Genomic DNA, 72,089 nt, shown 5'->3' with positions numbered 1-72,089 from the left:
AGTTGCAGATATGGGCACTCTATGGGATGCAGGCAAGAGAGTAGTTAGAGGGTTTTGTATGGGATTGAGTTGGAGCATCAGGAAAGACCTAGATGAGGAAGTGACACGTATCGAAGACGTCCTGACCCCACTTGAGGCTGAATTAGCGGGGGATAACGATGTGCAACAAGACATAGACACGCTGCGTAAACAACATGCTGAAGTACTAGAGAGCCTGCGCTATCTGAATTATGCAACACATGCCGCGTCCACACATGCGGCAGCGGATAGAGCAGGAAGATTGCTGGCGCATATGATCTGCCAAGACCATGCGCGGGTACCTGTGGTGCGGTGAGTTCACCGCGCATTATACCGGATTATACCAATCGTTGAATCTCGCAACACCAACGGAAATAGACCCCCTTCTCACTCCCTGAACCCTGCACCAAATCAGAAGGGAGCAGCAGAGAGATGAACTGAGTGAGCTGCTCACGCTATTGGAAGTGCAAGAGGCCATATGCTCGTTAGCCACGAACAAAGCGCCGGGTCCTGATGAGTACCCAGCGGAATATTACAAAGCTTACCAGCAGGCCTTGGCACCGCTGATTCTCGTGATGTACCAGTATGCACAAGTAACAGGCACGCTTCCGGACACGCTCTGTGATATGGAGTAATATTATCTGGCGGCACAACTTCAGTGGGTGGCCCGATGGCTGGGTGCACGCCAGCTCGATGATACAGAAACACAAGCGCCTGGGCTCACTCAACCTCAGATAGTGACACTGTTTCATCCCAATAGGGCGGGTAGCACACCCACACAACTCTTGGTACAAGTGGCGTATCAATGCTACCGGTGCAGTCTTTGCCTCACACACCAAACAGCACCATATGTGCCATCTCTACCTATACAGGGTACGACCAGGGGGGCATCAGGCAGTATCCAGCATAGAACTAATTTGTTGGGAGGAAGCGGGCATACAAACATTAGGGGATCTGTACTGATGGGCAGCTCATCCAATTTGGGGAACTAGCCAAACGTACAGGCTGGCCATAGGATCAGTTCCTGTTGCACATTGCAGACTGCACTGTTGCGCACTGTACTGACACGTACACTAAGCGCATCTTTGGGTGATGTGGCACAGGAGTGTGTCACTCATCTCACTATACAGTATTTACATGAGCTGGGCTCAGGCCGCCATCTTACCATGTGGTTCGCAGAATCCCTTAGAACCCAAAGGGCACCGGAGTTACTTTCACTCTGCGCTCATTGGGATGCAGACTTGCAGAGGCCCACCACGGAACGCGAAAGGGAAAATATACTTAGGAGTCCCATAAGATTCCCTCGAAATGCCAGATTTCGACTCATTCAATATTATATAACCCACAGAGTCTATATGACGCCGGAACGTATAAACAAATACTTTGACGAAACAGGTGCAGATCTGCTCCATATGCTGTGGTCATGCACAGCCCTTCAAACATATTGGGGTACAGTTACTAGCTGCTTAACTCAGTGTACGGAACAAACCTTAGACTGGTCATGGGAACTGTGTATACTAGGACTGTACCAAAGACCCCAAAAATACAAAGTAACGTCTAGATACATAGACATATGCCTTAAAGTGGCCAAGCGCCGGCTCATGCGTCGCTGGAAGTCTCCTATCCCCCCAGCGGCGAAAGCTTGGTATCAGTCTGTGCTGGGCACAGGTGGAAAGCATAGCGCTCCATCACGAAGACGTGATGGGTCTGCGTAAGCAACCAATAGCGGCAGCATGGAATACGATATTATTAGATTTCCGCATAGCTCGGCAAGAGCGCTCGGAGTAAACGACGGACACTCCCAAGAGCGAAGAGGGGTAGGCAATAGGAGGTAATATAAAGTTCACAGAGAGGGGAGTGGAGACCAGTCCTCAGCTAATAGATCCAAAGTGTACTTGCGGGTGCAACATTATCACTTTTCCCTCCTCTTTTTCTCCCACTCCCTTTCTTCTCCACAACCTCCCTATTCCTTCCCCCCTCCTCCACGCAACACTTCCCTCTTCACCTCTCCCCCATTCCCCATATATACATTCAGCCCCCATAACACCAGGAATAATCATGTGGATTACAAACTACAGACACTGGCAGACATACAGGACTAAATCCATACCATATAAAGACAGGATAGGTGGCCGGGTTAATACAATGAAGTGAAGGAACAACAGACATGATGCTTTTGGTGATGTGCAGATATGCTGTAAAACGACTTGAAGGGAAGGGTAAAAATGTTATGTTTTATACAAGTTACAGTTGATGTCTAACAATCACAACGCTACTCCAACTAATAGTACACTGGTTCTGTAACATGGGTTATCGACTGTGATGAATAACGCCATAATTGTATTATCTATACAAAATTGATATGTAAATTATATTGATTTGCAGATGTATCAGATGTACTGGTAAATGGCGATTACTAGCTCACACCACCTCCCTTGAGTAAGCCTTAGACTGCTCTGCAACGCTACCCTCTGAGAGTCAAGCTCTACAATGGGGTGTTTGGTTCCCAGTGAAGGACAAATGGTCAAGTTATTTGTGCAGGCCTTACAGATAATGCCTCGTTTTCCAACAGCAAAACTGTTTTCCCCATAGGATAACATTGAACTGTTCTGAAAATATTCTGTGTCGATTTTTCAAAGTGCAAAGATTTTTTAATTAAAAATGTACTTACCTTATTACAAAGATCTTGGTCTTAAAATAAAGTACAAACAAAGTATAATTTTCTAAAATTGGTTTGGATCTCCTCTTTGAGTTGTGTGTCCATTATTATTCACTGTTGTGCAATAAATATCTTACACATCTCTGTGTTAGGCCTAAGACTGCTCGCCCACACTACCACTGATAGAGCACTTTGGGTTTTACATTGAGCCCTGTACTTTTTTGGGACCCCCTGGACTCTGTGCATGGTATTACCACCTAGTGGCAACATCATATACAGAGCCAGCTTCCTAGAGTCAGAACATTTCTTCACCCTCAATCCCAAAAAGAACAATTTCATCTTGTTTTCTCCAAAACACAAAAAAAAAACGTTAATACCGATCTGCTGAAGCAACTAAACATGGCTGGTTTCTCTCTCCCCCTCTGTTTTGTCTCATGAATCATGATTGATGCCTCCTTATTTAGGATCCCACACAAATAGGGTAATTAAAATGGCAAACTTGTGTCTCCAGGCTCCGAAAAAAACAAAGCCATTTTTGCCCCTGCTCTTTTAAAAACTGTAGCTCATACTAGTTCTGCAAAACCTGGACTTCGACAATGGTGCTGTCACTGGCATATCTCCGTCGTGCCTTCTGCCTGTAAAATCTGTTTTACGTGATAATCAGATTTTTCGCTTCCTCATGGAAATTCGACACCATGAACTCCCTTCTTAATTGAGCTATACTAGTTCCCAATCAAGGCTAGATTCAGATTTTTGCTGAGCAATCCACTTAAACTCTCCACTCTTCCTGGCTATTCTCAAGCTATCTGGTGTCATGAGAAACCTTATAAGAAAACATTCTTAACCTGGAAATGCACGAGTACAGAACTTCCCAAGGACTGCATCAGTCTTTCTCTGTAACTGCCACTCTCCTCTGGAACTCATGCATTCATCAGGACTAAAGCTACCCTTCAACCATTCCTAGAGACGCATCTCTTAAGACTGTATCTGGGCCAATAGCGCAACTAGAATTGGTTGATTGTGTCTTTACGCGCTATCTCCACTTATCTATCTCTAAATATTAGCCTACCCTGACCTCTCAAAGGGCATGAAGTGCTGGGTCAGTACTGATTTGCATAATGCAAGTAACAGTCTAGAGTGGCAACGTGGGTGAACATTGATTGGTTGGAAGCTACCCGGAGCAATTACCATTGGTTAAGAACATTTACAAGCATTTCTCCCATGAATTTTGTGTGTTTGAAAACAACCTCCATGACACACAGCCTTGGAGAACCTGCTCTTAGACGCTCCTGCCACCGAGCTTTAATGGGCTGGCCTACATAGACTGTTTTTTGAAAATACATGTGAGATATGTAAATCGCCACAAATTTCACTCCATCTTTTGGATATAGTCACAAAAGTACAAATGTTTGTCTCTCAATCAGCAAACTATATATCATCGTCTGTTTGTGGACTTTGTACTTTTCAAAAAGGGTCTACAATCGTCTTCCTCCAACGTTAGTCATTGGATCAATTCTGCAATTGCTTTGGCCTGTGAGGCACAGGGAGTTCACTTACCTGGTTCTATTCAAGGTCTATCTATCAGTGGATTGCGGCTGCTTGAGCAAAATTGGAGGTGAGCATCTCTTCAGGACATTGGTCGAGTTGCTGTAGGAGAGTAGGGTCTGCAATCCTATAATCACCCAGATTTTTGCTTTTTGCTTCACTGGTTTACGACTTTCCCTGGCTGTGGGCCTGCTAATCAGACCAACAGCCTAGCTGTTCTCTCTATTCCAAATTGTACCCAGGTACTGAATTGGCACTGGGCCCTCTCTTGTGTCCCTGTAACCAGGGCAGAGGTGTACCCAGAGGTCTCCCAGGGGCTGCAGCATGTATTATGCCACCCCTGGGCTGACTAACTAAAACAGACACAACTGGCTGCTTGACAGCTGGGGCAAGGTGGTGTATACACCCTTTGCTTTAGATATAGTATTCCTATATCTAACCCTAAAATTGACACATATATTCCTATCAGTCACTCCTATGGCAGGCCTTATCAATCCTGAAGGCAGAGTGCTTGGAATAATGTGAGATGGTGCTCTGGCATGAGCTGAGCCCGTTTGCAGCTTGCGGAACCAAGTCCTAATAGCTGTTCCATGATAACGCATACCATATACTCTTAAGTGCATTATAATCCTCGCGGTTATATGCCAACACTGGTATCGCTTTATCAAAACATGTCGAGTAAGGTGTCATACGAATTGGAATACTAACCCCTCGCCAATTCTGGCGACGGGGTTAGCATTCCACCCTTCTAGAGGGACACGACATGTATGTAGCTGTAACCCCGGTTAAAGTTAACTCAAGCCTCAGCTCCACAAAATGGATGCTGCCACCGAGACACAAGTCTGCCCTCCTGCTGCTGGGAGTTCTTCCAGCAACGGAGGCCTGGACAAAGGGTTTCCTGTCAGGGGCGGTGCCAGCACCATCCCAGACAGGATTTTGTGTATCCCAGGTAGGCAGGGCTTTAGAGGAAGGTGACTGCAAGTGGCACCCCGGTGCTCACTGTGCATAGGCCGGCTTGAACCAGTTCCAGGGGCACTCCAGCCCCTGAGCTGGGGAAAAGCCCGCCAAAGGAGAGGGGTGTAACCACCCCCCTCCTAGTCCCACCCATAGGGCAGGATATAGTCGCGTGCCAGCCCCCTTTCCCAGGATAAAGGTAGGAGCAGGCCCCCTTCCAAATCAGATCATCTTTGAATCCTGAAACTACTTTCCACGAAAGGAACTCAAGACGTCTTCCTAAGATTTCTCCCTTGTGACTAAGGAGTAGTCACCCTGCAGCAGCAGGCACCACCCAAGCATCGCGGTCTGCTGTAAGTCTCTCCTCCGGATCAAGACTGCCCAGCTCGACGAGAACCGGCTTCCCTGGCACCTCTGACTTCTACCTGCATCATCAGCCCAGCTGAGATTCGTGGGTGTGACGAGACCTCGAGGGACCGGCCATCTTCAAGACTGCACGACGCTTGTCCAGCATGACCACCGAGTGACCCTCGACTGAGTGCTTTGGGGTAAGAGAAGCCCCGACCCTGAGCAGCTCCAGCACCGAAGTTCTGCCCCCTTGCATCCACGAGATCTGCGTGGGGTCCTTCTGCTCTTTGCTGCTCACCGCGTTGTCCAGGTCACTTGCCCGTTGGCTAGTGACCCTCCAGACGACGTCCTACATTTGTTTCACCGCTGGTCTAGCTCCTCTGGACTGGCCCTTGTCTCCTCTTGAAGGGGAACTTCCTAGGACCCTCCTGGTCCACCCAAGACGCCATTTTGTGTCACCGCGTGGGCTTGCCTTAGCCAAGGCTTGTTGCCTCCTTCACCGGATCCAGCATCGCCAGCAGCAGACATCCGACGTGGGACAGCTCGCAGACCTCCAGCCTGGTCGACATCAGCGCCCTGGTCCGTGCAGCAGCAGAATCCAGTGTCACCTCTTCACCTGGCTGAGTGACCTCGTCCGGTGCCATCCTGGTGCCCACCTAATCACTGGCTAGTGATTCAGAACTTGGTCCCCTCTGCTTACAGGTACTCTTCTTCAACTGATCCAGTCCTTGGATCAGCCCGGAACATCTTCACTGGTCGCCTGCCAGCAACTTTTACTTCAGGCTCCTGGTTCGTCAACGAAGAAATCCGACGACACTTGAACCCTATGCAGCCGCAGCCCCTGGGCTAGGTAAACCGAGTACCCCGGTGCTCCAGCGTAGACCAACTCTCTAAGTGTCTAGATCCACTTTCGTTTTTGACCTACCTAGTCGTGTTCGCCCGAGAACACTAACTTTTGCATTTACTAGGATCCATAGACGTTGTCCCGCATTACGCGTGAGAGTTCCCACTCTGCACACGACGTCCCTAGGCCTCCTGCTTCTAATCTAAGGGTTCAGCATTGTAAGCCTAGCGTTTCTAAAGTCCATGAGAGTAGTACTTACCTGCTAGTAATTTCGCATTCCACTTGTATAGTATATGGTTTTTCGTGCCCCTCGGGCATTTGTGTAATTTGTGCGACTTAAAGTATTTTCGTAAGAGTTTTGTTGTGTGCTTAGCTCCCTGACTCATAAAGAGTTCAGGGTAGTCTTGTTATAAATAAATATCTGTTTATTTTCATAACAACTTGTGTGGTGTCCTTTCACTTGGTGTTCAAGGGGTAAATGTGATGGTAAAACAGCTGGCTTAACACGCCCTCTAGAGTTAGCCTAAAGACTGCACGTGTCCATGCTACTAGGATAGCTGGTCTATCAGGTTGACTTACAACCAAACATCAATAAGGGTTGTTTGGACTGATACAAAGTGTTCACTAGAATAGTGAACATTATATATCAGGCCAACTTCTCACATTGGTGAGCAGCGGTTGGAATTTGAGCTTGCTGTTGTTTTACCACACATATCCTAAGAATATCATTTGAAAGATCACATAAGTACTAAGGTACATATAACTTAGCTTAGAATACTCTGAGTTCTACTGAACCAGCTGTTGTAGCTCCTAGGGCTTAGCACACCCTAAACTACAACTCTTAGCAAGGGATCAGTAGGCAAACAAATAGTGTAGGTAAGTGCACCACTTACACCTCACTAGAAAAGCATGTCTACCCATGGAGAGTCTTCAGAGACTCCCCTAGTGGTTGATGACCCTCCACAGGTCAAATCAAGATATGCAGCTCTCAGTTTCCAGGAGATTAGACACGTGTGTACCTCCAGGAAACTGAAACAGGGGTCCAACCCCACCATTCCCTTTCTGATAGGTCTCTTAGAGACATATGATGCTAAGAAAGCTTCTCATACAGATGGGAATATGTCAGCCTTAGAGGGTACCCTTGGTGATCCAGACCTCCTTGACACTGAAAATGCAGTTGAGGAGGAGGAAGAAGAGGAACTCTCTGGGGATGAGGCAGACAACAGGTCTGAGTTAGTCAGCAGACTTACTAGGGCCAACTTAGATCTACTTAGGGAAGGATCTGGGGGACCCCCAGTACTGACCCTAATAAGGCCTAACCTTGGAGTTAGAAGAGATAGATCTCATTCTAGGGACTCCAATAGATCTCTGCACTCTAATGCCTCTTCTCAGAGGAGAAGGATTTCTCCCCAGAGGAGATTTACTTCCCCTCAGAGAAGAGAGCATGAAGCTAGGATGAAACCGGCTAATCTAAGGATTGAAAGGGAAGAACTTGCCCTGGCCAAAGAAAAGCTTGCCTTTGCTAGAGAGCAGCAGAGTGGGATAGTTCCCACTGGTGGCAGCAATCTCCCTAGAGATAAGGAAAGGAGTTTAGATACTAAACACCTGAGTAAGATAGTGCCCCCCTTCAAACAAGGGGATGACATCCACAAATGGATGGCTGCTCTGGAGAGGGCCTGCACTGTCCAGTGCATCCCCCAGAGTCAGTGGGCAGCTATACTGTGGCTCTCCTTTGAAGGCAAAGGTAGAGATAAGCTCCTCACTACTAGAGTTGAGGATGCTAACAATTACCAAGTCCTGAAAAATACACTGGTTGATGGGTTTGCCTAACCACTGAGCAGTACAGGTTGCTGTTCAGGGACACCCAGAAAACTCAGTCTCAGGATTGGTCTGACTTTGTGGATTGTGCCACTAAGGCTTTGGAAGGCTGGTTGCTGGGCAGTAAGGTTACTGATTATACAGGGTTGTACAATCTGATCATGAGAGAGCAGATTTTAAATATCTGTCAGAACCAGTTGTTGCATCAGCACCTTGTTGACTCAGATCTGACCTCTCCCCAAGAATTGGGAAAGAAGGCAGACAGATGGGTCAGAACAAGGGTCAAGCAGAACCAGACTCAGACCAGGGTGGTCAGAAGAAAGCAGACCAAAAGGGTAGTAACAAGAGTGAACAAAATGACCAGAAGTCTTCAACAGGTCCCCAACAAACCAAAGAGGGTGGGGGTCAGGCTTCACAGCAGAAAAAGAAGACTCAAGAAGGCCAGTCAAAAAGGTGGTGCCATTACTGTAAAAGTAAGTCTCACTGGTTTAGTGAGTGCACCAAAAGAGGAGGGCAAACTCCTACCACTACAGCCCCTCAGGCAACTGCACCCCCTAGTACAGTCAGTAGTGGTAGTGCACCTCCCAAGGGAATAGTTGGGTTAACCTTGGGAACTGAGGGGTCTGACAACTTAGTTGGCACACTCACTCAGGCTGTCCTTGTCTGTACAGGGGATGTAAATATATCCCCTGATGCAAGTCCCAATACTTTGGGCAAATACAGGCAGACACCTTTAATTAATGGAAAGATGGCTCAGGCCTACAGGGACACTTGTGCCAGTGTCACAATGGTGACACCTAACTTTGTGTTCCCTGGACAGATCATGCCAGGTGCAGATAACCTGGTGACCAATGCCAGCAATGTCACTACCAATCACAGTATGGCAATTGTTGATTTCTCCTGGGGGGGGGGGGGGGGGGGGGGGGGGGGGGGGGGGGGGGTAAGTGGCCCAAAGAAGGATGTGGTTAGTTCAGACCTCCCAGTAGAATGTCTGTTGGGCAATGATTTGGAAACATCCCTATGGTCAGAAGTGGAGCAGAGGACTCACATGGAAATGTTAGGCTTGCCAGCACATGTCCTTGCTGTGACTAGGTCACAGGCCAAAAGATGCCCCACTGAACAGGTGCTGGATCCTGAAACAATGGACCAGACACCTTCCAAGAAGAGGAGCAGTAGGGTTAAGGCATTGCCTTCCCCCTTGCCCCGGGTTGTGGATCAAGTCTCTGAGGAGGCTGATCTCAAGGAACTGAGGGAAACTGAGCATAAAGAGCTTGAACCTGATCAGGTTGAGTTTCTGGGCTCAGGGGGACCCTCCAGAGCAGACCTGGGGAAGGCACAGTTAGACTGCCCCTCACTTGAACCCCTCAGACAGCAGGCTGCTGCTGAGGCTGCAGGGAATGCCACAGGTACCCACAAGGTATACTGGGATGATGGACTCCTGTACTCTGAGTCAAGAGACCCCAAGCCTGGTGCAACCAGGAGGCTGGTCATCCCCTTGTCTCAGAGAGGGTTCCTTCTTACCTTGGCCCATGAAATTCCCCTTGCAGGTCACTTAGGCCAGAACAAGACGTGGGACAGACTTGTCACACACTTTCACTGGCCCCACATGAATGAAGATACCAAGGACTTTTGTCGCTCCTGTGTCACCTGCCAAGCCAGTGGTAAGTCAGGTGGCCCAACAAAGGCCCCCCTCATACCACTACATGTGGTGGGGGTACCCTTTGAGAGAGTGGGGATTGACATTGTTGGTCCAATGGAACCCCAGACAGCATCAGGGCACAAGTTTATACTGGTGGTAGTGGATCATGCCACCAGGTATCCTGAAGCTATTCCCCTTAGGACCACTACAGCACCTGTAGTGGCAAGAGCCCTAATTGGAGTGTTCTCCAGAGTGGGCTTCCCTAAGGAGGTTGTCTCTGACAGAGGTGCAAACTTCATGTCAGGATATCTGACTGCAATGTGGAAGGAATGTGGTCTCAACTATAAGTTCACCACACCCTATCACCCACAGTGCAATGGGCTTGTTGAGAGATTCAACAGGACCCTTAAAGGGATGATTCATGGACTACCTGAACCTCTCAGGAGAAGATGGGATGTCCTGATACCCTGCCTCTTGTTTGCTTACAGAGAGGGCCCACAGAAGGGGGTTGGCTACAGCCCTTTTGAGCTTCTGTTTGGGCATCCTGTGAGAGGACCCCTTTGTTTGGTAAAGGAAGGATGGGAGAGACCTCTCAAAAAGCCTGGAACAAACATTGTGGACTATGTACTTGGTCTCCGCTCCAGGATGGCTGAGTATATGGAAAAGGCATCTAAAAACTTTGAGGCAAGCCAAGAACTCCAAAAAGCTTTGCATGACCAAAAGGCTGTCCTGACTGTGTACAAGCCTGGACAGAAGGTGTGGGTGCTGGAGCCAGTGGCCCCAGCAGCACTCAAAGACAAATGGTCTGGGCCCCACACAATCATTGAGCAAAAGGGAGAGGTCACCTACCTGGTGGACCTTGGAACTCCCAGGAGCCCCCTCAGGGTGCTCCATGTAAACAGGCTCAAGGCATATGTCGACAGGAAGGACATGGGCTTGCTCATGGCCACAGATGAGGGACAGGAGGAAGAGAGTGACCCTCTCCCAGACCTGCTCACTAAGAATCCTGATGATGGATCAGTAGATGGTGTTGTCTTTTGTGGCAGCCTCTCTGAACATCAGCAACAGGATTGTAGACAGGTTCTGCAATCCTTCAGACATATGTTCTCTCTGACACCCAGCCAAACTGATTGGTGTACCCATGAGGTTGACACTGGAGACAGTCTGCCTGTCAAGAGTAAAATCTACAGACAGCCTGATCATGTCAGAGACTGCATCAAGACAGAAGTGCAGAAAATGTTGGAGCTGGGAGTCATTGAGCCCTCAGATAGCCCTTGGGCTAGCCCAGTAGTTCTAGTGCCAAAGCCTCACACCCAGGGTGGTAAGAAAGAGATGAGGTTTTGCGTAGACTACAGAGGACTCAATGCAGTCACTAAGACTGATGCCCACCCAATACCAAGAGCAGATGAACTTATAGATAGATTGGCTTCTGCCAACTACTTAAGTACATTTGACCTGACAGCTGGGTATTGGCAAATCAGGTTAGCTGAGGAGGCCAAGCCCAAGACAGCATATTCTACTCCTGGTGGGCATTATCAGTTTGTGGTAATGCCCTTTGGCTTGAAAAATGCACCTGCCACCTTCCAAAGGCTGGTGAATCAAGTTCTCACTGGGTTGGATGACTTCTGTGCAGCATATCTTGATGATATAGCTGTCTTTAGTTCCACCTGGGAGGATCACCTGGTCCACCTGAGGAAAGTGTTAGAGGCACTGCAAAAGGCAGGTCTCACTATCAAGGCCACTAAGTGCCAGATAGGGCAGACACAGGTTGTATACCTGGGCCACCTTGTAGGTGGAGGCCAGGTTCAACCATTGGAGAGCAAGATACAGGCCATCAAGGACTGGGCTCCTCCAACACCCAGACTCAGGTTCGAGCTTTCTTGGGCCTGACTGGTTACTATAGAAAATTTGTCAAGAATTATGGGTCCATTGTGACTCCACTTAATGACCTGACAAGTAAGAAGATGCCAAAGAAAGTTCAGTGGACAGCAAGCTGTCAGAAAGCATTCAATGACCTAAAGCAGGCCATGTGCACAGCACCTATCCTAAAGAGTCCAGACTACTCCAAAACATTCATTGTCCAAACAGATGCTTCTGAGTTGGGTGTGGGAGCTGTTCTATCTCAGCTGAATTTGGATGGTAACGACCAGCCCATTGCTTTTATTAGCAGAAGGCTGACCCCCAGAGAGAAAAATTGGTCAGCTATTGAGAGGGAGGCCTTTGCTGTGGTGTGGGCCCTGAAGAAGTTGAGGTCATACTTGTTTGGCACTCACTTCAAGATTCAGACCGACCATAAGCCCCTCTCATGGCTAAATCAGATGAAGGGTGAAAACCCCAAACTACTTAGGTGGTCCATTTCCCTACAGGGGATGGATTTTACAGTGGAGCATAGACCTGGTACTGATCATGGCAATGCCGATGGGCTCTCCAGGTATTTCCACTTAGAGCAAGAAGACTCACCTGGTCAAGGTTAGCTTATTGTCCCAAAGTTTGGGGGGGTCATGTAGGAGAGTAGGGTCTGCAATCCTATGATCACCCAGATTTTTGCTTTTTGCTTCACTGGTTTACGACTTTCCCTGGCTGTGGGCCTGCTAATCAGACCCACAGCCTAGCTGTTCTCTCTATTCCAAATTGTACCCAGGTACTGAATTGGCACTGGGCCCTCTCTTGTGTCCCTGTAACCAGGGCAGAGGTGTACCCAGAGGTCTCCCAGGGGCTGCAGCATGTATTATGCCACCCCTGGGCTGACTAACTAAAACAGACACAACTGGCTGCTTGACAGCTGGGGCAAGGTGGTGTACACACCCTTTGCTTTAGATATAGTATTCCTATATCTAACCCTAAAATGGACACATATATTCCTATCAGTCACTCCTATGGCAGGCCTTATCAATCCTGAAGGCAGAGTGCTTCGAATAATGCGAGATGGTGCTCTGGCATGAGCTGAGCCCGTTTGCAGCTTGCGGAACCAAGTCCTAATAGCTGTTCCATGATAACGCATACCATATACTCTTAAGTGCATTATAATCCTCGCGGTTATATGCCAACTCTGGTATCGCTTTATCAAAACATGTCGAGTAAGGTGTCATACGAATTGGAATACTAACCCCTCGCCAATTCTGGCGACGGGGTTAGCATTCCACCCTTCTAGAGGGACACGACATGTATGTAGCTGTAACCCCGGTTAAAGTTAACTCAAGCCTCAGCTCCACAAAATGGATGCTGCCACCGAGACACAAGTTTGCCCTCCTGCTGCTGGGAGTCCTTCCAGCAACGGAGGCCTGGACAAAGGGTTTCCTGTCAGGGGCGGTGCCAGCACCATCCCAGACAGGATTTTGTGTATCCCAGGTAGGCAGGGCTTTAGAGGAAGGTGACTGCAAGTGGCACCCCGGTGCTCACTGTGCATAGGCCGGCTTGAACCAGTTCCAGGGGCACTCCAGCCCCTGAGCTGGGGAAAAGCCCGCCAAAGGAGAGGGGTGTAACCACCCCCCTCCTAGTCCCACCCATAGGGCAGGACTTAGTCGCGTGCCAGCCCCCTTTCCCAGGATAAAGGTAGGAGCAGGCCCCCTTCCAAATCAGATCATCTTTGAATCCTGAAACTACTTTCCACGAAAGGAACTCAAGACTTCTTCCTAAGATTTCTCCCTTGTGACTAAGGAGTAGTCACCCTGCAGCAGCAGGCACCACCCAAGCATCGCGGTCTGCTGTAAGTCTCTCCTCCGGATCAAGACTGCCCAGCTCGACGAGAACCGGCTTCCCTGGCACCTCTGACCTCTACCTGTATCATCAGCCCAGCTGAGATTCGTGGGTGTGACGAGACCTCGAGGGACCGGCCATCTTCAAGACTGCACGACGCTTGTCCAGCACGACCACCGAGTGACCCTCGACTGAGTGCTTTGGGGTAAGAGAAGCCCCGACCCTGAGCAGCTCCAGCACCGAAGTTCAGCCCCCTTGCATCCACGAGATCTGCGTGGGGCCCTTCTGCTCTTTGCTGCTCACCGCGTTGTCCAGGTCACTTGCCCGTTGGCTAGGGACCCTCCAGACAACGTCCTACGTTTGTTTCACCGCTGGTCTAGCTCCTCTGGACTGGCCCTTGTCTCCTCTTGAAGGGGAACTTCCTAGGACCCTCCTGGTCCACCCAAGACGCCATTTTGTGTCACCGCGTGGGCTTGCCTTAGCCAAGGCTTGTTGCCTCCTTCACCGGATCCAGCATCGCCAGCAGCAGACATCCGACGTGGGACAGCTCGCAGACCTCCAGCCTGGTCGACATCAGCGCCCTGGTCCGTGCAGCAGCAGAATCCAGTGTCACCTCTTCACCTGGCTGAGTGACCTCGTCCGGTGCCATCCTGGTGCCCACCTAATCACTGGCTAGTGATTCAGAACTTGGTCCCCTCTGCTTACAGGTACTCTTCTTCAACTGATCCAGTCCTTGGATCAGCCCGGAACATCTTCACTGGTCGCCTGCCAGCAACTTTTACTTCAGGCTCCTGGTTCGTCAACGAAGAAATCCGACGACACTTGAACCCTATGCAGCCGCAGCCCCTGGGCTAGGTAAACCGAGTACCCCGTGCTCCAGCGTAGACCAACTCTCTAAGTGTCTAGATCCACTTTCGTTTTTGACCTACCTAGTCGGGTTCGCCCGAGAACACTAACTTTTGCATTTACTAGGATCCATAGACTTTGTCCCGCATTACGCGTGAGAGTTCCCACTCTGCACACGACGTCCCTAGGCCTCCTGCTTCTAATCTAAGGGTTCAGCATTGTAAGCCTAGCGTTTCTAAAGTCCATGAGAGTAGTACTTACCTGCTAGTAATTTCGCATTCCACTTGTATAGTATATGGTTTTTCGTGCCCCTCGGGCATTTGTGTAATTTGTGCGACTTAAAGTATTTTCGTAAGAGTTTTGTTATGTGCTTAGCTCCCTGACTCATAAAGAGTTCAGGGTAGTCTTGTTATAAATAAATATCTGTTTATTTTCATAACAACTTGTGTGGTGTCCTTTCACTTGGTGTTCAAGGGGTAAATGTGATGGTAAAACAGCTGGCTTAACACGCCCTCTAGAGTTAGCCTAAAGACTGCACGTGTCCATGCTACTAGGATAGCTGGTCTATCAGGTTGACTTACAACCAAACATCAATAAGGGTTGTTTGTACTGATACAAAGTGTTCACTAGAATAGTGAACATTATATATCAGGCCAACTTCTCACAGTTGCTACCTGGTCACTCCTTCATTTTTCATTTGTCATTATAGACTGGATGTGTGAGATTGCAAAGCCTTAGAGTTTGGAACCAGTGTTTTGATTGCTGTTGGTTCCACTCAAGTAACTGTTAAAGTAATTTTGTTCATTACATTTATGAGTGGAATTATAACACTTGTCATGTATTTCTTTGTGGGATCAAGTTGTGGCACAATCTATCATAGCATTAGGTCATTATTTTGACATAACACTTATTAATACTGTCAAGGCAACGTTGCACCTCATTATGACCACTTTAACACCCAAATACAGCAATCAGCATATGAAAGGTCATCAGGTAATGTTTTCAAATGTTCTGCCACTGCGCAATGCCACATTTTTGGTGGTTTTCTTAAAAACGTTTGATCCACCTGAGGTAGAAACACATTTTTGGGAGAAATCTGAAAATAAAACAGCATATGGTGGAGTACATATCAAATTCCAGCATGCCAGGCTTCAACACAAGTACTTGAATGCCAAGCATATTATAATAGTTCAAGATTAAGGAGGTCCCTATTACCTCACTAAAGCCTTGACATCATTGCCCTAGAAAGGCTGGCTATTACTCGTTGCAATTTTTCCAACACTTATTCTTGTTGTCCTTTTGCCATGTACTTTCGTAGATACAAATTTTTGAAAAAGTGAACGCATTTGAAAAAAATGAAATTGAAGTATTTTTAGGTCTCGCCTAGGCAGCGCTTGCGCTGTCCCTTCTAGACATATAGTATTCAGTATATGGAGATTAAGCTCCGCCCATATTTACAATTGGCTCCTCTTCCTGTCCTTTGTAAATGAGGGCTTTTGATTCGTCAATAGACTTAGTAGTCACTCCGTATTATCTCCCTCTCTCCTGTTGTTACTTCCCTTACAGACAGACCCTCTTACATATGTCCTTACTCTAATTTTACTAGCTGTTGGTGAGAACTATATGCTTAATTAATGTACACAGCACTCGCTTCAGCAATGGCAGCCACTTCTTGTTTGTATTTGCAGCACACCATGCGCGCTTTCACTTTAACAATGGCTACAGTGATTAATTTTTATTACCAATGGCGGACGCGTTATTAACAATGGCGGCTGCACATGATATTTTCACAAAGCATGGCTCGCCCAACTTGTTTTTAAAGCAACAAAGTGTAAAGCCGCACTTTATGTTCTTTTCTCAAACGTGAGGCCTGCTTCATGTTCGACAAGGTCGGCCGGGCATTTCTTTTGTTATGGGTGGCTCGCCGGATTCAATCAACACACACTCAACAATGCCTCCCCCCATCGCCATGCTTTAGGTTTGAGCATGGCACCACGTTTTATAATAACTTCATGGGCCGCGATAAGCATGACTTTTTTTCTGTATGGACGCCACGCTTTGTATTACCACTGCGTCTGATTTTTGTTCCTGTGCTGATCTAGGCAGTCCTCGGATTTAGGGGCTTCCAATAACTTCCCTTGTTCCTCTTCTACAGCCGCCTGCCAGCCAGTTAAGCCTACAGTTCAGTCCTCCTGCTTTCAGTTATGTGAGGCTCTGCACCACTGGAGGTAAATTTCATTAGGTCTGCTTTAATGTACTTCATCCTTCTCCGGACACCAGCCCCCTCTCTGGCATTTTCATTACAAAAGGATGTGGTTAGAGTTACGTATTTTTGGTGCCTCGCAAGTTCTCTCCTTCGCTTCAGTCATTAAGTCCCAAGAAGAGACTCCACATTTCTAAACTTCAGCGGTGTCTGAGATAAACAGAGTCTGGAAGCGGGGCATTCTTGTGTTTACGACTTGTTCAGCTCCCATGGGAGGATCTTGTAGTGAAAGTGCTGGTCCTTACAGAGGACCTACAGTGGGAGCACAGAGTAAGCCCAAAACGTAAAGTGCAATTGGCTGAGATGCGCAGACTAAAACCTGCGCAGCCTTGGCGACTAGAAATGAGCACTTCTAGGCTTGTTTTCTGGCGAGTGCAACATTGTGTTTGTTGTATTCCGTTTTCCTCTCTGAGATAGAAAAATCAGTGCTTCTAAAATGGTATAGTTTTGCTTACTTGCACGATACAAAAACCCATTCATTGTACGTGAATAACCATTTAAATGGAAATTATTTTCTAAGAAACCCAGGATTTTTCTGTAGTGTTGGGGTCACTTTTGCGTTAGAATGAGGCAATATTCCCAAATAGCAATGTCACAAATGTGGGCAATTAATTTGCCTTTAATTGCATGATATGCTGCATAATTTGCCTTCAACTGTTGTGTAATTTGCACTAGCGTGCTGGATACGGTGACAGCCTGCTGCTTTGTATGGTTTTCCAGTGCCACATGATTCTAGTTGTTCTGCTAGTACCATCCCTTGTTTTGTTTCCTCCTTCTGCTCCAAGTGCCACTGCCTCTTCCCTCACCCTCAGTGCTACAAAACATCACCAGGAACCTTGTGTAAAACTGCTCCTTGGTTTTCCCAGGCGTTACATGGCGTAAAAGCGGAATGTAAATGATTGGAGAGGCAATGGAGAAAGGGCTTTCTTAACCAGGACAGATTGTTGTATAGGGTGCAACAGAGGAAATACCAAGGACAGTTGAGACAGGCTAAGGCAACCTATTACAAGGCCAAAATTGGTAGGGTGGAGAATTCTACTAAGGAACTTTTTAAAATATATAAGGAAATCTCCTCCCTGGCAGAGACGGCTATGCCTAATTGGGGCGATGCAGCGGAGTGTAACCGTATCGTAAACTACTTCTCAGAGAAGGTAGAGGTGATATACTCATCCTTCTCTGGGACGGTAAGGAGAGGAGCTGATTATGAAGAACTGATGGTAGAGTCTAAGACAGCGATTAGACTACATAACTTCATCGTTCCCACTCCTGACTCTCTTAAGAGTATTTGCCTTGGGGTTAAATCTGGCTCGCCCAGAGATCCTGCCCCTGCTAAGGTGATGTCTGAGAGTCTGGAAATTCTCAAACCTTTTATCAGACACGTGCTGAATGTCTCATTTAGCCGACATACGCTGCCAGAAAACTGGAAACGTGCTATTGTCCTTCCAGTTAGGAAGAAGCCCAATGTTAGTCTAGACAAACTAGACAACCTTCGGCCGATCTCGCTTCTGCCTTTCCTGGCTAAGGTGGCGGAGAAGGTGGCCAATCGCCAACTTATGACACATCTGGAAGATGCGAGCCTCCTTCACCCGTCGCAATCTGGTTTTCGAACAGGATATTCCACGGAAACTGCTCTGTTAAGGGCCACAGAAACCATCAGAAAGGGGGCAGATGCGGGACACACTATGGCTCTAATTATGTTAGATCTTAGTGCCGCTTTCGACACTGTAGCACACTACACCTTGCTGAAGTGTTTGAATAAAGGCGGTGTGTCGGGATCCGCCCTGAAATGGCTGAAGTATTTTCTAACTGGACGCAGTTTTCAGGTCAGACTGGGTGCACACGACTCCAAAGACATTGAATTGCAACAGGGAGTGCCTCAGGGCTCTCCCCTAAGTCCCACTTTGTTTAATTTATATATGTCGCCGCTGGCAGAGATAGTGCAGGGCTATGGAGTTGGGGTGGTCTCCTATGCGGACGACACCCAGCTGATGATCTCCCTATCCCAGGCTCCAGAGACTGATGTATCCAACTTTAGGGCCTGCATGCAGGAGCTTGCCTCCTGGATGGATAAGAACTGCCTTAAACTAAATGGCAGCAAAACCGAGGTGCTGGTGGTGGGAGGCAGTTCCTCGAGCTGGTCGACGGAATGGTGGCCTTCAAGCTTGGGTTCTACCCCTGTACCGTGCATCGAGGCGAAAAATCTGGGGGTTTGGGTAGACCCGGCTCTTTCCTATGATGGACACATAAGAAGTTTGGTGTTTTGAAAAAACTGCGTAAAACACTGGATCTCTCCCGGTAGGGGGAAGAAAGACCATGGTACATGCGCTCATGACGTCGCGCCTTGATTATGCCAACATACTCTATCTGGGGGCCACGGACAAAAGTCTTGGACGACTACAGGTTCTGCAGAATGCCGCCGCGCGGCTGGTCCTTAGTCAGCCGAGGAGGGCAGCTTCAATGAAAGCCCTTAACTCATTGCACTGGCTACCAGTGAAAGAAAAAGTCATGTTTAAGGCACTATGCACTTGTCACCGTATTCTTAACAATGCTGGTCCATCCTATCTGAGTGACTTGATCACCAGATATGCGCCAAGGAGGTCTCTGAGGTCTACTGGCACCGGGCTATTGGAGATCCCTAGGGTAAAGAAGGCCAGGATGGGGGGTCGTTCTTTTAGGGTCCCGGCCGCTCAGAATTGGAACAAACTCCCTCAAAAACTCAGGCTGGAAAGCTCTGAGATCAAGTTCAGAAAGTTGCTTAAAACCTATCTATTCTCCGGCAGCATGTAATGGCCTTCGTTTGAGGTGTACTGCTCCTCCCTCTCACTTAGCACGGGGACACGCCGAGATGGCGTAACCATGCGCTATACAAATGTCTTTATTATTATAATTATTTATTTTAAGTGCTGAGCAAGCAACCCATATGATATGTTAGTTCAAGTCAAGACAAGAATACGTTATTTCGACTCTAAAAGAGCCATAAAAGAGTGCACACACATAATTTCATTTAAAAGAGGGCAAGTCCACATACACAACATTTACACATTTTAAAATTATCAATATGTGCTACAAATCTTAAAAACAGTAAAAAGATAATTTAAAATACAATATATGATCTCATCTGTTCCTAGGGAGAGTAGAAACTCCATTGCCAGTTTATAATTCCTAATCCCTGCGGCAAGTAATAGTGGGCGAATAAACTTATACCTCTGGGCGGTGTAAAATCTACAGAAAAGAATAAAGTGCGTAGTGCTTTGAGGTGAGCAACTGTCACAAGGACAGACAGGGAGTGAAGCAAACAACGAGCCTTGGATAGGAAAAGCAACTAAGAAATGTACAGTTTTTAAACGCAGCCTTGTCAACAAACATATCCTTCTGTCATTTAAGTCAATTTGTAGATACAGGGCAGGTTCTCTTTGTGGTTGAGAGAGAAGCGCTGGCTGACCAGTCACATTGTATATAGGGCCTGCCCGCCCAAGACTTTGGTAAAAAAAATAAACTTAATATGGCAGACGATACATTTTGTAGTGTGTATTGGTTTGTGTAATATTCTGTAACACCCATTTTTGGCAAAACTCTTTTTGCCATACCTTAGCCAAGGTATGTCTGAGCTATTATTCAGCTTCATGCAGTCTGCCAGTATTGTTCTGCATAGAGTAGCCTCTGGGTTCTTTAAGGTTTTAACCAAAGCAACAGTGGTTGTATCGCAATATAGTCTTTCAAATAACTCAGACCAACTTCCTCATGACAAACAGAAACAGAGGGACTCTGGGGCACTGAGAGAAGTCTTCTTGGAAAATTATTCTCTATTATTTGAAGTGATTTACAATTTACATGTCCCCGAACCCCGGCCCCAAAAGTTACCACAGAAAGGCTTTTTCTCTTATAAATACATAACATCTCCTTAGTTGGTTTATGTCCCAGTCTTTTAGCAAATCTAAAAATAGCTTTGATCGATTTCTGAAATTCCATAAATGTAATATTTAAAACATGTTTCCAATTAAAATCAGCATCAATGGTACCCCAGATAAGTAAAATGTGGAACTTTCTCAATTTCTTCACCCCCAAATAAACATTTTCTCGTTTTGGCTTTTTTTGGACCACATTTCATAATAAAGGATTTCGTACGGTTAACTTTTAGCCTCAGATTGTTCATAAAAACATTGAATGAATCTAGCAGTATTTGTAAGCCTTTTGCTGTCCTGGCTATTAGGACAGCGTTGTCAGCATATAGGAGACTGGGGATTTAGCACGTTACATCTTGGGATGTCCTTTCCCACCTTACATAGTTGGTCTCCCAGCCAGTTAATAAATAGTAAAAAGAGTAATGGGGCCAGGTCGCAGCCCTGTTGTATCCCTATATCAGAGGGGAAGCATACGGTCAAATCTCCCTTACTACTATAGCGTACTGAGGCTGAGGTGTGTTCATGAAGCTTACTGAGAAAGGTAATAATTGCTCCATCAATCCCCATTTGTAACATTATGGACCATAGTTGATTGCGGTTCACTGTGTCAAAAGCACAGGTTAAGTCCATAAAGGCTAGATGAACACAGCCATTGGGTGCTTTGGTGTACCTCTGGACAATTAATGCCAGATTTAGAGTTTGTTCTACAGTTCCAAGTCCTGGCCAGAATCCAAATTGATAGATTGAGAGTGCCTGATGTACTGGCGCCCAAAGTTCTAATTTGGCCAAAATTACCCTGCCAAAGATTTTAACTGAATTATCGAGCAGGGAAATTTGGCGATCGCAATGAGGTTGGATTTTATCCCCCTTTTTAAAAATCTGCACTAGAATTGCTTCTTGCCAGGTCTTGACTAGTTGACCCACTATTGCAGCTTTTAAAACATTTGTAATCAAAGGGGCCCAGAAATCTGGAAAATACTTGTATAGGTCCACAGGAATTGTATCTGAGCCTGGGGCTTTCTCTGGGCAACTATTTTCTATTACTAACAGTACCTCACTCACCTCTATTGAATTGCTTAGGGCCTAGACAGATCTTATATCACATGGAATTTCTAAGGCCCGCGATCGGTTTACGATCCTTGGCTCCGGAGAATTTATTTTACAAAAAAATGGTTAACCCAGGCTTCAGCTGGGACTATCGGCCAGATTCATCAATGTAAAATCGGCTCGTAAAGGGCCAGATTCTGAGAATCCGGCACTTTGCGAGCGCTATTTTTGCATTTGGGATTCATCATCCCAAATGCAAAAATCGCAATTACCGAAATCGCTTAATTGCGAAGAATCGCATTTAAGGAATCTCAATTAAAGATTCCTTAAATGCTATTCATGAACCTTTTAAAAATTGCGATTTTGCAATGTGGGGCCGCTATTTACCGCGAAGTGTAACTTCGTGGTAAATAGCGAAATCTTTTTTTTAAGTTGTATGTTACACACACACATGTCCTTTGGACATGTGTGTGCGCAACACCTGTGTACATTTGCATTTCATGGGTGCTACAGGGTGTCCTTTGGACACCCTGGCACCCTTGAAATCGCTTCCTTATTTGCGATTCGCTAATTGCCAATCGCAAATAAGGAATGACTCCCCATTCATTCCTATGGGCCTTTGGCCTTTGGCTTTTGGCCCATAGGAATGAATTGGGAGTCATTCCTTATTTGCGATTAGCAATTAGCGAATCGCAAATAAGGAAGCAGTAGAAATCGCATTTAATTGTGCGATTCCTACATGAATCCCGTTTTGCGAGTCTTTAATAGAGATTCCTTAATAATCGCTATTAAGGACTCGCAAATCGGGACATTGATGAATCCGGGGGTAAGTTATCTATTTTGGGCGTTTCATCACCAGACATAGTAACTGAGTTTACCCCCTCCAAGAAAGCACAAGTCTTTTATAGTCGATGCCATTTTGAGATATTCCCAGGCCTTATCCTTCAGGAACCGTTTCCTTTCCCCAGTTGCCTTTTTGTAATCTTTCCCTGCTTTTATTATTTCATCCTTATTCATCGGGGTATTTTTTAAGGCCGACCATAACACCTTATGTGCTTCAGAGCAGATCATATTGAACCACCTTGGGTGTTCAGGGGCTTTTCTACTACGTTTAGTTAGTTTATCTGCCATGAGGCCATTTAGATACGTGAAGGTCACTATGACGTTCTCTGGAGAGGCGGAATCTGAGAGTACTGTCTCAATATCAGCCTTGTTATTTGTTATAAGGTCTTTAAGAAAGGCCGCCTTATCAACCTTTTCCCATTTAATACTAATGCCCCTATTTCTATTATATACTGCCCTATGCTGTATTTTCTTGTCCTTTTCTTTGGCCACACATAGGTTTAAAGTTAAGACAATGGGATTATGGTCACTAATACAACTTGCCTTAACTACACATCCCTTAAAGAATTGCACTAGGTCTTTGCTGATTAAAATGTGGTCAATAGTCAAAGACGATGAGGGGCCCACGTGTAGAAAAATAATTGGGGGGCACTACCAACCAGAATATAAGATCCTTAAGTATTTGCCCGGCGGTGTCGCCTCTTGAACCCACAAAGTAGTTAAACTATTGAAGAGGCAGGCGCTGGAGACTGGAAGGCAGGAAACAAGGTTTTTATTCTCTCCGGAGGAGAACACAACGAAACGGACAGAAGGTATCGTTCTGAGGTGCTCTAACTGCATCCCTGAGGCCTGGCCTCTTATACACACGTTTATCTGTTTATTGCATGTAACACATTCTCGTCGATACTTTGATGTACGGAAAGACATCCTCAGAATCCCCCCTTCCCAGCCCGTTCCCACGCAAGGTTACAGTGGAAGTCCCCGCCCCGTTCACAACAGGTGATGATCATCGCGCAGCTGGATATTCCGCCGATTCACGGAGTGTGTGGGGTTCGATCGGATCTCGTGGGATGGGGGGGCTTTGATCATCTCGGGGGTCCTTTGAGGAGGGAAGCTTTCTATTGTACGGGGAGGGGCAAGGGATTGGTATCGGCAGAGCTGGGTGTCGGCCTGGGAACGGGGAAGACAAACGGGCACACGGGAAAAAGGGGTTTGCATCAAAGGGCCGGGGATCATAAATGGGAAGAAGGGAGGTGTTGCGCTGGGAACAAGACGAGGGCCTGGGGCAGAGCAGCGCCGAAGAGGGGTTTTATGATTCGCGGCAGGTGCAGGCAGGGGGGTTGTCAGCAAAGCTAGGAGGGAGAGAGAAGCGCGCTGGCTCTCGGCGAGAGCAGGGAAGCCATGGTGCTCAAAATGGCGGCTGTTTTACGCGCACAAAAGGTTTAAGGAGAGCAAGAGGGCGCCGATAATGTTGACGGTTTCAGCCCAACTTTCAACAGTCCCCCCTTTTCAACATATCTAGCCACCTTGCTTTACTCGATGTCAATTTTCATCAAATTCCTAACTTCGGTATCATACAATGCTCTCATATGTTCGCTTCCAATGTCCACAGTTTTGGAAAAAATACAACTCGCACATAAAGAACACATAGGTGGCAAACATTGAATTCCTAAGCATAGGCCACATATTACAACTACGGGAATCAGGATAATGGTGAGCAGTCTCCAGCCCCAGCTTTTGACGGTGTCCCAGAACCAACCACCAAGCGACCATTCTTCTTGCTCTTGGTGAACTTCCGAAGAGAGTCTGTGAAGATGTTCGATGGCTTTGTACACTGAGGGTGAGTTGTCCGGTATGTATGTACAACAGCTGGACCCAATGATGCGGCATGCTCCTCCACGGTCCGCCAGAACCACATCTAGAACGAGGCGGTTCTGAAGAGCCACCAAACGGACCGCTTGGAGCTCGGCAGTGTTGTTGGCAAAGATGCCCGCTGTGATGTTCATGGTTGTCTCGACTGCCTGAGTCAAATGTCGGATGGCACGGCTGTTTGCCATCGGGCCCCAGAGGGGGACGAGTCCTTTCATAGCATCGAGGAACTGCGCCCCTGTTGAGTCGGCTTGTTCAATGTCTTTGGCTCGTTTTTGCCGGTGGTGATTCGCTGGGGCTACATAAGTAGGAGGAAGGACGAAGGAGATGTAGCAAGTGCCCCCCCAGCCTTTGGGGAGCCAGGTGTAGGCCTTCGTGCCGCAGATGAAATACATGTTTGGGGATGACACAAAGGAAGGTGGATCCGTGGAGTCCAAAGTTCTGGTAAAGCGGCAAGCGCTGCGACCCACCAGCTGTGTCCCAAGTCCTTCTACACACATGTGGCCTGTGACGTTGATGACCGTCAGGGCCACAGTCAGAGTGGCAGCCGTTCGTTTCCGCAGATAGGAGAAGGTGGGTCTGGTTGGATTGTTGAACACCTGCATTTCGATTCGTTCTTTAGCCGGGATGTCCATTTGGTTCGAGTCGCTGGGGGTCAGCGGGCAGAAGTGTGTCTTTGTCTTGTTTCGCCCGGCCCCGTGAGAAGAATGTGCTGCAGTTCTGCTGGAGGTGGCATTGCCCGTATAGCTTTCTTGCAGGAGGATCAGCCAAGCAAGGCAGGAGCCGTGGACAGAGAAGGGTGAAGGGATGAATGGTATTGAATGTCCAGTGGCATGGGGTAGCAACCCACAGATCCAGCAGTTGGTGGTATTGGTGGCAAGATTGTGCTGGTGAAGTAGCTGCACGAAAGAGTTGTTCCAAAACTCCTTTCGCCTCTCTCTTAGTTGAGGAGAGAGCGAAATTAGATAATGTTCCTTCATGGTGGTAGGCTGAGCAGTGGTTAGGAATGTTTCGTGAGCAGGTGCGTGTTCTTCCATAATCCAGAGCGTAGTCATGAGGAGAAAACAGAGGAGGATTACGATGAGGAGTGCAATTGTCTTTGAGCTATGGAGTCTGTCTATTCTCGGATTTCTGTAGTGGGTATTTCCTGCTGTCTCCGTCGGCTTCTTATTTGGCGCTTCCATCATCTTCTTATCTGGCGCTTCCATCATCTTCGTCTTCAAGGTGCTCGGTAGTGGGCAGGACCACAGACTTAGTTTTAGCTTCTCTCCAGGTAACCCTTGGTAGTTTGGGTCACCGTTCTGAGATCCTTTAACCTAGTCCGTGGCCTACTTAGCCGAAGCTCCCTCCTTTCGACGCAGGAAATACCCTTCTCGAGATGGCACAGTGGGGTCAGGATGTTTTGAAAGTTCAAGTGTCTCAGTATCAGGGTAGCAGTTCAACGATGGTCGGTCCTGGTTCAGGAGCTCTTCTTGGGTGTTGACGGTGTCTGTCGTGGCCAGGGCTGGAGAGACCTTTTTGCAGTGATGAGCGTGCAGCCAGTGTTTCTTCCCCTCCACTCGAAGTGCGGTCCGAGTGGTGATCAGCACTTGCCAGGGGCCCGTCCACCGGGGTTCCAAACTCTTTGATCGCTGAAAATTTCGGATCAGCACGAAGTCCCCCGGCTGGATGGCGTGACCCGGACCCCTGGAAGCATCGGGGATGGCCTGCTGCACCTGTTGATGAAGGACAGACAAAGTTTCAGTCAATTTGTACAGATAATCAGACATTAGGACATCCGGAACGTCATGAATGGAAGTTGGTTTCGGGGCAGACCAGACGCTCATGGGTCGACCGAAGACAACTTCATAAGGGGTTAAGTGATGTCGGGTGGGGGTAGAGCGCATCGATAGCAATGCCAATGGGAGGGCGTCTGGCCATTTCAGGCCCGTCGTAGCCACTATTTTGGCCAGTTTAAGCTTTAGTGTGGCATTGTGTCGTTCGACAAGCCCAGCAGATTGAGGGTGGAAGACTGCGTGGAATTTCTGTTTAATACCCAGCCCATTTAGGATGAGCTGGATAACTTTGGCTACAAAGTGGGGGCCATTATCACTCCATAAAACACGACAGAGGCCATAACGGGGGAAAAACTCCTTTAACAGAACCTTTGCAGTGGCCATAGCGGTGTTGTCACGGGTTGGATATGCTTCCACCCACTTGCTAAATGCGCACACCACGACGAGTACATATTTCAGGCCTTGGCATCTGTCTAGCTGGATGTAGTCCATCTGCAGGACTTCAAATGGGTGGTTTGGGACCCCAAATCCCCCCCGGGGTACTACAGTTCCTTTCCCGGGGTTGTGTTGCAGGCATATTAAGCATTGTTGGACCAGGCGTTTGGCGGAATCTGGGATCTTGTCATTGTGCCAAACCCTGGAGACAAGTTCGATCATGGGGGCTGATCCTATGTGGGCAGGGGAGTGTGCCATGGTTAATATGGGAATCAAGTACGAATCAGGTAGCAACCATTTGTTCGTGTCTTTTGTCCGCCAGCAGCCTTCATCGTCTTTCAATCCCACCCGTGTCCATTCAGTCAATTCGTGTTGTGTGCTAGTCGTTTGTATGTCTCTAATTGTGTCCTTGGCGACAGTCCAGTTTTCTGCTTGTGACCTGGTCACGTACATATGTGTTGTCGTTCTATTTTCAGCTGTCGTTCGGGCGGTGATGTCGGCTAGTGCATTTCCCTGTCCAATAATGTCTGTCACTTTCTTGTGTGCCTGGCATTTGATAACGGCAAGTTTGTTGGGGAGGAGGACAGCTTCGATTAAGGCGGAGACTAAATCCCCGTGCAAAATGGGTGTGCCGTGTGAGGTCAAGTATCCTCTCTCCCTCCAGAGGAGCCCAAAATGGTGAACCACCCCGAAGGCATACTGGCTGTCGGTGTAAATGTTCGCTGTGGTTCCTGTTGCCAGGATGCAGGCTCGCGTCAAAGCAATCAGTTCCGCTGCCTGGGCAGATCGCTGGGTGATGCGGGCTGTTTCTACTACAGTTCGAGCCGTGGTGACTGCATAGGCAGCGGAAGTGGTACCATCGGGGAGTTTGATGCAAGAACCGTCCACCCACAACTCCCCGTCGGGGTCAGGGAAAGCTGTGTCTCTGAGATCGACCCTACTCCTGGTCTGTTCGTCCGTAAGAGTCACGCAGTCATGTACGGGGTGCACATTGGGATCGTTCTCTGGCAAGGGTAACAGAGTTGCTGGGTTCAGTGTGGTGCATCTTTTCAGGGTGATATGGGGGGCAAGCAAGGTCAGTTCGTATCCAGTCAGTCGTGCACTCGTCAGATGTTGCGTCTTGGTTTGGTTCAGGAGGGTGTCGACTGCATGGGGTACCAGTACCGTGAGGGAATTCGAGAGTACAATCCCCTCACTCTGTCGGATAGAGACTGCAGCAGCAGCTACAGCTCGAAGGCAGGCAGGCAAGGCTCTGGCGACAGGGTCAAGAGTGGCAGAGAAGTAAGCGCACGGTCGTTGCTTAGGGCCGATGGCCTGGGTCAGGACAGATAAAGCGCACCCCTCCCTTTCGTGAGTGTAAAGGGAGAAGGGCTTTCTGTAATCAGGGGTACCCAGGACAGGGGCTGAGCAAAGGGCATCTCGCAGTTCTGTGAAGGAAGTTTGACACTCAGGAGTCCAAGGGAGTGGGAAAGGGACGTCTTTGTTTAGCAGAGAAAGCAGTGGTTTTACAACGAGGCTGAAGTTTGGTAACCATTGTCGGCAGAAGGAGGTGAGGCCTAATAGGGAGCGAACCTGCTTCTGGGTTTTAGGGACAGGGGTATCTAGAATGGTTTGGATTCGATCAGGGGTGAGTTTTCTTCCATCTTTGGACAAAAGGTGGCCTAGGTAAGTGACCTGGGGTAGGCAGAATTGCAACTTCTTCTTGGAGACCTTGTGGCCATTTTCCGCAAAGAAGTGCAAGAGTTGAATGGTGGCGGTAACCGCTAGAGGGGTGGTGTCGGCTGCCAAAAGGATGTCATCGACATATTGTACCAACACCACCCCGTCGGGTAACTGGACTTGGTCTAGTTGTCTTTTGAGGGCCTGGCTGTAGATGCTAGGGCTTTCCGTGTAGCCTTGAGGCGCTCGGCAAAACCTATATGAGCGGGCTTTTAGGGTAAAGCCGAAGAGATATCGGCTGTCTGGGTGGATGGGGATGGAGAAGAATGCGTTCTTGAGGTCGATGACGGAAAAGGTGGTGGCAGTGGATGGAATCAAGGTCAGGATGGTGGTGATGTCTGAGACCACAGGGTACTGGGGTACCACCACTTTGTTGATCTCTCGGAGGTCGATGATGAAACGGTATGCTTTCTCATCTCCCTCTCCCTGCTTCTTGATAATGGGCAAGATAGGGCTGTTGCAAACGTTGCTAACCACTTCCTCTACCACTCCTGCGTCTATCAGTGACTGGATAATCATTACCAATGCCTTCTCGCCCTCTGGCGATATCCGATATTGTGGGAGTTTTGGGAGTGTTGCGTCTGGTCGGACAGTAATGTGCACTGGGTCAATTAACATACGCCCTACGTCCGAATCCGCTTTGGCCCACAGATACGGAGGTAGAGTGTCAAGCAGGGACGCGTCAACGTCGGTGATGGAAAACATGTGTCGGGGGGAACAATGTCTAAGCAGAACGGGGTTGTCGTAAAGAAACACTCGAACTCCATCTTGAGAACACCTAATCGTCGCTCGGAAGTGTTTCAGTAAGTCAAGTCCCATAATGGCGTCAGGGCTATTGGAGGAAAGCAAGAACGTGGTGTCGGTGGTGTTGTTTTCTACGTCAAAGAGAATCGGGGCAGACAAAGGGTTGGTGGAGGGCGTTCCATCGAAACCTGTCGATGTTATGAGTGAGCCAGACAAGGGTGCCCTTGGAATCAGTCGTTTAGATAACGCACTACGTGTTGCGCCAGTGTCTACCAGAAATGGAGACTTGGTACCCAGGACCTTAGCAGTGACATAAGGGCCCTGCTGGTCAACATAGAGCTCGACTGGATCCCTCCCTCGCCCTTGGCTGTCCTATGCGAAGGTGTGAGTGTCGTCATAGTCAGATTGTTGATATTGGTTCTGCCTGGGTCGGTCGAACGTATTTGGTCTGTTTGATCTGTCATTAGTCGCGTCATTTGGGGGCCCTCGTTGTTGTCCCTTAGGTCTCGGTCCGTTTGCTACATCCCTGGGGTCTCTGTTTCTGATCATTTCCACAAGAACTGGGCACTGGGATTTCCAATGGCCAGTCCCTTTGCAGAAAGCGCACTGGTCTTCTCTAAGGTCTGTGCGTCCACTGTAGGAAGTCAGTGCGGTCCTGGGGGAATGTAGTCTTAGGGACGTTTGTCTGGTAGTTTCCCCGGTATTGGTCTCGTCCTATAGTCACCCCTTGCAGTTTGGCAATCATCACCCTCTCTTTTAAGTCCTTCTTCTTTTTCTCTGTCGCCCTATCGTTTTCATTTTTCTGATGCTCATAATATTGGGCCATTTGGAGAATCGCTGTAGGTTTGGAGGCTGCCCAACTACTCTCGCTGGCCTGTAGTTTCTGGGAGATTTCCGATGATAGGCCCTTAACATAATTCTGGACAAACAGATGGTGTCCGGTTGCAGTGGTCATGTCCTGGCCGCTGTAATCGGAGAACACCGTTTCAAACCGGGAGAAGTATTCCGATACATCCTCCTGGGGTTTTTGGCGACAGGCTGTTACTATCGACCAGTCCACTTTCTTTTCTGGGATTAGGGTTTTTAATTTCTCTACGATTTTATCTGGGAGGTCTAGAATGGATTTCAACGGCTTTTGTCCTGGTCCCCGTTGTTTGTCCAGGTCATCGAGTTGTGACCAGGTATGTCCAAACAGCTCAAGGTGGTCGACTTTCCGGATTTGCTTCCACACATCAGCTGGTAGACATAACCCGAAGAACAAGTCGATGTCAGCCAGGGTCATGATCGTTGAACCCAGGGCTGTACCCAATTCAGTATAGAAGGCAGTGGGGTTTTTACGTAGGTCGGGTAGAGATTTCCGGAATGTCAGTATCTCTTGCCGGTCCCATGGCTGGTAGACCCAGTTGTATACTACCCTTCCCTTCGCATCTTGGTTGTTTGCATCATCGTGAGTCCCTGTACCCCGAGGAGGAACCCAGTAAGGGGCAGCCTCACGTATCGGCATCATGGTGTTAGATTGCTCGGTTGGTGGTTCGGTCACTACGGAGGCTGCGGATTTAGCTCCCGGCTTTTGTTCAGTGAGGTGGCGGAAAACCTCAAGCGTACGCGTAAGGAGGTCCGACACATCACACTCGCCCTCATCCCCGATATCGACCTTCCGGTACAGAGTCCTTAGGCTCTCGGGACCTTTGTCTCGATATCGGTCCTCGTATGCATTCAAGACATGATAACACAGTCGTACGGTAAAATGTCGTCTGTGACTCCCTGTATACGAGCTGAACATATCTGTGATGTACTCTTCATCATCCTTCCTTTCTACCAGTGTCCTTGCTATTTTGTCGATCCCCGCTCGCTCATCTTTGTCTAGTCTGTTTGTTCTTGCAGGGCCAGCCCCTCGAGTCTCATGGTCGTCTAACGTTGTTGTTGATGCGGGTTTTAATACAAGGGGTTCGGCTGGCACAGAGGCCATTGGGGCCGACGCTGTGGCGGTACCTTCGTTTGTACCTGGGGGTGGCGCGTGCTGCGCCACGGGTTGAGAAGGGGCATATGGAGGGGGCATGTAGATGATAGGAGGACCTAACAGCAGGTCCTCATTGGCTTGTCGTTTCGAGGGTAAATCAGGGTAGAGCATGGAGGGGGTTCTAACCGGACACTGGCTTGGCGTTTCCATTTCTAGTTTCTGTTTAGCTTTCTCTCTTTCCTTTATCTCTTTTTCTAGTTTCTGAGCAGCTAGGTGGGCTGCTTTTCGCAGCTCTTTTTCCAACCTACTCTCAGTTTTCTTTTTACGTTGTTCAGTTTCTTTTCGCCACATGCCGAAGCTGTCAAGCATAGTAGGTGTTGTCTTGTTTTTACCCAGGGCAGTTTCTAGCGTTTTTATTTTATCATCATCGAAGGATCCTATCAGGGGCCATTGACTTTCTTGACCCTTTTTTGTATATTTATGCCATAGTTTACTATAGGCTATAGCGGTCAATCCATGCTTCATGAACATGTCCTTATTAGGGGTGCCTTCCAGTGGGGCTGGATGGTCCATCTCTAATAGGCGGTCCGGGCTAAACAGGCTACTAATCAGTGGGGAGAAGACAGACATGACGGCTCGTAACGAGGGACTAAAAAGTCAGCACTGCCTATCTTATCACTAGGTGCAAAGACTGGACAGAATATTTCTATTCTACGTTGTTTGCAGGCAGTGAATACCTCATGGATCAAAATAACAAAAAGACCAATAAATAACAATGGGGAGAATGAGTAGGTCCGCAAAGATCTGCGTTACCTACCCTTTTCACTATCTGCAAAAAGGGTGGTCTCTTCCCTGTTTGCAGACAGGGAATCTCCAGGAAACAATAGTTTTGCGAACAACAGTTCAGTTTCAAGTGATTATTGAGTGGGGGAGAAAAAATAAGCGCGGCTGCTTCCCTACCTATCCTCCACTGCTTGCAAAGAGAGAGCCCGTTGTTTCTCCGTTTGCAGACAGTGAATCTCCAAATAAATAAAAAGAGCAATACTAGTATTTTTAAACAAACAAGCAATCAAGCAATTTTTTCGCAACTTGTCGTGGTAACACGACCTTACCCGGACCGCATGGACAGTTTCCTGTCTTCCGAATCCAGCGCCTGATCGTCCTCTCTTCTCCGTTATCCTCGCGGCACTCCTGATGGTTCCCAGTCAGGACCGTAGATCACTCGAGAGAGGTCTGTTCGGAACCAGTGAAGTTCGGATGATCGGCTGTCAGACGAGGGTCTATCGGACAGACGCGTTCCCGATCGTTGCAGTCGTTCACTTTGTCGTCAGGACCTCTCCCACTGGATCCATGGGTCGCTGATGGGCCCCACGCTTGGGACGCCAATTGTAGAAAAATAATTGGGGGGGCACTACCAACCAGAATATAAGATCCTTAAGTATTTGCCCGGCGGTGTCGCCTCTTGAACCCACAAAGTAGTTAAACTATTGAAGAGGCAGGCGCTGGAGACTGGAAGGCAGGAAACAAGGTTTTTATTCTCTCCGGAGGAGAACACAACGAAACGGACAGAAGGTATCGTTCTGAGGTGCTCTAACTGCATCCCTGAGGCCTGGCCTCTTATACACACGTTTATCTGTTTATTGCATGTAACACATTCTCGTCGATACTTTGATGTACGGAAAGACATCCTCAGAATCCCCCCCTTCCCAGCCCGTTCCCACGCAAGGTTACAGTGGAAGTCCCCGCCCCGTTCACAACAGGTGATGATCATCGCGCAGCTGGATATTCCGCCGATTCACGGAGTGTGTGGGGTTCGATCGGATCTCGTGGGATGGGGGGGCTTTGATCATCTCGGGGGTCCTTTGAGGAGGGAAGCTTTCTATTGTACGGGGAGGGGCAAGGGATTGGTATCGGCAGAGCTGGGTGTCGGCCTGGGAACGGGGAAGACAAACGGGCACACGGGAAAAAGGGGTTTGCATCAAAGGGCCGGGGATCATAAATGGGAAGAAGGGAGGTGTTGCGCTGGGAACAAGACGAGGGCCTGGGGCAGAGCAGCGCCGAAGAGGGGTTTTATGATTCGCGGCAGGTGCAGGCAGGGGGGTTGTCAGCGAAGCTAGGAGGGAGAGAGAAGCGCGCTGGCTCTCGGCGAGAGCAGGGAAGCCATGGTGCTCAAAATGGCGGCTGTTTTACGCGCACAAAAGGTTTAAGGAGAGCAAGAGGGCGCCGATAATGTTGACGGTTTCAGCCCAACTTTCAACACACGTATGTTGGAATCAGGGTGAGGGGGAGATAACCACATCTAGGTCTTGTGCGGATTTCAGATCCTTAGCAATGGCAACTCTATTCAATGTATCCCCATACGGCGTATGTTTAAAATGGTTCAAGGACTGATCCCTCTCATCACAAATACCACAAGATTACTGGACCCTGGAATCACAGGTTCCTATATTAAAATCCACCACCCAAATTATTTGCAGATTCCTTCTATGATTTTTCTGGGCTTCGGTTATAACTTCCTCTAGGTCATCTACAATGTTTGTCACAGTTGGATCAAAAATATTTTAATAATAATTAATTAACAGCAGATCAAATGACTGGCAGAATAATTAAAAGCAGCTGTTAATATTTGGATTTACACAATTCTCTTATTGAAATATCTGTCAATGCCACTGATACAAGGGGAACTAAGCCCCCTTTCGCTCGGCCCGCTCTGGATGGGGACAGCTGGTATATAATACGAGGCAAGTCTGTCAACATGCAGAGGGTCCACTGTCCAGGTCTCTTGGCAACAAACAATTTGATATTGGTCAAGATAAATTCTCCAGTCAGGATTATCGATCTTGGACTGAAGCCCCGTAATGTTCCATGAGACAATACTAAAATCCTCTTGTCGTATATTAGTCGCAGCGTGAAATGACGACGGTAATGCAGTAGAATCCTACTGTAAAATTTCTTTGCCCTCTGAGTCCAGTAACTGTCAGTCTTGTGCTTCCAATTCTGACAGGACTTCAAAGCTGTTTGATAGAGGGAGATAATTTGCCGGTCTCAGGAAGGCGAATTTGTCTTTTTTAGGATCAGGTTGCGGTAGGCTACTTACATGACCTATCGGTGTGGGGCTTTTGGTTGGTAGAAGAAACCTATAGGTTGTGCTATAACACCTTCACCATAAGTATTTTTTGCAAGGCTTTAAAAGAGATTATTAAATGGGCACGGATTCCTAAAGTTGACAATTATACAGTCCCCATAAGATGACTTCGGTGCTGAGCCCACCCAGTTAACTCTTGTTCTTGTAGAGATTGTTTCCCTGGATAATCGTGGGACCAGTTTTGAGTTTCTTTTTCAGCCAAAAAGAGACCTTATTTACTAGGGATCCATGAGGTTCATATAGTGCCTGCCGCAGTGGGGGAACATTTTCTAAAACTATTATATAAGTGGTACACTCTGGTGGAATATGAGGACGTATATTGTTTTGATTGTGGCAACTGGGACCTTTGGGTGCCCTGTAATTAGTGTCCCGTGAGTCTCGAGCCATTTGTTTATAAAGTGGTAGCCCAGATGGTGGTGATGTGTCTGGGTTATTGTGTGTTTTAACTCTTGTCTCTGTGGATTAGCATGTGTTTTGTTTCCAGGGCTAAAATGTGTCCCTTGGGAACCCTTGAAAATCCCCTTCTCTTCCAAAGTGCCTACTCTTCTTATGAGGGTTTCTTGAGCAGTAATTACTTCCTCGATCTTTTCCTCAAAATTGATGTTTTTCAAATGTCCCGGAGCATAACTTAAGTATAGAGTTATCTGCTCACTCAGTTGATCAAAGCTGACAATATTGTTTGCACCCAATTTTTTCCTAGTGGGCTCCCCTTGGAAATATTTCTTGTGGGGTTTTTCCTAGTACCTTTCTTTTTCTTTTCACCTTGTTTAACTAGAGAACAGGAAGTTAATTTCGGGGCTATTAATTTTGGCAACTATCCTATATTTAGATCTTGCCTGTTTTTTTTTTGCAGGGAGGACTATCCAGCCATGATATCACTTCTAATGCAGTCAACGTTTGCGTGTCTTTAATCACATAAGAGTTAGAGGACTGACACAGAGAGCGCTCCGAGGGGTTTCTAGGAGGTAATGGTTCCCCTCTCTTTAGGGACTTAGATGTTAACATAATCGGGCTACCATGTGCTTTTTGTGTTTGTTCAGCACTGGTAGATTTTGCAGCAGTAGGGGCGGATCTTTTTATTGCAAAGTCCATCCTGGCTTCAACTTTACCTATCTCACTTTTGATTGCACCTATTACGGAAGTCAGCTAGCTTTTGATTGAATTACTTTGTGTGTCACCCTTCTCCCTTGATGGGTCTAAATGGCTCCCCTTTCTTTTTCCCATCGTGAAGTTGCAATGAAATACAACAAAGTTACCTTCCGGAGATCTTCAAGAACTTGGATGTTCTCTTCACCAGGGTGTTTTACAGACCCAATATGACAAATGTCCAATGTAAAAGGCACCAGTTAAAAAATAAAACCGAGAGACAGTGCCTTTATGTGCCTCCGGGCACGAAAAACAAACGTCGACGCCTCCTGGCTCGAGGGGTTATTGGGGGCTTTAGTCCCTTGGATCCGGCGGCAGCAGCAGCACAAGTGTGTCAAAGGCTCCTTATGTTAATTATTATTTCTTCACATTTCACTTGGAATGGAATGGAATGGAAAGGTAATTGTAAAGCGCATTGCTACCTTGAGGCTTCCCAGGGCTGAGAATCTGAACTGCGAGTACTCAGTTTGGGAAACAACCTTTACAACGCACTACCATTACAACAAAACTTTTACAACGCAACAGCCATTACATCGCATGTCATTACAACGCAACCATTACAACGCATGACACTACAACGCATACCATTACAACGCATACCATTACAACGCATAGTACCCTTACACTATCCAACACTTACCCTACTGTTGCACCCCCTGGAGTTAGAATAGTAATTTTTACCCCTACACTATCCAACACTTACCCTACTGTTGCGCCCCCCTGGAGTTAGAATAGTAATTTTTACCCCTACACTATCCAACACTTACCCTACTGTTGCGCCCCCCTGGAGTTAGAATAGTAATTTTTACCCCTACACTATTCAATACTTACCATACATGCAATGTAATGTTATGCGTTGTAATGGTATGCGTTGTAAAGGTAGTATGCGTTGTAATGGAATGCGTTGTAAAGGTAGTTTTAAAAAAATTGTTGTAATGGCATGCGGTGTAATGGAATGCGTTGTAATGGATGTTGCGTTGTAAAAAATGTGTTGTAAAGGTATGCGTTGTAAAAGTATGCGTTGTAACGTCATACATCCACTCACTGTGGCTAGATGGAAATAAAAATGTTTTCAGCTGCGAAAAGCCAGACGGTCATCTTCCAACCGGATATGGTCCGGAAGATGTTATGTTATGTTAGTGCTATTTATATTGCGCACAGCTGCTCCAGCGAAGGAGCGTCCCGGCGCACCGACAAGGTGGCGAACACAACACAACAGGAAACAGAAAATATTAAAAAAGGAGTTTAAAATTTAACAAAGCTGGGAAAACAGAAAGGTTTTAACGGCCTTGCGGAAGGAGAGCAAGTCGCCAAGAGTCCGGATTTTCAAGGGGAGCGTGTTCCAAAGTGCGGCTGCCCGCACCCTAAAGGAGCGACCCCCCACCCGACTGAGTTTGAAACGAGAGGTTACTGCCAATTCTTGATCCAGAGAGCGCAGAGTGCGGCTCGGGATGTAAGGGCACAAGAGTTGACGCAATAAGGGAGGTGACAGACCCTTCAGAATCTTAAAAGACATGCACAGCACTTTAAAGTGGATCCGCTGCCTAACGGGTAACCAGTGCAAGGCTCGCAGAGTTGGAGTGGCCGAGCAAAACCTGGAAGACCTACGATCGCTCTGGCCGCTGCGTTCTGCACTCTTTGAAGACGGGTCAACTCGGCCTGGTTTAGCCCTATAAAAAGGGAGCTGGCATAGTCCAGCCGAGCCAGAACCGTTGCTTGTACCACGAGTTGACGGGTTGCGGCATCGAAGTACTTAAGAGCAGGTCTCAAATTGCGCAAGATGCCGAAGCAGCACGCCGCCGTCCTTTTGGTGTGGCCCACAAAATTAAGGGAGGGGTCCAGCCAAACCCCCAGATTCTTGATCTCCACAACCGGAATGGGGGTGGGGCCAAGCTCAGGAGGCCACCAAGTATCTCCCCATAGTTCCGTCCGCTTACCAAAGACCATCACCTCCGTTTTTTTGGCATTTAGTTGGAGACAGTTGGTCGTCATCCAACCAGCCACCGCCCGAAGTCCTTCTCTGAATCTTGGGGCATCCACCCCGGAGTCCCCGCTGATCGTGACCGCTAGCTGGGTATCATCTGCGTACGACACCATGGTCGTACCACAGAGCTTCACAACCTCAGCCAGCGGCCTCACGTAGATGTTAAACAACGTGGGACTCAGCGAGGAACCCTGTGGGACCCCAAGAGACAGAGGATGACGTTTGGACTGATAGGGCGGGGCAGCCACACAGAAGGAACGGTCCATGAGAAACGAACGAAACCACTGGTGTGCAGTGCCGGTCACCCCTATCTCCACAAGACGCTGCAGGAGAATTTCATGGGAGACCGTGTCAAAGGCGGCGCTTAGATCTAACAAAACAAGCGCCGCCGTTTGACCTGCATCCAGAACTGCCCGCAGGTGCTCGACCATGAATAACAATGCTGTCTCCGTGCTGTGGCCAGCCCGAAAACCGTTCTGGGTATCGTCCAGAATGTTGGTGCGCGACAGATGATCAGTGAGGGCGGTGTTAACGTGCACCTCCGCGAGTTTGGCTGGCCACAGGAGAAGCGAGATCGGGCGGTAGTTCTCCGATTTTGTAGGGTCGAGAGATGTTTTTTTCAAAATGGGCATCACTACCGCATGCTTCCATTTCAGAGGCACCTGGCCAGATGATAATGACATGTTGATTAAGTCACAGACCGGGCGAGCAAAAGTCTGGTCTCTGAACATTAGTGGCTTGAGCGGGTCAGCCGGCGACCCAGACTTGACTCGAAGAGCCAAGGCCGTGTAGGACTCTGAGGAGAGACAGGGGAAAGAGTCTAATACCACCAGATCCGGCAGGATGGGTGACCCCGCGCTGGTTTGTACAGCAGTGGGAAAGGCCCTATAGATGGTCTGGACCTTCTCCAGGAAGAAAGCCGCCAGCGCTTCACAATGGGTATTGGAGCTGATAGAATTACCGGCAGGCTTCCTTGCCATAAGGTCTATAAGAGCTTTAAAGATGGTTTTAACCGGATTCCCACTGCTGCGAAACTCCAGAGCGTAATATGCAGCCCGAGCTCTACAGACCGCACGGTGGTAAGACTTGACAGCAGCGGTGTACAGGATTTTTTTGCTGCTGTCATACCTCTTCCTCCAGTCTCTCTCCGCCCGTCTGCAGACACTTTTCAAGGCCCGCAGATTGCCATCATACCAGGGGCTGGGGGCGCGGAGACCACACTTACTTGAAACCATCGGGATAAGGGAGTCGAGAGCTCTGGTTACCCATCCGCAAAAATGGTCATAACCAGATTCCACGTTCTCCGCTACACCCAGTGGATCGTCAGTGAGAAGGCGATAGAGATCTTCCGCCTTTAACTTGCTCCAACGCCGTCTGGGCATGGCTCGCAGCGACGCCTTATGAGTGGGGTCCGAGACCAGCTGGAACAGTTGAAGGGCCTCGAGGTCCGCCACCATCCCGCCCACTGAGGTAAGAGACAGGGTATCAAAATGAAGATTCAAGTCTCCTACGATGGAGAAATTGGCAGACCCTACTGCTAGTGAACTAACTGCCTCAGGAAGGGCCTCCCGGAATGCCACGGAGCTACCAGGTGGACGGTAAATAAGCAGCCCTGACAAGGTAAAGTGCGGTGTAACGGCAACCTTGAACAGGGCGCTTTCGCTTCCAGCAATATTCTTTCCAGGCGCAGGAGTAGCAAGAGCAAGAGCGACTCCGCCCCCTCTGGAAGAGCGGTTGAGCGTGTAGATGGCATACTCAGCAGGAAAAGCCAGATTCAATACCGTAGAATCGGTATCCTGCAGCCATGTCTCTGTCAGACAAAAGATGTCAGGGGGGTCATTGTCCATAAGGTCAGCAATGTCCTGATACTGCTTGACCGCCGATCTTACGTTCAAATTCCAGATGGTAATATGTCGCGAAGAGGCATTGCTGCTTATAGCGGACTGCCCTATGCTAGACCCCACGCAAGATGGTGCTTCAAGTAGCCAACCACCACAAACACATCGGTGAGGGCCACACAAAGGGTAAACACGGGCTCTAGCACAGGGTGGCAGACGATTGTTAATCGCCAGGAGAGTTTCCCTGGTATACGTAGGCATAGTTAGAGCAATACCTGATGATAAAGTCACCGCCGAACCAGCACGTCCGAGCGCGGACGGGCGCAGACGGGCAGGACTCTGGCACGACTCCGGCCACGCGAGGACACGCCCGCTGCGCGATCCCGCTGCGCTAGGGGAGGAGCTTTAAATAGGTGTTCCCAGGCGGCTCATGCGCACAGAAACGCTGGCAGGTAGAAACGCCTCCATCCACTCACCCCACTCCAAGATGGCGACCAAAGTCGAGCAGGGCACCCACCCCAGGACCAGACCCGCCCAAACGGCGGTGCAGGGAACAATTTAATGTGCAGGTAAGGGGCGCTTTTAAAACAGGGTCAAATGACCAAATAAACAGAAAAAGATTATTAAAAATAGCAGTGTTTAGTAAAAGCGCGCGAAGCGCTCTCGCATCTATCAGCTACCTTGTCAGGGGGCAGTATCAGGAGGGACTCGCCTTAAATAGGTGTTCCCAGGCGGCTCATGCGCACAGAAACGCTGGCAGGTAGAAACGCCTCCATCCACTCACCCCACTCCAGGATGGCGACCAAAGTCGAGCAGGGCACCCACCCCAGGACCAGACCCGCCCAAACGGCGGTGCAGGGAACAATTTAATGTGCAGGTAAGGGGCGCTTTTAAAACAGGGTCAAATGACCAAATAAACAGAAAAAGATTATTAAAAATAGCAGTGTTTAGTAAAAGCGTGTGAAGCGCTCTCGCATCTATCAGCTACCTTGTCAGTGTTGCATTTTCTGGAAGCAACATATGAGAATCGCTGGCCTCAGCTTCTGGTTTTGCGAATTCTCAGGATAGTCGCCAGGCATTTGTTTTCAGAGCGAAGAGCTCTATTCGGATGATAAGGGACAATGATTGACTAAAGTATTGGTGGACTTTTTGCAGTTATGATCTTGTGGGTGACACAGAGGGTTTTGAACTGAATCCTCTCTGCGACAGGCAGCCAATGAAGTGAGGCTTCGGCTGCTCAAGCTGATTCTCTGCGGGGGATGTTCAGGAGCAGTCTAGCTGCACAATTCTGCACTGCTTGGAGTCTCATTATTGTGGATCGTGGTGATCTTGCATAAAGAGCATTAGCGTAGTCCAGGCGGGAGAAAATTAACGCTTGGACCACTAGTTTCTTAGTCTCCCAGGATAATATTGGAAAAACTTTCCTCATCATCCTTAGTAATCCAAAGCAGCATCCTGCAACTTTCTGTGCTTGGACTTTCGTATTTAGTTTATTTTCCAGACAGACTCCCAGACTTTTTATTTGATCTTTGGGGGATGGTGCACTTCCTAAACAATTGGGCCAAAAGGGAGTAGACCCCTCTGGAAGCGGTTTACCCAGAAGCATCAATTCAGTTTTAGCTCCATTAAGTTGGAGGAAGGAGCATCCATCCAGGCTGAGATTGTTTTAAGACAATTGGCTAGATTGTCAGGACTGTGTCCTGGTTGGTTGAGGGATACTATCAGTTGGGTATCGTCAGCATATGTAACGATTCGGATTCCAAAGGGCTCAAGTATTTTGGCCAGGGGGCTCATATAAATATTAAAAAGGGTGGGGCTCAGGGATGAGCCCTGTGTCACCCCACATTTCAAAGGCATGCTTCTAGAGGTGCAGTTTTCCTCGAAAACCTGGAATGATCAGCTATCTAAGAAAGACTCCAGCCATCTCAGTGCAACCCCTGATACCCCTGCCTCTCTAATCTTAGAGATGAGCAGATGAGGATTGACAGTATCGAAGGCTGCACTCAGGTCCAGGAGCATAATGGCCGCCGAACCTCCGGAGTCGATAATTTTTCTGGTTTCCTCGGTGACAGCGATCAAGGCAGTCTCTGTGCCTTGCTGGGGTCTGAAGCCTGTTTGTGTAGAGTGAAAACAGCCGTTCTCTTCCAGATATGAGATAAGTATGGCATTCACATGTTTCTCTGTGATTTTTGCAATTCCTGGAAGCAAAGAAATGGGGCGATAGTTCGAGAGGACTTCTGGGTCGGCTCCTACTTTTTTAAGCAGTGCTCTAACCATGGCTTGCTTCCATGAGGATGGGACCTTGCCTGTGCTTATTGATAGATTTATGAGTTCTAATATGGTAGGGGCGACTGAGTGAGAGACTTGATTTAGGACTTTAGGTGGGGCCATGTCTCCTGGGGTGCCTGATTTTAATTTATTAAGATAAGATTTTAGGTATTCCAGGTTCATAGGAGGAAAGACCTCTACAACTGATGCTAACCGGCTCCCCTCAGTATCCATCTGAGGGGGGGTTTGTGGGATGGTAGGCGATGGAAAAGTTAGTTAGATGGACTGAATTTTAGTGTTGAAAAATTCCGCTATGTCATTACAGCGTTTAAGTGTGTTAGCTACAGGTGATGATGGTGGTGTCGGGGTAGTGATTGTTTTAAAAATCCTAAACATTTCTCGCGGGGCATTGGCGGCTGAGGAGATTTTAGTTTCGTAGTATATAACTTGAGTTTTGCAGTTTTCCAATTTGTATATTTTTACAGCTTCTCTGTAGATTTGCTTTTTTTCTTCTGGGAAGTCTTTTCTCCACTGTCACTCTGTTTGTTTACACTTTAGTTTAAGTTCTCTAAGGCTTGGGGTATACAATGCTATCTTTTTCAAGCCTTTCTGATCTTTCCTGAGTTTCTTGGGGGCAACCATGTCTAGGGACTTGCACATCAGTATATTCCTCCATACTTCATCTTCCTCCTTTTGTCAATGAGCTTTATATCCGGTCTACAAAAATTCCATTCGTTTCACAAATATCTCAATTCGTAACCTAGAGATTCCCATACTTGTGTCAGGCCTCAATTGAGGGTGCTAAAATCTTATCTAACAGTTCTCAATGAAAATGCATTTCACTGAGCACATACATACAAAATTTCAATGTTGTGTACATGGCCTATGGTAAATTGCTTTAATGTCCTCATAAACCCCATCCAGCACAGCGATTCCGTACCTTTCATCAGCTCTACTTTTGTCCGAGGGGCATCGCTTCTGCTTGTAATGCTACCTTAAAGCCTCAGGCCTGCAGTAACTAAGTTGTTCCTGCTTACCTTTCATATGCGTTTGCTATTTCCAGGATGATGTTACTTCTTCTTTTTGCAGCCAGCATATTACTAGTGTTCCCTCCCTCATAACCTATTTCCCATTTTCTGGTTCTCCAGCACAGTGAGGTCATACAATAGCACTATGCAAATATCACTCCACTGCATACACAAAGACAAAAGTAAAAAACATTATGTAGTGATTAAGGCGGAGGCGATTTAGATTACTTAGAGGTTTTATTGATTACACGGTCGTGGAGCAAAGTTAAAGCTCCACCAGGCTCAGCCGTTAAGGACAAATGTGATTAAACAGTCCAAGAGACTCAGCAACAGTAACTACCTAGCAACACATACATTCTAAAGCATCAGAATGCAGGTACTGAATACTACATACATCCTCTTCTTTCTGAACAAAACAAACAAAAGTAAAGTAATAATGAATAAAAACTATAGACTAATATGTAGGGAACATACTAAAATGTACAATAACATTATACAAACCATATCTGTAAATTTTAGACTCGTGTAGCGAATGTAATTTGTACAATAACCTTTATAAAACAGATCTGTAGTGAATATGCAAAGAACACATTAATAAAAACTTATCTATAGCGAAAAATTATCTGTAGCGAATAGGCAAAAACACATTAATATAAAACGTATCTGTAACGAATAGGCAATGAACACTTTCTCGAACTCTTCCTAACACACACCTTCTCCTGAGAATCGCAACCAACCTGACCTTCCACAGAGTTAGAAGATGATTTCGTAAGGTTCAAATTCTCTTGAGAAGAGTTAGGTTCAGACTTATGTAAAACTTTGGAGACTGTTAAGGTTCCACCAGTGTCCATCTTCAATTTGTACAGCATTACCATAAACTTTTAGAACACGCTGTGCTTTGCTAACTTTGCTCTCCCCTTTCTTAGCATACAGAGGAGACTAGATTTTAACCAAATTGGCCACATTGAGAAAAGTCATTTTGACACCCCTTTTTGTATGAAACCAACTCTTTTGCTTAGATTTTGAGCAGGCCACATTCTCTTTGACTCTAAACGATGTATTAGCATTTCTGCTCCTCATAAGGACAAAAGGAACAACTTTAGTGATGGAGGGCCCGATTCACAGAATGAACTTAAGACTAAATCCTAAACTTACTACTATTTGGTATTCACAGAATGCACTTACTACTTTCGGGATTCACAGAGTGAACTTACTACTTTCGGGATTCACAGAATGAACTTACTACTTTCTGTATTCACAGAATAGATTTAAGACTACTAACTTTAAGTCCGCACTCGGGCTGTAAATTCCGTCCCGGAGGCGGAGCTTGCGTCATGGAGGCGGAGCTTCCGGCCCGGAGCTTCCGGCCCAGAGGTGGAGATTTTAGCCATGGCTAAATCCCCATCTCCCCCCCCCCTATACCTCTGTGAATACCAAATAGTAGTAAGTTTAGGATTTAGTCTTAAATTCATTCTGTGAATTGGGCCCGGAGTGCGGTGTAGTTCTGTACAACCACATCATGTCATCAAGAGGTCGTCTGACATTGTGATGTCCCATCTTGGCCCACTTCACACAATCCCCAATCACTCGGTTCATCCTCTCCACTAGCCTGGGGATGGTAAAGTGAGCTCTTGACGTGTTTAACACAAATAGAAGAGAGGAAAACTTGAACTTCACTACTTACAAACTGTTTACCATTGTCAGAGACCAAATACTCTGGAAAGCCTTCTCTCAAAAACACTTCCGTAAGAAAGTCAATGACAGATTTAGTACTAGCCTCTCTCACCAACTTAATCTCTGGCCATTTGGATGCATAATCAAATAGTATTAGGATATACTTATAAGGACCACACAACACATCATAAGGTCCTTGTATATCAATCCCTACCTTTGCCCAGGGCCTGTCCGGACACTCGATGGGATTTAACGGAGGTGTGGACAATTTTAGGGACTTGTCAGAAGAACTGCAAACACAGCACTCCTTGACCATGTTCTCGATATCCATATCCATGGAAGGCCACCAGAAAGCGTCACGAAGACGGCGCTTCGTGAGGGTGACACCAAGATGTCCATTATGCACACGTTTCAAAGTTCAAGACCTAAGGGAAAAAGGGGGAATTCGTTTTTCACCCCTTAGCAATAACCCATCTTCAAGAGACAACTCTTGGCTAATTTTACAGAAAGGTTGAAGCAAAGGAGAGAGAACCTTCTCACGTGGCCAACCCTTTGTAACTAAAGCACTAACATCCTGAAGAATAGAATCAGAAAGAAACGCTGATCTCCCCTCTTCTTCAGAACCCACCTTATGTTGAATAATATCAAGGGCAGCAACAAAACAATCCTCACTAATAAGGTCATAAAATTTTACGTTATCCTGTTCGTTTTCACGAACAGGAAATCTGGAAAGGAAATCGGCTCTAAAAATTTTACCACCAGCGATGTGTTTAACGTCAAAATGAAACTGTAATAGACTAGTAACCATTCTAAGTATCCTGGGTGTGGAAGACTTACTCATACAATCTCCTAAAATGCTTACTAGGGGCTTGTGGTCAGTGAGAAGATAAAAATGTTCACCCCACATGTAGGGGCAAAACTTTTCTATTGCCCAACAACATGCCAATAACTCCTTTTCTATGACCGAATACTGATGTTCCGCCCCTCTCAGTAAGCGAGAGGCAAAAAACAAAATACGGTGTTCACTACCGTCAACCTGCTTTGTCAACATCCTTCCTAAACCCACTTGACTTGCGTCCACTGTGATGTAGCATTCGTGAGATGGGTCAAAAGGCTTAGGAGCCTTGCAAGACCTCAAAGAAGATTTCACACAATCCAATGCACTTGCACACTCCTCATCCCAATCAAACACTACACCTTTCTTTAAGAGTGAGCTTATGGGCAGTACAATCGTGGCGAACTTAGGAACAAACTTTGAATAATATTCACAAAGACCTAGCAATGATTTAACACCTGACTTATCAGTGGGAGTGGGAGCGGGAGCATTAGAAATGGCTTCCAATAAACCTGGCTTTGGGCTCACACCATCCTTTGACACCACGTGACCAAGGTACTCAACCTTATCGCAGGAGAATTCACATTTTTCAGATTTGAGTACAATCCCATGCTCCTTGAACAAGGACAACACTTTATCTAAAGTCACGTCATGGGTGGCACTGCCCTTCCCAAAAACAAGGACATCATCTTGGAACACCAAAACTGAGCTCAAATCTTGAAGAATGTTATTCATTATCCTTTGAAAAACGGATGCTGCGGAGGCCAAGCCAAAGGGCATCCTGCGATACTGGGAAGTCCCTGAGGGGGAAACTAAAGCTGTGAGATGCTTAGATTCGGGGTGGAGTTCAACCCGATGGTAAGCACTCGCTAGATCGAGTTTGGAAAAACATTTTGCTCCCTTGGTGGCAGCAAAAAGATCACAGCTTTTGGGCAACGGATGGGAATCCACCCAAATTTCTTTATTAAGTGACCTTAAGACCACACAGACCCTAAGTTGGCCATTTTTCTTCCGTGCAACCATTAAGGGAGAAAGCCACAAAGAGGACTCTCTAGGTTTGATGACTCCCTTGGAGCATAATTCTTTAAGTTCCTTCTCCAAATCTGATCTTATGCTAAACGGTACACCCCTAAGTTTGTGCTTAACTGGGATGGCACCATGTTTGACAACAATCTTGTGCTTAAACCCTTTGACTTTACCTAAGCTGTCTCCAAAGACAGACGGATATTTTCCCTTCCACTTTTGTTTGATATCATCACCACATTCTACAACCACGACTGTTCTCGGGTCCCGGGATTCAACATCATTCCAAACAAACCTTGGTGAAACCACCCAAGGATGTTGAGTCCCTTAACAGCAACATACATTTTTCCCGTAATACATCTACCTTTAAAATACATTACGTCTTCAAAAAATCCTAACAAATCAATCTTTCGTCCCTCGTATGAAACTGGAGATCGATCTGGAGGGAACAGAGCAATAGAGTCGCCGCAAGTTTCTTCAAAAAGTTTCTTTGCATTATTGTGATCCTGGAACCTGAATCTACCAGTAGCGGAAGAATCTTTTCGCCAACACCAATATCGACAATTGGATCTCGACAATCAGATGGATCACCTTCTATGGCTTCGACAGATGAGCCTACACTTATATGGTCCTCACTCTCCTCTCTAATTACAGAGATCGTCTCTGAGTCACTTTCACTATCAGATTCTACAATACATGCTACTGGCTTTTTAACATTTTTTCTTTTAAGGTAGACCTTAGCAAAATGACCAACCCTCTTGCAGTAGTTACAAGTGACAGATATGGCGGCACATCTGCTATTCTTGCTATGGGGGGGGTTACCACATCTAATGCAGAGATTATAATTAGATCCCTCAGATTTGTTAGATTTGGGTTTAATTTTAGGAATAACCGTTTTAGCCTTGGAAAAAGAAGTTTTCCCTCCCTTGATAGTATTAACACCATCACTGACTCTATCAACAGATTTGTATCTTCAAGTTCTTTTAATGAGCTCAAAGATACTTCAATGCTTTTTGCAATTCATAAGGTCTCGTCAAGTGTGGGATCAGTTAAAGTTAATAATTTCTGTCTGATGCTCATCTCTTTGGATTGACAAATGAATTGGTCTCTAATTAGTTGGTCAGTGAAGTTTTCAAACTTGCAAACTGAAGCAAGACGTCTCAATGCGTAAATATACGTGTCAACATTTTCATCTTCCGTTTGTTTCCTTTTTAAAAACTTGTGTCTTAGGACAATAAGGCTGGGTTGTTTAACAAATCTTTTCTTCAGTTTCAATAGTTTGTAGGAATTCGTCCAAGCCATCGCTTTCTTCAGGTAGGTGTTTGAAAATTGACCTACCCTCAAAACCCAATGAGTGAAGTAACAAACATTTTTTTCTTTCTCCAGTATATTATGTTGCTCCAATAGCTCCTAAATAAGTTTCAAAAGCATCAAACCACTTTTCCCATAGAACAGGAGGTTCACCAGGGGAATCCAAAAAGGAGGGAGGAGGGTTTACAAATTGCATGGTGGAGAAATAAATCAACAATTATATCAGGATTTAGATTACTAAAGAAAGCTTATTTGTATAATACGCAAATAGCAATAAGTGTGTGCACACAACAATTAGCCAGAAAAGATCAAATTAGGTTGCTTGTAATACAAGAAAAAAAATAAGATTTTTTTATTTTTTTATTTTCCAGAATATACAAGGTTACTGATATAACAATAAAGTGTGTGCATCAATTTAGACTTCGGTGAAGGTAGATATGGGGTGTGCACATCACCGACTTGAAGGAAATATTTGTTATGCAAAATGACAAAGGCTGAATGCCAACACGAAATAAGGTGTGCACATCACCGCATGATGCACATTTGTAAACTATTAGTAAGGTGTGTGCATCACCGCATGAGGCACAGCATGGATTTGACAGAAAAAAACACTGTAAGGTGTGCGCATCACCGCGTGATGTGAAGAGCACTGTTGACATGAAGAAAATTGTTGAAATACAGTAAGGTGTGTGCATAACCACGTGAAGCACACTGAAGAACAGGGTAAGTTGTGCGCATCACCGCGTGATGCACAACTGTGAAGAGCTCACACAGGATAAATGAACCGCAAGCTACACCGTAGCTATGGCAGTGGAACGCATAAGAAGAAACTTTAAAGTGGCCGCTCCTGCGTGAGGTCGTCACGTGATAAACGTGAAGAGTGGCATCACTGAAACGCAGAGATAGAGGCGATAATGGAGGAGAAGAACTCCGATAGAAGTCCTCGCATTCCAGAGTTGCTAGGAGCAGCGCAAACGGTGAGTGGCTGTTACTTATTTAATAATAAACAAGTACTTAGTTTTAGAAAATAAATGTCCCAAAGCCAAGTTTTGCACGCATATGGAGCGCGAAGTGTAAAAATTACACTACAAAACAGCTGAGCCTAAAATGCTGAGAAGAGCTAAAATGTAGAGGACAGTCCAACAAGAAGAAGCGCATACGCCCTACCAGTCAGCTGAATCTTCTTTGAAAGGCAGTTGTAGATTCACAAAGTAGAGAGCCAGCTAGGTAGATGACGATTAGCGTCCAGTTTTTCTCCAAGGTCTTTTATGCAGAAGCAGACTTGAAGAAATGTCCTCCAGGGCGTTCTCCTCTTTGAAAATAAAATCCACTGAGGAAATGCTGCACACAGTGGTCGTCAAAATGTGGCCGGAGGCGATTTAGTTTATTTAGAGGTTTTATTGATTACACGGTCGTGGAGCAATGTTAAAGCTCCACCAGGCTCAGCAGTTAAGGACAAATGTGATTAAACATTCCAAGAGACTAGGCAACAGTAACTACCTAGCGACACATACACAAAGAAGCATCAGAATGCAGGTACTGAATACTACACATTATCATTTTCAACACCAAGAGCTCTAACTTTCACAAATTTGAGACCTATTGCATTGCAAATGTTTGTTGAAAACTACCAGCAGTTTTCACGCCTGACAATTGCAGAACTAGCAGTTGCAGTCATAGAGGTAACCTTCTGTTGTTCTTTGAAAACTCCCTTACAAACTTATCCACACATAGATTTGCCGTGAACTCCTTCTCCATGTAAAAATAGTACAATTCTATTGCTGATCATGATTCATTGTGCGTCAAAAAGGTGTGAGGACATGGGATAGGGTTGAAAAGGTGCTCTCACATGCTTCGGTTGAAACACCTATAACCAGCGCAAATACATACATTTCATGAAGTGCTGGAAAAGCTTCAGCGGAATAATGCACCCGTTTACAAAAGCTGGCAACATCTGCACCATCTGTGACTTTTTTCGTTTGGCTTTGATAAGTTCAATGTTCTTCTGGGAGAATCTATTCTCCATTTAAGCTTTTGTTCTGTCCTGAATGATCAAGCTGGGCTGCCTGAGCACTTGCCAATGAGAAAAGAAAGTCATCTGCAGATTGCCAAATGTTGCAAGTACCACTGAATCTGTAAATCGGCAGTTGAGTATCCTCCTCCTTTTTGGTCCATGATTAACATGTTTGGTTTTGTCAAACATGTCAAGAGGAGAGCAGTCTTTGGTAGACAACATTGGATCTGCATGCATTGGTTTCAGGGCACTAAGTGTGGACTGCACAACTTCCTTCAAAAGACAAATATGTTTGCTGTGTCTGAAACACAGCATTAGCAGTTTTTAAAGCTAAAATTAGATCTGGTAAAAATTCCCAATAACATGAAAATGTTCCCTTTCAATATGAGGTAACACACCGTAAGCTTCTGCCTTCAACTCAGATGTAGCATTGTCATCATGATATATGTCTGATAGAAATTGTATCAATGTTTTCAACCACACATTTTGTAACCTCCCAATGGCTAGTCCATGGAATTTCAAGAAGACGTTTGAGAGTCAGTCCATTATATTGTTAACTCACCTAGTGACGATGAAAGAACTTGTTCAGCATCTTACAAAGATCAATGAATTGCTTTGCCCTTGGTTCACTCTGAAATGGCATGTATAACAACAAGATGAAGCTGATGATTGTAACAGTGTATGTATGGAATATATTTATTTAATCTTCTCTGTATCACAGCCAGAACAACCCCCATTGCATCCACTCATTACGGATACCCCTTCTTAACACAGACTTAAAATGTTTTCTGGTTTGAAATCACAGTTAACCAAGTGGCTCAAAATCCGGTCAGCTATATATTCAGCATCTAAGTGTTCCATCTGTAAAAGACCCATTGAATGTTCCTCAGGTTTTGCTTTGTTGCTTTGTTCACAAAACGCACAAATGATCAATGTTACATTTATCCAAGGGTGCAATCGCTTTTAATATAAAAACATTTCGAATCACAACTTTTATACTGCTTTTTGACTTGAGAGAACCATGCCAGTTAAAGTATCTATTACTTTGTTTTGGATATATTTCGATGTATATTTTACATTTAGGGGAATTTGGTGTAAAATTCCTGCTAGCTTTTTATCTCTTTTTTTCAGAGTGTATTGGAAAAGCTTTAAAAAGAATCCACTTGATTGAGGCCAACTACAGCAGCCCTACATCCCGAGTGTTGGTCAACGGCCATAGATCCTCGAGTTTCCGTCACTCCCGAGGGACGCGTCAGGGATGTCCCCTCTCGCCCCTTCTCTTTGCTCTTAGTATTGAGCCGTTGGCTATGGCAGTGCGGGACAATGAGAGGATTTTGGGCCTTCCCTTTACGGGCGAGCAGCACAAGATCTCGCTCTTTGCGGACGACGTTCTGTTGTCTATCAGGGAACCTGCGCTGTCGCTCCCGCATGTCCACTCGGTGCTCTCCGTCTACGAAGAGGTGGCGGGCTTCAAGGTCAATTTCGATAAATCCTACATCCTGAATCTGACCCTGTCGGCGGGGGAGGTACGACTGACCCGGCCGCTCACCCCACTCGCCTGGGCGTCGGAGTCCTTGCTTTACCTGGGCGTGCGATTGACCCCCTCCGTGAATGCCCTGTTCCAAGCTAACTTCCCTTCGATGTTCTCTACTGTTAAGGCGGAGCTGGAAAGGTGGAAGCCTAAATACATCTCGTGGCTGGGCAGGATACACGCTCTTAAAATGGTGCTTCTTCCCAAGCTGTTGTACCTCTTTCAGGCTTTGCCTATTCCGATAGGGTTAGATTACTTCCGCAGATTGAAGACTGTGATGCTGAAATATGTCTGGCAGGGTGGCCGTGCAAGGCTCCCGTTTTCGGTCCTGCGGCGCCCACGCTTGGAGGGTGGGGTTGGCTTTCCGGACATGCATTTATACTACAAAGCCGCCCAACTGAGGGTCATCGTAGAGTGGTCCCAACAGCTATCGGAAAAGCACTGGCTCCACATGGATCGGAGTGTTGCGGGTCGTTCCATCTGGGATTTGGCCTGGAAGCCTAAAGCAGACCGGCCAAAAAATGCCTACATTAGCACTCCCACGAGCACGGTATTGAAAGTTTGGGACACGGTGAGCGGTGATGACCGATGGACCACATTCCCGTCCCCATTCACCCCGATTCATTTCAACCCGGCTTTTACCCCGGCCCTGGAGGAAGGTCCCTTTGACGCTTGGAGGGAGGGTGGCTGTCGATCCCTCACCCATTTATTCCATGGCGTCGAACCCCTCACTTTCCACAACTGCATGAGGGACTACGGCGTCCTTCCGACAGAACGCTACAGACATCTCCAACTCCTACACTGGGCGACGTCACCTGCCGTAGTGGACGCGGCTGCCAGACCCTTGTCGAAATTTGAATCCTTCATTCTTCACACCTCCACCATGAAGGGAACGATTTCTTTCCTGTACAAACTGCTGTTAGACTCTACCGTGGCACCGCGACCGCGCTATCAGGACCACTGGGAAGCCACACTGGGGAGGGACATCTCTACTACTGAATGGCAGGCCTTGTGGAGAGATGTGACATCACATAATCACTCTACTGACCTCAGAGAAGCACATATGAAACTCGTCTTTGACTGGTACCTGTATCCCTCTAAATTACACCGTATATTTCCTACTGCTTCAGATAGGTGTTGGCGGGGTTGTGGGATGTTAGGAAACTTTAGCCATATATGGTGGGATTGTCCCGCCGTCAAGCCATTCTGGGCTGAGATTCTCTCCCACGTAAAGGATATCCTGGGTTACCCGATCCCGGCCACCATGGCCTTTGTTCTACTAGGGCTTAGGGACCCGCTGCTTGAACATCAGACTAGAGCGGATAAGCGTGTTATGTGGCTATGTTTGGGTGCGGCCAAGATGACTCTGGCGGCTGCGTGGAAGTCCCCGTCTGCCCCTGCTCTTTCCTTGTGGCATGCCCGATTGTGGCGTCTGTTGAGCATGGAACGCCTCTCTGATATCTTCCTGGGGAATTTTAAAAATTTTACGTACAATTGGGGCTCGCTTGTAAGATTTCTGTCCCGAGGCTTACCTTCGGCCGTGTGTCCGTCGACACTGCGGTCTCTTCATCTTTTCCAACTCTGAGTACGAGAATGTCTGCATAGCACTGTGTGATTGTTGGTCGCCGCCGCCGGGGGGAGGGTGATGTTGGGGAGGGTTGAGGGTGGAGGGATAGTTGGGGTAATCATCTTGTGTTCTTCCTTTCTTTCTTCTCTCTTTCGCTACAACTGGCTATGACTAGGGAGGGTTGCTGGACACTGGGCGAACTTGAGATGTTCCTTTGATCTACGGATACCTGTTCTGGACTAGATGCTGCACTGGGTGGATACTCCCCCGCTGCTTATCGGACTATTGTTGGCTACCTGTGAACTGTAGAGCCCTGTCGCCTTTTTTTTTTTTTTTTGCATGCACCCTTCCTATTTCTGCGCCCCCTGTGTGGGGTTGAGTGGCGGCATGTCGCCTGTCTTTCTCCTTTTTTCTGATTCCCCTCTTACTGTTCCCACCCCCTTTCCGTTTCAACTGATATTCTGCAAAATAAAAATTTTACAAAAAAAAAAAAGAATCCACTTGTTGAATCAAAAACATATTCTGTATCGCCACACAGGGGGAGCTCAATAACAACAAGAAGTTTAATGAATTCTCCAATGCGTTTTAAGTAATATCAATTATATTCTCTTACTTTTGTATCTAATTTCAAGGCAATTGTATCTCCTCTTCCCCCTCTTTTAAATGCCTCTGCTAGAGCTAGTTAGCATGTGTGTGTGTTTCTATGGCCACACGTTTAGCAAAATCTTTATCAGATGCTAGCGCACTTTTCCAGTTACTGAAACCAGTTAAGGTAAAAACTGTGGGGCATATTATCAAGGGATTTATCTCCGCTTTTTTGGCTTTAAAAGCCAAGAAAGCGGAGATAAAATTATCTCCATATTACCTTGCTGTCGCTAACACACAGCGACCATCTTGGGCCCCGCTTTGCATGTCAGAGAAATGTATCACTAATGAGATGCAAAGTGGGCGTGCCAAGATGTTAGCGACTGGAAACAGTCGCAAACATCGCTATCTCCTATTACCAACTTTTGGAGATATTCGCGCTAAGCGCAAATATCTCCAAAAGCTAACACCTGCCCTGAGCAGTTCTTAGCCATGTTATCCAATGGGAGGTGGATAACATGGCTAAGAGCATTCGCTTGGTAATGCATGAATATCGCTGACTTTACAGCGATATTCATGCATTGCGGCCGATTTTTATCGTTTCAGAGATAAACCTTGCTAATAGCAAGGTTGATCTGCGATAAAAATCTTTGCAGCTCGGAGATAAATTTTTCTCGCTAACCAAGCAATAGCGATAATTATCGCTATTGCTTGGTAATATGCCCCTGTATCCTTATCATTTCCCCCCCCCATTAGTAATCACACAACATGGGGAAACAAAAGCAAGCATTTATACTAACAGAGTACTCCAGCCATGGTCGAGTTGTGTACTAGTCCGAGCTGAATGCCCTCTCACGGTCGCCAAATCTAGTTCATGGATAAGATTTAAGAAATGGTTGGGATGGTTTATCTCTATTCAGATCAGTAGCATTGCTGCTGAGATGATGTTCAATGTCAATAAGGTCTTTATTCACAGCAGTACCATGATTTAGGTGAGCATACATTTTTCTTTCTTTTTCAACTTCCATGAGGGGTGCTGTTACAGGACTTGGATTACAACATGAGGGATTGCAGCTGGGGTATAAAGCACCTCTCCAAATGTCGAATCTGTCCATGATGCCAGAGCTAGGATTAGATGCAACTGGAAGGCAAAAAATCAAAGGAAACATTGATTAGTTAAAAATGTTCCTGAAATATCAGGTAAAAATACCACAGGTCAAGCACCTTAAAAACAAAATAAAAAGTTATTGAAAATACATAATAGTGCCTGGACAATGATTAAAAAGTTTAAACAATTCCCGAGGTGTGCGATTGGAGACTAGAAAATTACTCAATAACCAGTATACAAATCCAGCCATGGATAGCTTTGGTATCATGAAATTATCTGGATATACAGAACAGACCCAGCTCTTTCATGGCAAACATGACATAAGTCACATTTGGATTTAAAATAAAATCTTGAATTATGAATCTCCAAATGAGGGCACCGTGCTGCTTAGGCAATGATTTGAATATGTGATATATATAGGACCCATTTCAACTCTCTCCCTCAATCCAAGGCATTATACATTTGCCTTCTGTAGCCTTGTTGAGCTTCATACATCTCTGTATGGCCATGGGGACTGAAACTGTCTAAAGTATGTTTGTTCATTACCATCTATGGTGGATTTTTTTCTTTTTTCTTTCTAACAAGCAATCCATTTGTCTGGAGTCTTTTCCTGTCACAATACAATATCTGGCATTTTATCTGCCAATGGTTTCCAAAATGGTCCAGTTTGAGAAGCTTGTTATAAGAGTGGTACATTGCAGTGTGGCCTACATGGGAAGTGTTGTGCAGAAGTGATCAGAGTGATACTCTTATGTTTTATTAGGTCATTGCAAGTAGATGTTTAATAGCAAGCAGAGGAGAACAAGATGGCATATGTGCAAATTATATACATTTATTGTGAGTCATTGAGCAGGCTACCTTTGGATCCACCTAGCTACAACAGATAAGCAATCCACCACATGCTAGAGAACAGCAGTCAGGGTATAGCTCCATATAACCCCCCAGACTGACAGATGAACACCCAACAGGCCTGAACAGTATGCATCTAGCCATGGCAAATAATCTTGAGTCCAATCAGCAGTGATGACAAGCGATCCAAAGGAGTTAATCTGTTGCAGGCAGCCAGAATAGATCTGCTTGGGGAAAGTATTGCATGGACATAGGCATGTAGGCAGGTAGATGGATGGCCTTGGGTCCATCTAGTAGCAACAGAACAGGTGAGCATGGCAATACATGAGAAGGTCCAAGAGGTGATAGGCCGCCAGCATATATTTATACATGATGCATCCACCCAAGTGCAACTGCGGAGTATCCTAATCCTTTCACCAGATACAGGTTGCCTTTGTAACTTTAAGGCATTTGCACAGCCCACAAGGTCATTCAATAAAAAAATGCCTCCAGGCAGTGGCATCAATACCCTTCCTCCCCAAACACCGCTTTCACAGCTGAAGTAGGGGTGTTGTCGACACATAGTAATGAGCCTTTTCTGTCTGTAGCTCTGCAGACAACATTTCCTAAAAACACAAAGTAAGGGAAAACCAAACTAGAGGTCGGTGATGTACCTACGCTACTGCACATGTGAGGGCGAGGTAGAGAGCCAGCTGGAAGAGTGAAATGAAGGACATATAAAAATGTATTTATTTTTTTATTTAAAGAGTTTTATATAACGGTACTCCTATATGTGGTAGAAGGGGTTGACAGGCAATTTGCCTCTTTGGGTATTTCCCCACAAAGGGGTGTGGGGAACTCGGAGGGTCTGGAGTCAATAGAGGCCTGCTTCTGAAGGCCCAGGGCCACCTTCTAGTAGAGCTGGATAGAGGTGAAACGCCACTGAAGGCTTGAGCCAGATGCCTGGTTCTGCTCAAGATCCTCTTAAACCCTCACCCCCAAAACAAGCCTAGCTTTCATTTGGCTTCTGCCTGCTGCCCAGGCTGTAACATCATATGCCAAGTATGAAAGATAACGAATTAATCTGTAATTCAAAACATGAGAATGAGATACCCATCTAGTGGCTGAATTGCACAATGTGAAAATAGAAAACCTGGGATCAATCCTGGCTTCCCTGCATGACCAAATTTTGTGATCATAGCCAAATCTTTATTTTCCTGCACCTCCTTTTTCATCATCACAGAAGCGGCCACCTTCAAATTCATGTGTTCACGATGTGCACTGTACAAAAACATTTTCTGTTTGATTTAATATACTATAATGGTGCTTCATCTGCACTAAGAATCCAAGCCACAAGTAGGGCGCACATGACAACAGCATTGTCTTTTACTTCACAAAAAGCTTTGAGCAGGTGTGGAGGGCATGAATGTATCTGTTGATTTAAAAAATATAGATATCACTTTTAATAAATGCCTTTCTATGCAGGATAATAATGTAATGTACTATGATGAATCACTCCTGCATGTTAAAGAAAAGCACTTTTTTAAACAAAGATTTCCCATACAATATTTGGTACAATTTACAATGCAAACTTTTTCATGGCTTGGCTTGTTGCCAGGGTCTTTGAACCAAGCCAAACATTTGGCTCAACTGTATTGGTTTTTCCTGTTAATTTGTTGTCTCGCCCACCCCTAGAGCTGGACCCATATGTCTAGGCAGGCCTACTTCAGGGCCCTCCTATTCCTCTCCTTAGTCTTACAAGGCCCAGTAAAACACACTCTTTTCCAAGTCTCTTTCTAAATGTTATCACTCTCAAAAAGTGATTTTTCCACATAATGTCCCTTTGATGGGAAGAGGAGGTTTCTAAGATGAGTGCATCAGGCAAGTGACACTGTTATATTCCAGAGTTAGACCCATGTAGCGAAGCAGCTTATTTCTTACATTGTCCTGTTTTTCAGCTGTAACCTTTTGCACATATTTGCATGAGTGCGAATGCTGGATTAGTTTCCCAGAAACTAAACTAGTTTACACTTCTAGCTTCGTACAACATTATCACAATGCTCTGAACATCATGTACAAGGTCTCTTTTCGCACTATGTACAAATGTCATCTCTGTCTTCATACATGGGGCAACAGGGCATCAACATTTCCATAGCATCCCTAATCTATACACACATTGACAGGCTGCCTTCTGGCATTAAAGATGCGCATTCCGATAGAGAAGGCACTCCAGCTGACACCAGAGGTCCATGCATGCTGAGAATTCACCACACAGCGGTCTGACATCTCGTGAGGGGTGTCCAATTCATGACCAAGACGGGGTCCTTTATTCTCTCCCACCAGGTAATGGGGTTGGATCATCCCTTGGGGGGATTCTTGGCTCTACACCTACACCCTCACTAGGTATACTTAGAGTAGGAGTGCTTTCAATTATGGTCTTGTTATAAATGCCAGCATATATACATTGTCTTAGAACCATGGTAGAACTATATCTAGTATGCACGATTTGGGTGCTGGTAATCACTGATATCGGCTTCTCTCTATTAATCATTGCAGCACATGTATTCTAAACAAGAATAACGTTGGTTCAATAAATATATTGAAAACATCCTACTATGTATTCTCTATATACTTCTCTGAGACTAAGTGAGCACGAGTGACTTAGTGAAAGGTTCTCTATTGTTTTCACAATCACTGAGGGGTCAGGGCTGTCATGTCCATTGGGTGCCAGAAACCATTTGCTTCCTGGTAAGTTAGGGTGGCTTACGGTGGTACAGAGAGCTTGCTGGTCTGACCGAAGTGGGAAGGGAAATCAATCCATCTCAGCTGAGTAGGTATACCCTATGTACTGCTGTAGGTTATTGAAGCTTTGAGGATTACAAGTTCCCACATTGTACATACCATGTCTCTATAAAAAGTTTAACCAAATCCTACTTCTCTGACAATGATCAAACAAGCTGAGAACATTGAAGAGCAGGTATTGGTTCTAAATATTCCAGAAAATTGCAGACAGGCAGTTAATATGAAACTTTTACAACATGGCCTCCCAGCAATAGGTTACCTTTGTGGTTGAGGCACATGAAGCATTCAGAACAGAGGTATTCTACTTGGGTTTAATTCCCGCCTGCAGATGCACTCACAGTTGTTTCACACTTACATTGAAGATGAACAACCTGAGGAATATTTCCCATATGTGGAAAATAAAAGTCCATTTAAATTATTTAAAGCATATTAACTGGTTTAAAGGCGCCCTACCCCCTATACCAAAAAGAAAACGTGAGACTCCGTCTGTTCAGCAGGGAAGGAGTGACTTGGCTGGTCTAAGCTTCATATACACTGCATCTACACATTGCTGCTCTATCAGCAGCAGGAATGCGTACACGCTACGGAGATTTAGTAAACATTTACAGAAATCTCACACAATACATAATGAGAACATTGACAGTCCAACCTGCTCAGGCTGTGCAACCTCAATTGGCTACTATAGGTATTAGCCCCCAAATGCTGAACGCCATTATAGGAAAGATTCCCACCAGTCGGGAGCAAATCCCGTTCTGGATAGCACAGAAAACAGCACAGCTTGAAGCGTTTTTTCCCCATATGGGCCCGAAGGAAAAACACAGAATACTAAAAAATGTGCTTGCAATGGGGATAGCTCCCCTGATAGAAGATTGTGTCACTTGGGGTACAATCTTCGCTGCCGTTTATAGCAGAACACATGGTACCCCTTTGATAGCAGTTATACCAGACGTACTGAAACAAATACAAAATGAGTATGGGTCAGAGCCTGCCCTAGATCTGGGGATAAAATTGATGGTCAATTTTGCCCAGGTTTCTGCCATTAGGTTAAGTAACATAAAAAGGGGGGAATCAGCAGAAGCTAAGCGCCAATGCCTGAGGCAATTCACTCCTGCACAGCAGGAGCAAGAATTGGCTAAGATTATCGAAGAAACATATGCTTCACTAGGTAGAGATAATCTGGGAGATAGACTTGAGAATCAATAGTTAAGAGTAATTTTGAAAAGGATAATGCTTAGCAAGTACCAGATTCTTCAAAGAAGAAATGGGAGAACAGTCAGTCAGTCAAAATACTTTATTGCGATAACTTAATATCATATAAAGACAATGGCAAAATACAAATTACACAAAAATACATATACAAGAAGTTCATACATAAAAACAGTTAAAATACAAATTAAAAGTGAGATCCACACTACGTATTTACAATTCATATCAGCGTGGATTATAAAGTGCAAAAGTGCTAAAAACTAAGTACAGCTACTAAAAGAGGAAAACTCCAGCAGGACAAAATAACAAGGACCAAATGTGCCCTGATTAAAAACCATGATATAGTAACAAAAGTCCCTTAATATAATACGTAATCTGTGCTACTTAAGGGAGTAACCACATTTTTTAATCTAGTATTCCTGCTCCTAATGGCACTCACCAGGAAACTAGCCACATAAAACATGATCCTGGGTGTCTGTAAAAGCTGTAAGAAAATAAGAGCATGTTTAACTTGAATAAAACCCTCCTTCTTAAGAATTGGCACTATGAACTTTCTCCTAGCATCATTGTAGTAACTACAAAACATTACAACGTGCGTAGTGTTTTGTTCGGAGAAATGGTCACAAGAACATGGTAACGCCTTTTCTGGAGTGCTCCAAACAGGATAAAAACCAAGATTAAAATGAATCAAGTTCAGGCGAAAGCGAGTTAAGATAAACCTGTGGTAGGGGTGAGTCACCACATTCAAATAGTTTTCTGGGCCGTCAGGTATGAGTAACATTAGACTAGCCCTGACACTAACTTTTCTTAACTCACACACTCCTCTCTCCAGAGATAAAAGCTCTCTCATCGCACATTTTGTAAGTGCGATATCTTCAAATGTTATAGATCCTATTTCAGAATAAAGCCCTGGCCTCCCCAACCTGGAAAAACTTTCCTTGATGTAAGACGGCCACTTGATATTATTGGCTTTGTCCAAACACAGACAATCTTTCATAATAATATGGTTTAGGGGGATTTAATTATTGAGCCACAACCTCAGCCATGCTACTAGAGGTGCTGTTTTTATTAAATCAATGATGTAGCCTTCCCCTAATTCCATATGAACAGTGTAGGACGAGGTTGATTGCGGAACACCAAGGAGGGATCTAAAAAATTTGTTTTCCATCATTTGTAGGGAATCCAGCCCCCTGTATCCCCAAATAGAACTTCCATAGGTTGCCACCGAGATGCATTTGGCCTTATGGATTTTCAATATGGCTATGAATGGCCTAGCCCCAAGTTTTTTGGAGAACCCCTGAAGAGCTGCAGAAGTTCTTGCTAGGGCAGTTGCTCTGTTCTTGACCTGGGGACCCCAATTACCCTTCTCATCAAAAGTAATTCCCAAGTAAGGGAAGGTAGTTACTCGGGCAAGCTTCTCCTGCCCACACAGGAAAGTTTTATGACAATTTGTTCTTGCTACTCTTCCCATGAGCATAATTTGAGATTTCTTTGTATTTATTTTCAAATCTAGTGAGGTCATAAAGATTTCAAAAGCATCCAAGAGGGGGCGTGGCCAAGATGGCGGGCTAGGAGGACGCTTTCCTAGCGAGCTCCCGAGACCCCAGAGCCTTTGTAACGCCTATTCCTGCTGATCTCCCCCGGATCCAGTGGGGGACGGTGCTCGGCGACCAAGCGCCGGCGCAGTCTGGAGATCCCCGGTGCCCTGTGGTGAGCGGCGGAGACGGGCTGGGGAACTCTCAGGACGGGGGCCTACCAACGGGCCGGGGAGCGCCTGCAGGCCGCACTGCGGAGCAAGCCGGAGGTGCGGCGAGGAGCCCCAGAGGGGCGGTAGTGGCAGCCGGAGACGGGACTCGCCCTGGCGGATCGCTGCTGGTAAGAAACGACAGCGCATTGCGGCGACCCCACGGGGAACTGGCCGGGGTCCCGCGCAGCGGACCCAGGGAGACTTGCCTACGCGACCCCGGGGATCCGGAGAGCCAGGAGGCCCACCCCGGGGCGCCAGCTTCTGAGGCCCCCTACCGCACACTGCGGGACCAGGAGGATTGTCGCAACATCCGGGGGGTGCTCCCGAGTGCCCGGAGTGATCGGAGCACGGCACGGGGGACCCCGCCCTGACGCACTTCTTCGCCGGACCCCGGTGGGCCTTCCGGGAGGAGCCGCCGCCCGACTCAAGGCCCTGCCTACCTGCAGGCTCTTCCTCCTGCGCCGCATGGGCCGCCGATCCTAGACTGAGTGGCTGGTCCCCCGAGAGGCCCTGTCTGGGCGGCGAGTTGTCTGCCTGCGCAGACCGTTGAGCGGAGCGAGAGTGGGGATAGAGGACGCCGGCCTTGGGGAACAACGACTTGCACCGCCCCCGCCCTGGAACCCTCTTGGCGGCCCGCACCTCTGCTTCTGCTCGGGGGGCCCGGCTCGCTTCTCGGCCGGCCCCTGGGGAGCTTGTGGGACTGTGTCTACGTAGGATCCCCCTCTCCTGCGCCACACGAGTAGCTGGGACTGCAATGTGCGGCCGACCCCTCGGGAGGGCCTCCGTGGATGACAAGCTCTCGGTCTGGGCATTGAACTAGACGGTGCAGAGGCAACGGTGGAACACGCTGGCCTTGGAGGTGATTGGACTGCGTGGTCTATACTGGGGGGCTGCCCAACCCCTTCTGTACGACCTGAACTTCTGCTGAGGGCGGACCGGGTGAGGTGCCATTGGGGAGTGGAGGTGACGGTGTGGCCCGGCTACCGTTGGTCCTGGAGGCTTTCCGCGCCCATCCTGGGGAAGAGTCGTGAGGGACCGTGGAGCCCGTAGCATCGAGAGTGCAGCCGCGCACGACACGGCCCACGAGGCCTGGTCCCTTCTGGTTACCATCCACAACACAACCACTCCAGCTCCCACGATGTCTGGCAACCGAGGGGGTAAGAAAGGTGAACGCACCTTACCCGATATGCTGAGCAGAGCGACCCCTAGGCAGGATAGGAGCCAGCCTGCCCCGAGCCCCCCAACCAGCTCTCGATGGACGGACGATGGGGAACCCCCGGTGACCCGTTCATTCTTGGAATCGTTATTCAGCACCCTCAGGGAAGACTTTCTGGTGCTGAAACAGGAGGTGACTGGAGAAGTGCGGGAGGTGCGGAGGGAGGTCGACTCCCTTGGTGAACGTGTGGCCGCTGTGGAGGAAACTAACCACACCCGCGATGAGGAGATAACGCACCTGCAACAGGAGGTTCTACGGCTCAGGGATCAGCAGGTTGACCTCCAGGCCCACGCGGAGGATCTCGAGAACAGGTCCAGGCGTAATAACATTAGAGTCCGAGGCGTTCCATCTGGAGAAGAAGGGGAGGACATGACGGCCTATCTGGGAGATCTGTTTCGAGACATCTTGGGGGAACCGGGCGACTTCCCGGTGAGAATTGATAGAGCACACAGAGTGGGCCCGCCGCGACGGGCTTCGGCGCCAGCCCCGGATATCTTGGCCTTCCTGCCGGACTTCCCCTTGAAAGAACGGATCATCCGAGAGGCCCGACGTCGGCAACCGCTGCATTTCCGGAGTCATCGGGTGGCGCTGTTTCAAGACTTATCCACGATCACCCTTCAAAAGCGCAAATCCTTCAAGATCGCCACGGACTTCTTAAGAGAACATGGCACACAGTACTCCTGGGGCCATCCTTTTCGGCTAATTTTTCGCTGGAACGGAACCTTGCATCAACTCCGGCCCCTCCAGGACACTTGCGAGGTGCTGGGGATCACGGCGGTGGACACCGACACTCCCACGATTTCCCGCCGGCGCCCCGCCGGGGATGGCTGGCAGACTGTTCGAAGACGCCGGCCTGCTAATTTGCCATCGAGACCAGACTCGCCCACGGTCATAGCTGAAATGGACAGCGCGATAATGGTGGTATCCAGAGACACGTCGTCTGGTGATACGGCCCTAACGGCCTGAGCACACTCCGGGGGGAGATCTTGATGGCCTCTTCACAGCAGGTGCGGGGGCTCCGGGGGGGAGGGGGCGGCGGGGGGGGTGCAGGAGGTGGCTGGACGTCCACATAAATCACTTACCACAGACTTGTCCGATAAGGACCGGACTGGGACTATGATCCTTGCTCACAGGGAGTTGGGGCGGGGGGGTGCTGGGGGGTGGAGGGGGGAACGGGGGGGGAGCAGTTGGGGTCGGGGGGGATGAATCCGGGGACTCGAAGTTCGGGGTGGAGTTGCCGGGAGTTGGGTTGGTTGAGGGATGTTGGGGGGGGAACTTGGGGAATTGTGCTGGCTTATGATGTTTTGTTGCTATTCTTGCATTGACCTCACACCACATATACTGAGCTGCGATGATGGTGCTCAGGGGCTCCTGCACCTACTCGACTTTCCGACATTGGTGCGCACGGTGATCCCTACTGCCATGGCCTCTTTTGAACGCTTTCCTTGGGACGATTACTCATGGCCCTTAAGGTAGTCACCCTCAATGTTAAAGGGCTGAACAACCCGGTCAAACGTAGAGCGATCTTATCCCTACTTGAGAACACCCAGGCAGACATCTGTCTTTTACAGGAGACTCACCTCCTGCCGCGAGACTGCCCTAGGATGAGATCACCGAAATTCCCAGTACAGCTCTTTTCCTCGGGGCCTACTAAGACAGCGGGGGTTGCCATCTTAATATCTAGATCGTTTAGGGGAGAGGTCCTACACAAAGTTGCGGAACAGAAGGGTAGGCTCCTTGCATATAGACTCAAGTTAGGGGGGTTCCAGTTTACTGTGGGTTCCGTCTATAGCCCGAATGACCACCAAGACCTGTTCTTACACTCAGCCCTCGAGAACATAGCAACTACACCGGACAGACACATGATCATTGGGGGGGACCTGAACATGGTCTTTGACTCACTCTTGGACAGGTCAGCGCAGCGACGCCCCCACACCGGGGAGTTCTCAGACCTATGTCGCTCTCACCTAGGCGATCTCGACCTGCATGATCTCTGGAGACGCCTACACCCGAGAGTCCGGGCCTATTCCTATTACTCCCACGCACACAAGACATACGCGAGACTGGATCATATCCTAGTTATGGGGCCGATGGCCGTGCTCGCGACGGATTCCGACATAGGGGTTCTCACGTTATCGGATCATGCCCCGGTGACATGCTCCTTTCAACTGCCGCCGGTGTCACCCACTCGGGGAGTCTGGCGCCTCAGGGACACCCTGCTGCATAAGCGTGTGGTGGTGAAGCAGATACGGGACGCGATCGCCGACTTCCGGTCCCATAACGACAATGAGGATACCTCACGCGCGACGCAATGGGCCGCTTTGAAGGCGGTGCTCCGTGGGGAATTCATCGCTACCTCGTCTGCGGAAAATAGGGAACGACAACAGAAACGAGAGGAGCTTACCACCAGAGTGCGGGAGCTGGAACAGATGCATCAAAGAACGGGGGCCCCCAGAATATGGAGGCAACTTAAGACGGCCCGGAAAATGCTCTCCGCGCTGGACATGGATAGAGCGGAATATGCAGCAGTGCGCCTGAAACATGCGTACTACACTGGTGGAGATCAGTGCGGCCGCCTCCTTGCGAACAAGCTCCGGGTGAAACATCAGCGTCAGCGGGTTGCGGGACTGTCGACTCCCAACGGAGAGACTGCCACGGAGGACCCTCAAATCGCGGAAGAATTCCGCCGATACTATGCTGGCTTGTACACAGGTGAACCACCCTCAACATTGGCTGAGGCTGATTACCTTGAGTCGGTCGAGCTTCCTGCTCTCACCTCGGAACAGGCGGACCACCTGGAACGGGTCATCCGGCCAGAAGAGGTGATTGCAGCCATCTCCCGTCTTAAACCTGGGAAGGCCCCGGGGCCCGATGGATACACCCCTCTCTTTTACAAGACATTCTGTCAAGAACTGGTCCCGCTGTTGACGCGTCTCTATAACTCCTTCGCGGAGCCGGGAGCTATCCCTCCAGACTTGCTCCGGGCGACAGTGTCGGTTATTCCCAAACCGGGGAAAGACAGGTCTGAGTGCGGCTCCTATCGCCCAATCTCTTTGTTAAATGTGGACCTCAAGCTATACACGGGGATCCTAGCGAATCGGCTAGCGCAATATCTGCCGGGACTGGTAGAATCGGATCAAGCGGGGTTTGTGCCCGGACGGCAAACGGTGGACAACACTAAAAGAGTGATACATGTCCTAGAGAAGGCCTCGCGTGTCCCTGGGGAACGTATGCTGTTGTCGGTCGACGCGGAGAAAGCGTTCGACCGGGTGCGCTGGTCTTACCTCGATAGGGTCCTTTGCAAATTAGGGGTGGGGGAGAAATTCCGCACCCTTGTCTTTAATTGCTACAAACACCCATCAGCAGTAGTGAGGGTGAATGGGTGCAGCTCAGCGCACTTTGCGATAGAAAGGGGGACCAGACAGGGGTGCCCACTGTCCCCACTTCTTTTTGCCCTTTACATGGAGCCGTTTGCCCAGAGGATTCGCCGGAACCCGAAGGTGACTGGAATCCGGATGGGAGGCTACGTTCACACCATTAGCCTATACGCGGACGACGTGATCCTCATGCTTGATAACCCAGGAGACGCTCTCCCGGCCTGTATAGCCGAACTGGAGGCCTTCGCCGCGGTGGCGGGCTTCAAGATGAACATGAGGAAATCGTCCGCCCTGGACCTTTCGCTGACCACTGCAACAAGACTTGAGCTACGGAGACGCTTCCCCATGAGTTGGTCTAAAGATCTGATCCCGTACTTGGGCGTCTTCTTGGCGCCCTCCTTGACCGCCATGACGACGGCGAATTACGCGGCACTGGGTAAAAAGATGAAGGAGGAACTATCCCGCTGGAACAAGGGCACACTGTCCATGCTGGGGCAGATCGCTGCGGTGAAGATGACTCTTTTGCCGCAGATCCTGTATTTGTTTCGGGCCCTGCCGCTCCTGCCCCCGAAGGGCTGGATCAAACAGGCACAGGCTGATATCGCCCGCTTTGTCTGGCAGGGACGTAAGCCTAGGCTTAAAAGGACCTTGTCTACGCTAGCCCCGGAGTCCGGAGGCTTCGGCATACCGGATCTCCACAAGTACTTCCAAGCGGCGCAATTGAGGTATTTTGTGGAGTGGAGCAAATGGGAATCTGACAGGCACTGGCTGTTTCAGGACCAGGCAGTGGCGGGCAGAACCTTACAAGAGATACCCTTCATGCGCAGATCTCATCGCCCTCCCAATCTCTACGCGTCCTTGGTCACGCAAGTTCCACTTAGAGTGTGGGACGCCGTGAATGCTACACGGGAATTCACCACCTTCCCGTCGCCGCTTACGCCCTTGATTGGGAATCCTGACTTTCAACCCGGGATGGAACCTGGCGCGTTCTCACTCTGGCAAGCTGCCAGGTGCTGCGCTCTGTTTCATATGTACGGTCCTGAGGGGATCGTGTCATTCCAGGACCTCAGACGAGAATACAATTTGCCTGAGACTGAACGGTTGCGATATCTACAGGTTCGCCACTGGGCACTGCAGCGGGCGGTACGGGACCTGGCTGACCGGAAACGTACGCCCTACGAAATGTGGCTTGCGACACGCTCTTCGGATGCCAAGCTCGTCTCGGACCTTTACAAACTGTTACAACCCCCTCCCTTCCACATCTATAATCCCGGTCGGAACCGATGGGAGCGGGAACTAGGAAGGGAACTAAGTCATAAGGAATGGGACGACATCTCCTACCGCGCGCGTCACTCAGCATACCACACTGGGCTCACTGAGACCTTCACTAAAATAACCCCATACTGGTACTACACCCCTCAACGACTGCATGAGATGAACCACATCATCCCAGACACCTGTTGGCGCGAGTGTGGACAGACTGGCACACTGACACATATCCTGTGGGACTGCCCGTTGCTAGGTCCATACTGGGAAGAGGTCCTAAATGAGATAGATCAGTGCTTTGACATTGAACTGCTCCGGTTCCCCGCCTATGTCCTTTTAGGGTTGCCTAACGGGTTGATGTATCCTCTGAGATCCAGAAATGGTAGGCAGATAGCGATTGCACTGGGTTCTGCGATACAGAACATACTCATTTATTGGTGCACCACCACTACTCCCAACATTATAGGCTGGTTACACAGGTTATGGCACGTTCTGGGTATGGAGAAACTGTCCCTAACAGTTGCGGGTGAGGTAGACAAATTGGAGGAATTGTGGCAGCCTTTTCTCACTCTATTGCAGTCAGAATTTAAGGAAATTACTTGCCCTCGGTACCTCAGGCTCATGAGACTGACGTCCTTGACTACTCCGCAGGTTTAATTAGGGTGTGGGTATCTGCGATATGAGACGAGGTGCCAGTACGGTGGAGTGGAAGGTGCGAGACGTTGGCTCAGCACACACGGGGGGGAGGGGGGATGACAAGGAGGGTAAGGGGGAGGGGGGGCTGGGGTGGTTCCGGGGGAGGGTAGGGTGGGGGCAGTTGAAGGGGGGGTTCTTGGTTTTGGTGTTAGTCGTCATTGCCCTTTCACCTAGCACATGACTCCAAAACATGTAATGATTGTAATGTCTAAATTTCTGACGGCACTCATGGAGCGGAGACTCTGGTCGGCAACTCTTCGACGACAAGTTTCACACTGTTTGTATTATTTCCTTGTTGATAAACGTGCAATAAAATGCTTTAAACCTAAAAGCATCCAAGAGGCGCTGGAGGCCCACCCCAGTACGCGCAAGGAGGACCTGTCTGCTATAGCTTTCTTGTACTGAGCTCTGCATGTAGTAATAAGTACACAGTCTTTTGGTACAGCCTTCAGAGCATTTAGTAGTGCAGAATGTGTTTTTGAACAATTATGATCAAACCATCTTCTAATGGGCTCTGTCTTGGGTTTAGAAACAATAGACAGACGGTGGTTAATCTTACTACAAATACTACCAAAGGCAAGTAACACTTCTCTGTTTTCAGCCTCACTAGATAGGCACACACCAACTTCGTCCTCAGCGTCAGCGAGTACCTCTTGTACAAAGGGTTCAGGGTTGATGTTATCCCATTTTAATCTGCGTCCCTGATCTTTAAGTTTAAATGCATGTGAGCTAATACTGGGGCCATGTTTACGCCTTAGTAAACCAGTGGTTACTATGTCCAAGGAGACAGGATTGTGATCACTGAAGACAGAAACCACAGTTTTGTACAATAAAACCTTATCTAAAAAACACAATGAAATAAAAATATAATCAATAATAGAGCCATTGTCTGTTCCCTTAAATGTAGATAATCTAGCCCCCCCATCCCCGCACCCAGACTCATATAGATTCCATCTTGCTAAAAAATTCTCTAAACACTCCCCCTGTTTATTGTGTTCAAGATGGATAGGTGTGCAGTACGGGGGGGAATCTACTTCATCGCAAACACACATTAATAAACACGGGTGTATGTTAAAATCACCCAAAAAAATGATTTAAAAAGAGTGAGCATTTTCACTATAGACTGACAAAAACTGATCCAATCTATCTAGGCTATATAAAGTACAGTCAGATGCATTGGAATTATAACAGTTTATAAATAAAATATTGGGAGAATCTGCAGACGAAAGTTCAACTATTAGGCATTGTTCGGAACCTGAATCACATTTCTTTAGACGGCCATTAATATCTGTTTTAAAGAGGCTTAACAGGCCTCCCTAGGCTCTGCCAGCAACGCTAGCTACTGCAGGGATACAGAAATGACTATATCCATCTAAAGAAAAACTGTTATTAATATCCCAGGTTTCCTGAAAAGGCAATTATATCATACCTTGTCATCAGATCTACCCATGCCACATTTCCTACTTTAGTCTTAATTCCTGCAATGTTCCAAGTAAGTATACTAAATACTTCTACCTGTTTCTCATCACAACTTATATGTGCAGGTAAAAGTCAATCATTTTGGTCCAAAAAGGATAGAGGAGCATAGCGGTTAGACAGCAATAAGGGTTGTACAAAAGGATTATGATGAACTGGATGAGGTGAGTGATATTCGACGTTTCGATGTTGATCTTGGCCCCATCTGTTATTTGTGTCCCTATTATTATCCCACCCAAATGCAGGAGTCCTAGGGTAGGTGACATTCTGTTGCTCCCCATAAAAGAATTTTAAAGTTAATGGGACAACAGTGCCCTGCCTGCGCTGGGGCGGGAGTAGGTTAGTAAGGATGTTAGGAAGGACACCTGCATGTGAAAAACTCACTGCCACACAATCCCCTTTAAATTTTTTGGGGCGATTACCCAACCAGGATACTCTTTTTGCAGTCTTAATCTCTTGAGCCAATTGCTGATCCCCTCCCCGGGCTAGTCTCACATTATTTGTGAGCCATTCCAATGCCTTGTTTGACAAGGAAGTGGTAGTTTCTACTATGCCTGGTTGCAAGGGGGGGATATTTGCTAATACTAGAACGACAGGTGAAGCTTCAACTATAAATTGTAAAGGGTCAGTTGTCTGGACTTGCGCTAAGGGGATATCAACTCTTAAAGAGCCATCCCCATTACCACCTGAATTATCGGCACTTGGTAGTGAAGGCTGTATTGGGGGATTATTTAGCAACAGATCCTCTATTCCGTCACCAACATCATCTGCATGCTCCCCAGTATTATTGGCCATGTTTCCAACCAGCGTGGTAATATTTTCAACACCCTCCACTAACTTGTACTGCTGCCCTCCTAGCTTTTTAACCTCAGTTTGTAATTTATCTATCTTTGCTACTAGAGGTTTAATAATAGCTCTAATTTTGATATCAATCAGCTCAGCAATTTTTACAAGCAAGTCATCTTCAACGCTAGGTTTTACTCTCCCCTCTCCTTTTTCCTTTAACTTATCCTTGGGAGTAATTGCCCTCTTCCTCCTTGACCCCGACCTTAGCCCTGATCGTTTTGACTGGGTTTTAACACCGGAATGTTCTATCCGGGGGGCATGGTCGATAAGAGACTGATCCTCATCAGAGAGACAAGACTGAGCCTCCTGTTCCGAATCACTGTCTATGTTGTTTACTGGGTCCGCAATAAGTGCCTCGGGGGCATGCACTATAATCTCAGTTTGATTGCAGCTACCCTGGTTGATGGAAAGGGCTGGACGAGCCTCTGGATCAGTTTCCAAGGATATAATATCGTCAGTGGGAAGCAATGTACTAGGGGTCAAGCATTGTAGGTCTGGTGACTGACTCAACCCCAAAGATTCTCTTCTCTGTGTATTTATTTTCTGCACAGTTTGAACCAAATAATTTTCCATAGTGTTTGTGGCAGTGACCACGCCTCTTTTAGGCATCCTGCCCCTACACCCAGGGAACAGTCTCCTCAGTCTTGTGTGGGCGTGACAATACAACAGTGCCTTACTTAGTTAGTCCGATTACCTCGAGAGGCCGACAGCGTTTCTGGCCCTGGTCCTGTCGCCTCCTGCCGCTGAGGGCCGTAGAGGGCCCGCCCTTTGCCCGGGCTTAGCCCCGGGCGTCCCGCTCGCGTCCCGTGACGCGGGGGTCTCTGGTGCTTTATGGGGCCGGCGGCGCTCTCCCACCGCGTCAATTACGCGCCGCCGCGAGGCCTGCCGGGTGTTGTGGTTCCCGGAGCGGCGGCGCGAAGCTTAGAGGCAAAGTGACTCTCGGCGGTGGCGGCTTGGCGTCCTGGGTGCCCCTGTCGGTGTCGGCGTGGCAAGGTAGGTTTGCGGTCTCCCCCGCTCTGCCGGGGTCTCTGGTGCTTTAAGGGGCCGGCGGCGCTCTCCCACCGCGTCAATTACGCGCCGCCGCGAGGCCTGCCGGGTGTTGTGGTTCCCGGAGCGGCGGCGCGAAGCTTAGAGGCAAAGTGACTCTCGGCGGTGGCGGCTTGGCGTCCTGGTGCCCTTGTTGGTGTCGGCGTGGCAAGGTAGGTTTGCGGTCTCCCCCGCTCTGCCTGGGTCTCTGGTGCTTTATGGGGCTGGCGGCGCTCTCCCACCGCGTCAATTACGCGCCGCCGCGAGGCCTGCCGGGTGTTGTGGTTCCCGGAGCGACGGCGCAAAGCTTAGAGGCAAAGTGACTCTCGGCGGTGGCGGCTTGGCGTCCTGGGTGCCCCTGTCGGTGTCGGCATGGCAAGGTAGGTTTGCGGTCTCCCCCGCTCTGACGGGGTCTCTGGTGTTTTATGGGGCCGGCGGCGCTCTCCCACCGCGTCAATTACGCGCCGCCGCGAGGCCTGCCGGGTGTTGTGGTTCCCGGAGCGGCGGCGCGAAGCTTAGAGGCAAAGTGACTCTCGGCGGTGGCGGCTTGGCGTCCTGGGTGCCCCTGTCGGTGTCGGCATGGCAAGGTAGGTTTGCGGTCTCCCCCGCTCTGCCGGGGTCTCTGGTGCTTTATGGGGCCGGCGGCGCTCTCCCACCGCGTCAATTACGCGCTGCCGCGAGGCCTGCCGGGTGTTGTGGTTCCCGGAGCGGCGGCGCGAAGCTTAGAGGCAAAGTGACTCTCGGCGGTGGCGGCTTGGCGTCCTGGGTGCCCCTGTCGGTGTCGGCGTGGCAAGGTAGGTTTGCGGTCTCCCCCGCTCTGCCGGGGTCTCTGGTGCTTTATGGGGCCGGCGGCGCTCTCCCACCGCGTCAATTACGCGCCGCCGCGAGGCCTGCCGGGTGTTGTGGTTCCCGGAGCGGCGGCGCGAAGCTTAGAGGCAAAGTGACTCTCGGCGGTGGCGGCTTGGCGTCCTGGGTGCCCCTGTCGGTGTCGGCGTGGCAAGGTAGGTTTGCGGTCCTGGGAGAACAAAAAAGAAACAAGACAAAACGCAGTCACAGGGTGAGTCTCCTCAACAGGAACACCCGAGAGAAAATACAATTTGAGAAACCGTGACAATATTAGAAAGCCTGCCAAGTATCCGGATACTGATACACGTTTCTCTCATTCCTTTCAGGAGTCATCTGAAAAAACGGACTGTCAGAACACAGATCGGAAGAGCGAGTCAAGCCAAAAAGGAGGACACATCACACGTTGAACTACATCATTGAACAGGAACATAAACAAAAGACTTCAAAACCTCAGTTTAAAAAGAAGGATTAAAGTTAGAAAGGCCCATGCTACCGAGGACTCTCCTTCTGAACGGGGAACGGGCAGTAGACAGCGCTGCAGAAGTCACGATAGCTCACCAGAACCTGGTGGATTATCTGGATGCAGTAGAACTGAGTGAGCATATCACAGTGGAATCACCAGATGTAAGTGTCCAACATAGTTTATAGGAAATAATGCTCCAAATTGAGGGGGGCATACGCAGGCAAGTAAAGGGTCTCTTTATGGAGAACCTGACCTATAGTTACAACATTCTTTTGACCGAAAAAGATTGGACATCTGATTTCATAGTGGATTG

This window comes from Lissotriton helveticus, chromosome 6, assembly GCF_964261635.1.
Source record: "Lissotriton helveticus chromosome 6, aLisHel1.1, whole genome shotgun sequence".
Lineage (NCBI taxonomy): Eukaryota > Metazoa > Chordata > Amphibia > Caudata > Salamandridae > Lissotriton > Lissotriton helveticus.
This window is presented reverse-complemented; position numbering follows the sequence as displayed.